Consider the following 50,804-nt stretch of genomic DNA (forward strand, 5'->3'; position numbering starts at 1 on the left):
ACATCTTTTAATATTCTGTTCTTTTGCTGAATTTCTGAGATCTTGATCACTATATGTCTGGGTGTAGATTTATTTTGGTTATGGATAATTGGAGTTTTATATGCCTCACTTAACTGTATGTCATATTTTTTCCCCATGCTTGGGAAAATTTCAGCTATTATGTCTGCAAATAGTCTTTTCATGTCATTTGTGTTGATGCCTGCTTTTTTGTTGATGCCTATCAGTCTTCATTGTTTTTCTTTACATCCTCTTTCAGCTGTTGAATCATTATTTCATGGTTCCTTTTTGTCTTAAGAGATCTTTCCATTCATGATAACTAGCTGAAATCTTGTCTTCAAGGTCTGAAAGTGTATCTTCGGTTTCATGAAAAGGGTTTGCAAGCTTTCAGTGGCATTTTTAGTTTCCTGAATATTCCTCTGAATCTGTTTTATGCATTCTAATTCTGTCCTATATTGTTCATTCAAGGTTTCCATCATTTTTCTATGCTTCTCTCTATATTTTTTTAATCTATGTCTTCTTTGGATATGCTGAGCCATTCTTTCATTACAGTTGTTGTTCCTTTTTTTGTTTGTTTTGTTTTGTTTTCTGGTACCAGGAATTGAACTCACGACCTTGTGCTTGCCAGGCAGGCACTGTGTCACTGAGCTAAACCCTGCCCCATCATTTCTTTTTTTTACCTGAGAAATTATTTCTCATCTAATTTCCCCTATAGCCTAATGGAGGTTTGTTTTTTTTTTTTTTTTTTTTTTTTTCATTTGCTATCATTATATAAATTTCAGGTGTGTGACTTCGAATTTCTTTTATGTTGATGTCTCCTGGATTTTTTTCAGGGTGGGCTGGAGGTCTGAGATTGCATTTTTGTTCTTTGTCTTGTCATTTTGTATTTCAAAAAAAAAAATTATTTTCTGTCATGGTCCCTGTGAGTTTTGGTAGTAGGTAGCTATATCGTTAGTATCAAAGTCTCTCTAGGAAATGTCTGTTCTCCAGGGATCTCTTCTGCGTGTAGGAGATTGTTTGTGTCTGTCCCAAGATCCTACCTTCCCAATTAAATGAGAGTGGGATGTTAGTTTGTGTTTGGCTCAATCCCCAGTCTTTTGGTATAGGGCTATGGTGAGATTATTACCCTAGACCTTCGCAATATTGTTATACGAGGGAGAACAACTGATTACAACAGATATGACATCCTAGCTACAGTAGTACAATTAGCAATAATGACAGCATCAAACACAATTTAGAAATTTACAAACTGTAGTAACTACTGATTTTGTACTTTAGACCATAGAAGCAAAGACTACTACATAACAGCATCAATCATAAATTAGGAGTTTGTATGCAAAGTGTTTCCCCCTGTCAGAGTAGATTTACCCTGTGGTATGGAAATTTATGGAGGACGATGTGTAAGATAAAGACAACTGGAAAGGAAGTAGAAACCAGGCTGGAGGAGACAGGACAGTCACACAAGGTTTGGGTAACTAGAAAAAGCAGTAGAAAAGAAAGAAGGAGTATTTAAGGGATTATCTGAACTTGGTCTCTGGGTTTGAGGGGAGGTATTAGAATAAGAAAAAGAAGGAAAAAGAAAAATAATTGAGAAAAAAGGGAAAGCAGGAAAAAGAAAGTAAGATAAAAACAAAGATAAAATAAAATACAATCATATTTTTAAAAGGGGGGCAGCCCCACCCATCCATTTCTATTCCATATGTCTTTGTCCCAAGCACAACACTGGCTCAGCTAACTTACCACCTGTTGGCTTGTATTTACTTTTCCTTCCCACTATTCTTACTTGTCCATCATGTGTGTCCTAGTCCAGGTCCTACTGTGTGGCTGCCGGCCTTTGGTGTCCTGGTCTGGAGGTGTAGGGGTGTGGGCCAGGCACCTGGGTTCCTCTGGTCGAGCTGGTTGCTGAGTCCCAGGACTAGTTCTTATCCTTAACTGATCTAACAGGTAAGTTCATTTAGCAATGATGTACTTTATTATATACCCTTGTATACATATATCATATATATGTACGATACAAAGGCTTAGTGAAATGAATGATAGCCATGATATATTGAACAAGAAGGAAGAATTAAAATTGTTATTTTAAGGTTCTCATACTACTCATGAAGCAATATGGTGTTATTCTAAAAGCAGACTGACATTCATTTTAAATATCTCACAAACTCTATGGCACCCACTAAAAACATGTTATAGTTTAAATGCATCCCTCACAGTTGATATGTTGGAAACTTAATCTCTAACACAACAATGTTGAGAAGTGGTATCTCTAAGGGTGATTAGGTCATGAGGGCTTTATTCTCATGAATAGATTAATGATGCAATTGTGGAAGATAATTCCTGACAGTTTGAGTTTGGTTCTTATCCTTTTCTCTCTCCTCTCTTCTCTCTTTCCCATAGGGACGTGGCTCATTGTAAAGGCTCAATGTTCAATACCTATTACTGCCAAAAAAATAAAGGCACTGTGAGGTTGGCAGTGGAAAGTATCTTAGGCACAGCAGAGGTGATATACATGAATTTGTGGAGATGAAAAGGACTTATCACATTAAAGAACTAAAAGTACTGGTAAGGGGGGTTGGCAATAAATGATGATGCAGAGCTACAACCCTGATATCAGATAACAGGAAAGTATCAGAGGATTTTAACAATACACATGCCCATATGCATGGTCTTGAAAGACAAAAAGGGACATAGTATCCACAACTGAAGGAATTCAAGGCTTTATGGCTTCAGTCTTCTCTGTAAAAGGCAAGGTTATGTACTCAAGGTGAACAGAATATGAGTAGTTGAAAAAAACAACAAGGCTTGAAATAGTGGCAAAGTGGCTCAAATGGTAGTAAAATCTGGCATTTGTTACTGCACCAACCTGTGCCTTTGGATACCATTCTCCAACAGAACTCAGTCACCCACAGTAACTGTGGCTGAAAATATATTTATTGAAGCACCTACTATTTCAAGCCAGTCTCACCATTCAGGAAGATGTTCCCTAAGGTGGATATACAGCAAGTTATGTGAAGAGGGGCACAGAGATAGGACAAGCAGCAGAGACACTGAAAGTACTGAATGTCTGCGCTTAGCACTAAGCATGGATAGGAAAAGGGGAAGCCCAGGAGGAGGCAGCTACACTAGGAGAGAAACGTAGGTGTCAGGAGAATAGAGACTTGTGAAGGTAAAATCAAGGAGATCGATGAGGAAATTACAGAAAAGAGCCAACAAAAAAATTGAAGGCAGGAAAGTTAAAATGGTATGTTAAAGGACACAGGGTTTTCAGTTTATGTCAAGGAAGGGAAAAAGCAATACACAGTTTAATACAAATCACTGAACTGAGTTCCAGGAATTTGAGGTTAGGCTAGGCCACAGCTTCTTGAGAAAATTATGAGCTAGTCAACCAGATTCTCATGTGAGGCTTCAAGACAGCAAGAAGCCAAAAAGCTGTGGTCTGGTTTGGCGTGATAACTTCATCAGGCATTCTGAGATGCCAAGGTGAACTCAACACTTTTAGGTGGAGAACACTTAAAATTAAGCTGAATTGGAAATAGCCACAAGCCTTGTCTTGTATTCTAGAAAAAAAGGCACAGGCAATTTCACCCGGTTGGCGTCTAAAATACATCCAGAGTTCAGCTCCTAAATTTATATTTTTAATTTACAACACTACGGAGCTAGAGATTCAGGAACAAGTATGCAGTTTTGCCTTTGTTTTAATTTCAAGAGAAACCCAGAAAACCCAGAAAATTGAACACTTAATATATTAAAATCCATGAAACAATGAAAAATGTTTAAGCTATTTTTATTGTAAGATAAAAATTATCCTGATCTCTATTTAAATTTTCTGTCTTCCTCCACTCCACAAACCCAACAATATTTTATCACTGATTAGTCTTGGCATATTATTGATCCCACAATCAGGCTGTTCATGGCATCATCAAGGAAAATAAACAACATCCTTGGAACCACAGTTTCCTGGGGCCCCAATGCCCCAGGAGACATAGCACAGAATGATGAGAAGGTTAACAATGCAGGGAGCCTCGCTAACCGTAGTTTAACAATCGTTGGGTTACTGAGAAAACAAAATCAAGTTTTAAAGAATCAGGAAGGTGAAGGTTCTAGAAGTTTCCTTAACTCTTAAAAAACAGCAAAATAAAAGAGCATTGATATCGATGGATTTGGCAGTATTGGTGTTTACACCTTTGTGTATGCACTTTTGATACTTATGTCTACAATTGGTAAACTAATTCAAATAGTGAATTATTATAATTATTAAACATGTATTTTCGTATTACCATGAACTATATATTCATCTTAATTTTTTTTTATATATACCTTAAACTAGCTTGAGTTCTCCTGGTTTTAGATGCAAATCACAGTCAACAGAAGTTGATAAAATTCTTAACATAGAACTTGGATGGAAAACTAAGACCATTTTCTGGAACTTTCTTCCCATTTAGCAGATGGATATTACTTTCTCAACAGAGCCTATACACTTTTTTTTTTTTTTTTTAACTTCTCTCAAATGGTAAACAAATCTAGACTTTTGGTGAAAGTGAACTGATTCTGGCCGGAGATGACAATTTAAATTGTATATTTTCGCTGGCCGCGTATGCGTCCAAAACAAACCCTGGCTGAGTCAGTGATTTGGCCATTTTCGTAGCTCCCAAAGTACTCAGCAAAATATTCTCCAAATGCTAATTGTTAAAATAATACTATTAATAGTAATTTTTCAATAATGCTCTTTGGAGAAAATAGTGAATAAAGGCCAGACGAACACACAACTTGGGCCTGTTTACTAAACAAAACACAAACCAGCCCGAATTTCGCAGGAGCAGCCCCTAACCCCGCCCCGGCTCCCCCGCGCCCCGAGACGCGAGACAACCCACCCGCGCGGGCACAGGGCCCGCTCCTTTCCTCCCGCCTCCCTCACCGCTCCGTTTCCTCTCACACTTGTTCCCGCGCTCATCCCCGGAACCCGGCATGGGGGCCCAGGGGACAGCCAGAGACTGCACTCCCCAGCCCGCCGCCCGCGCCCACGACTCCCAAAGGCTGAGCGAAGAACGCAGCTAACGCACAGAGCAAGGCACCGCACAGCTTCCGCGCATGCTCCCTGACATGACGGAAATCCACTTCTCCAGAGTTTCCAGGCGACTCACAAGAGCCGCACGCTGACGCCCGCTCCCGGGGCCGCTGAGTGCCGAAAGGGGGCGTGGCCGGCTGCTTACAAAACCCGGCACGCCCTCCCGTCCGCTCCGTGCGCCGCGCCGTCGCTGCGCATGCGCAGTGGCGCCCGCTGGGGAACGGAGGCTGCTGCGGCGCTGCAGTCTCGGCGCCGGAAGGTCCGGCCTCCGTAGCAGACGCGTCCCCGCCACCGGGGCCATGTCGGCCCAGGGTGACAGCGAGTTCCTGGTGCAGCGAGCCCGGGAGTTGGTGCCCCAGGACCTGTGGGCAGCCAAGGCGTGGCTGATCACGGCCCGCACCCTCTACCCGGCGGACTTTAACATCCAGGTGGGGTGAGGGCCGCGTGCGGCCGGGGCGGAGGCGGAGGCGGAGGCGGAGGCGGAGGCGGGAGCTCCTGGGATGCGCGGCCGCCCCCGCCTGGTCCCTCCCGGCGCCGACCCCCTTGCGCCTCCCAGAGCCCGATCCTCGGAGGGCGGGGCTGCGGCCGGGGGCTGTAGTTGGGGCCCGGGGTGTGTAGTTGGGGTCCAGCCTGGAACGCCCCCCCGTCTCGCCTCTCATCACCGTGGCAGCCGTCTGTTCAGCGCCCGGTGCTGTGAGACGTTGTGCCACTTGACTTGGGAGCCGAGCCGTGGGAAGAGGCCCGCGTCCCACTCCTCAGCCTGGGGCCACGGGGCTGCAGGTGGGGCGCTGGTGGGGCTCAGGGCGGTGACCCCTTGCTGTCCTTGCAGTATGAGATGTACACCATCGAGCGGAATGCGGAGCGGACCGCCACGGCGGGGAGGCTGCTGTACGACATGTGAGTGCGCCCCGGGGACCTCAGCTTCTCCACTTTGGGGGGCTCTTCAGTGTCTGTCTGGGAAGTGGAAGTTGGGAGGTGGGGGCGATCTTCATGTACCCAGAGCTTGCCCAGTGATGACCCCAGGCCTTCCCTTAATCTCTGGCATGCCTTGTGCAGAGAAGTCCCTAAGTTATATCCTTCTTAAAACTTTTTATCTAGAGATTTATTTTATTTGGCAATAATGCATGCACCTTGCAAACGTTCAAACGGTGTTTAAGTGACAGGATAAAGAGTGAAAGCCCTTCCTGAATTCAACTAGTGTTAACACATCACACACACAAACACGCCTTTGGGGAAGGAGTTACAAAAGTGAGATCGTATTATCAGTTCTGAAGCTTGCTTTCCTCCCCCATTGTCATACAACCCTTTCCAGGTGTTTCAGGCCTTTAGCATTTCATAACCACATATTTTTGAGTGCATTTTTAGATAAAGTCTAGTTATTTGAAATGAAGTTCTGTATAGTAGTTTGTGCCCATATTTTGTTTTTCTGTGAAAGGAGATTCTAAGGCGTATATTGTCATGCTGTAGTTAGAAGTTATACATATTAAAAGTTTTGATCTATCATCAAGTTACTATGTGAAAAGGATTATCCCAGTATATCTTTCCACAAATGGTGTATAAGAGTACCAGTTTTCCCACACCTTTGCCAACACTGGATAGTATCAATCCCTCTTCCTCTCTCTCTCTATGTGACTCTCTCTCTCTCTCTCTCTGAGACAGGGTCTTTTTGTTCCCCAGAGTGATCTTTAACTCTTGACCTGACCCTCCTGCCTTGGCCTTCTGAGTAGTGGGCTCTGCAAGCATTCAGCACCATCCCTGGTTTATCAGTGGCTTTAATTCCTGCCAGTATATAACAAAATGTGGTGTCTTGCTAGTTTGATTCTTAAATTTTTACTATTTATACAACAGATAAGATTGAGTACGATTTCAGCTGTTCCTGTTGGCTGTTTGTATTCTATGATTTTAATTTGTCTACTGTGATTTGAATTTGTCTACTTTTTCTTTTGGGTAGTTTTGTTTCATTCTTGCTGATTTTTAGGAGTTCTTTGTGTATTAGGGTTGCTTGTGTTTTCACTTTTAAAAACTTTTTAAAATTTTGTAAGAACTTTCATTTTTCTAAATCAGTTAGTGTTTACTTTTGTATTTTTATTTTGGTTTATTTGGGCATCTCTGAGTGTTCACTTAGAATAAAGATATTTTTTCTTCAAATGCTAATACTCCTTTCTTTTTCGTTACTGTATAGAGTCTGAATTTTAATTTAATACATTCATTTTAAAAATAGGTTTGTGAATTTCCCAGACCAGCCGGTGGTATGGAGAGAAATCAGCATTATTACATCAGCATTAAGAAACGATTCACAGGATAAACAAACTCAATTTTTAAGAAGTAAGAATGTAGTGATATCTTAAATGTGTATAAATTACCATTTCTGGAATACCAAATTATAGACAGAAATTATGCTAAAAATTCACTTGTGATATTTGTACCCGTATGTATGTTTTATTCTTGACAACTGAAGTCTATAAGACTATCCCTTGGTCCGTTGAGCATTTGCTTCGGACTCTGTAAGATTCCTTAAAGGATGTGGACCTGTGAGTGAGGCCAGGGGATTGAATATATTTGTAACACATTTTACAGTACCTAGAAAGCAGCTATAGGTAAGCCAGATCTCTGCAAAATAGAAGAGAAGCTTTTCTAACTTGTGACCTTTTTCTTTAAACTTTTTGTGTTGGTTGCTATAGCAACCAAAGATTGCAAATTCTGCATAAAACAAAAAAGTAGCTAGTTAGCTCATTTCAACTTAAACAACTGCATGCTCTTTATCTTAACTTAGAACAAGCAGAGTTGTGAGTCTTCACACATCTTTCCTGTCTTCTTGGTCCAGTAAGAGCTCCAAATGTTTTATGATTACTACTCATTAAACACCTTCTGCCAATACCATGAAATTCAAAGGTTGTAGGCCTGAAACCTGACCATAGTGAGTTTTTACTGTTCTGTACATGAAAATGCCTACCTTACCACCTTTGCTTTAGTATTTTCTCAAAGAATTTCTAAAGGTGAAATGTGTTGTGTACAGGTTTATTTGAAACTCTTCCTGGTCGGATCCAGTGTGAAATGTTACTAAAAGTCACAGAACAGTGCTTCAACACGTTGGAACGATCAGAAATGTTACTCCTACTTTTGAGGCGCTTCCCTGAAACAGTAGTGCAACATGGGGTAAGAGTGCTCTTTCCTGTTTTGTAAGAGAAAATGAAATTGTTTATCAATAGATTCATCAGTATGGTAGGAGCTCTAGTGTATATGACAGTAAAGCAGAGAGCCTGGGAGCCCTGGGTGAGATTGAACTTACATCAGGAGATTCTTGGTCAGTAAAGCTAAGAAAACAACACTGTTATCAAGCATTGATCATACTATATATGTTGTTATGTATATATAATATATATATGTATTTATATATATAATATTATGTATATATTTCCAGGAGAAATGCTGTACGAGTGCAAGGAAATAATCAACAAACTCTGACATAGTATTTATTTGCAATATGTAGAGTTTTTTTTTTTTTAAATCCATTTCCTTTGTATTTGACAATGTGTTTGAGTTTAAATGGGAACCGTGGTTTACGGTCTTAACAGATTAGGTGATTCATATGCTTCTGCTGTGTGGGCCCTATTTTTCTGCTATTCTCGCCACTTCCCTACATCTGTGGTGATTACTGAGTGCTATTGGCAGGCACTGGTAAGTGCTAGGTATCTGCTAAAGAAACCGCATCTTCAATGTTTTAGTAACTTCTCACAGCCAATCAGTAGTCAGGATTTAAACTATTCTTTGCATTCAAAGTCTGTTGGTTACCTTTCCCAGGCCATCTTTCTGGCTTCTGGCCCTGGTTAACCTTTTTCATACTTCTTTGTATTGGTTTCAGGGACTGCCACTACAAAGTGCCAGACATAGAGTAGAATAAAACATGAGCAATTCTCTCACAGTTCTCACAAATTCAAAAGTGAGGTGTTGGGAGGACCATGTACCCCCCGAAGACTGTAGGGAAGAATTCTTACCTCTTCTAGTGGGTAAGAGCAGTCTTTCTCATTCCTTTGCTTGAAGTACAATCACTGCATTTACTGCCTCTATCATCTCATGATCTTTCTTCCTGTTTGTCTCTTTACATGGCCTTCCCTTAAGGACACTACTTGTTAGGTTTCTGGTCTACCTTAATCTCGTGTGACCTCATCTTAACCACTTTACGTTTACAAAAGCACTATTTTCTGTGAAAGTATATAGTCACATAGCCCATAATGATGTTTGGGCTTATAGAAGACTATATATTTGACAGTGGCTCCATAAGATTATACCAGGTAGGAAGGCAGAGCCATTTTAGTATAAGTATACTCTGATGATCATGCCATGATGAAATCACCTACAGACACATTTTTCACAGCTGTCCCTGTTATTAAGTGGTATATGACTGCGGTTCTTGATGAATTTGTGGGACACCATTCAAGCTAGTACACTCCCTGATCATTACTCTGACTTTTTACCTTCTGTGCAATGTGATCTTCTGCATTGTTCCTCCCCTACCACAGAATATGCCTGTATGATTACAAGGAAGATCATATAAACATCTTGATAGAATTCTGCTAAACAACTTTCTATTACATTAGGGCATCAATGATGGAAAGGTGGCCTTAACACTCAGACATTTTCGTCTAGGTCTGCCCAAACTGTATAACTGGTGACTCCTGCAAACTCTTGAGAATAAGTTGTCTTTCACATTCATCTTGATGTAAAGAAAAAAGTCAGTTTCCACATTGCTTGGAAAATCTCCCCACTTACGTTATTTTAATTCTAGTTTAGTACTTCCCTGAAATTTTATAAACTTTGTTAGCATCTTAATTTTGCTAGTTCAAAGGAGAATCCAGAATAAAGCAGTCAAGTGGTCACGTGAACTTGGCCTTCTGGTCTGTGTTGTGGCTGCATGGTTACATTTTCTAATCTTTGAAGTGTGATAACCTTTTTTTTTTTCAGAGAAGTTTGATTATGCAAACTGTGTGATAAATGAAAAAACCCTGTTTATGTAATTCAGACATCTGAAACTGTACATATGTAACTGGTTAATTTTATTTTGAAACAGTTTGGCCTTGGGGAGGTACTGTTAGAAGCTGAAACTCTTGAAGAACAAGAGTCTCCTGTTAACTGCTTTAGAAAATTATTTGGTAAGGAAAGTCGTATTTTGCGTTACTTCCTAATGGTAAATAGAATATGATGGGGTAAGCTTGTTTGTGGGAAGGAAAGGAGCTCTTTGTATTATGAAATTTAAATCCTTGTTTTTAAATCCTGGTTTATCTTTTCAATTCAGAAGAAATTTTTAAAAACTTCTAAACTTTTATTTTGTAATGTTTAATATGTCTGAAAGCATGGGTGGAAATACAGGTAAATACACAGCATCCACCTAATGCAGCTACTGCTCAGTGTGAGCGCTAGACCCTCACCCATGGCGAAGAATCTGCTTGTGAGTTTCCTTGCTACCTCCTTCCACTGGTATCCCTTTCCGTGGCAATTTTTAAATAAATTTAACATAAGGGACCCCCCCCATATTATTTTAGATGCTGCATCAAGTGAACTCTAAAATGAATTTTGTTTTTGCCAGAACCTAGTTAGACAACCTGATCAGTTTTTTTATTTTTCCCTTCAACAGTTTGTGATGTACTTCCTCTAATAATTAACAACCATGATGTTCGCTTGCCTGCCAATTTATTATATAAATACTTGAACAAAGCAGCTGAATTTTATATCAACTATGTCACTAGGTCGACTCAGATAGAAAATCAGCATCAAGGTAAGTGGGAATATCCTGAGATTTTATTTAGACAGGCTTTAGTGAAATTGCAGATTCTGAAACCCCTCATTCTGATTACTCTTCTCTGGATGCATACAGTTGGATACTGTAGTTTTTCTTGAAGATTTTATTTTAAAAAAATAGCTATGCGTACAATTTGAGTCTTCCTTCTAGAACAGCTTCTATTCTTTGACTGAAACAGTGTGGTTACTGAACTGTAGCAATAGTACACTCAACTTCATAGGTACCACAGCTGGAAATTCATTTTTTGCTTAGTCCAGTGGCCAGTTGTTCATAGTTACATGTTGCTTAATGAGCGGATACATTCTCAGAAGTGCACTGTTAGATAATCCTATTGTGTGAACATCATAGGATATACTTATACTCTGTCTTAGTTATTTTTCTCTTATTGCTGAGACAAAACACCTGACCTCTAAAGTTAGAGGAGGAAAGGTTTATTTAGCTCAGAGTTTGTAGAGGTTTCAGTCCGTGATTGTCTGGTTCCAGGGCATGTGACAGAGGGGCAACAGTTCATGGCAGCAGAGGACAGCAAAAGCAACAGTGAAAAGAGTGAGACAAGCTTCTCTTTGTCCCTTATATTGTATCCAGTCTACTGGGACTAGGGCAGCGCCAATCCAATCAGTGGACCATCCAGCATTCACCCACCCTTAATCCCAGCATTGCACTGTAAATCAGTCACACACTTCGGATTTAGCTATCCCTGCCAACCTCCACCCATGTCTACATGAGGCTTTGGGGGACATCCAGACACAAACCATAACCACTTCTAGGTGGTATAGCCTGCTAGACACTTAGGCTGCATGGCATGGCCTACAGCATGTTACTATACTGGATACTGTAGGCAGTGATACACAATGATAGTATCTGTGTATCTAGCATACCCAAACAGAAAAAGGTATAGTAAAAATACCTGATAAAAAAATAACGTACCTGCTTAGGGTACTTAACATGAATAAAGCTGGAGTGCTCCAAGTGAGTCAGTGAGTGGCGTGTGAATGTGGAAGCCTAGGACATTCCCGTATGTTGCTGTGGGCTTTATAAACACTGTATGTGTAGGCTACACTACATTTATAAGAACAGTTTTCCTTTGTTCAGTGGTGGGTTAACCTTAGCTTGTTATATGTAAATTTTTATAAACTTTTTAATGTTTTTGTGTTTTGTTTCCTTTCACACTTAGCTTAAAATATAAATACATTGTACAAAAAATATTTTCTTTATATTTTTATTCTATAAACTTATCTAACTTTTTGTTAAAAACTGAGATACACATGCATAACCTTGGTTACATGGGGCCAGGATCCTTAGTATCACTGTCTGCACCTGCACATCTGTCCCTTGGAAAGCCTGCAGGGGCTCTAACATGCACAGAGCTGTCAGGTCTTGTGACAAAGCCGCCGTCTGGAATCCTCTTGAGGGACCTGCCTGAGACTCTCTGAGCAGGTGTCACTGTTGAGAAATTTCAGAAATAGTTTGTGGTGTTTTTTTCTCTCTGTCTTTCTACGCCACCCGCACTATTTTCTATCCTAGATTGGCTTGTTAGCAGAAATTGCACTATGAACTTTGCATTAGTGAAAACCTTTGGGTGTTGGGGTCCTGTTTTCAAACTCTTCTGGGTGCTTGCTGGATGTTACAAAAAGCTGATGCTAAACCCATCATTGTGCACTTGATCTTAGCCGAAAGACTGAGAAGCAATAAAAAACCCATCACTGTGAATTTTCTTGGCGCTCCTTTTTCTACTGCATGTTCCTTTGTTCTTACATCTTTAGCTGTGTTCACTAGGCAATGGGAACTTTCAGCTTCATTATAATCTTGGGGACCACCATTGAATAAATAGTCCTTTATTGATAGAAACATTGTTACGTAGTGGGCAACTGTCATATGTTAGGGTCTGTACTTTTTTCTTTTGAATGGAGAGTGAGACTTTTTCTTTCTCTGTGAAGTACTGCATAAATAGTAAGCATCAATGTTAATCATAAGTGCCTTTTTTTCACATCTCAGGTGCCCAAGATGCATCTGATTTAATGTCGCCCAGCAAACGTAGCTCCCAGAAGTATGTAATAGAAGGACTAACTGAAAAATCATCCCAGATTGTGGACCCTTGGGAGAGGTTGTTTAAGATTTTGAATGTTGTTGGAATGAGATGTGAATGGCAGATGGATAAAGGACGACGGTAATAAATCCCTTATTTCTAAAATTGCCTATCAAATCTTTTGATTATATGATTTCAGTATCCTTGTAAAAGCTAAAAACATTTTTTTGAAAACAGTATAATCCTAGGTTCATTTCTCTTTGGACAGATTTTGTGACATAATAATTATGCAAAAGAGGGTGGCCTACAGTTTATTAGAAGATCCCTAACTGAAGCATGAACTCATAAGATGCTACTGAATTTGAAGCTGTCCTTGGTAGTTCATGAGCAGCATTGCCCTTGGTAGTTCGGAAAAAAGAGAAATTACTTGGCTTGTTTCTGTCATGAATCTTGGGTTGATCACTGCCCTAATTCAGAAGGAGAGATTTACCATTCACACGCAGACAATAAAGAATAATTTTAATGTGAATAGGTACTTCTCCAAAGAAATTCAAATGGCCAACAAATTTATGAAAAAATGTTTTAACTTCATTAGTCTTCAGGGAAATGCAAGTCAAGAGCACAGTGAAATCGACTCACATCAGTTAGAATAGTAACATCAAAAAGACAAAAAGTGACAAATGCTGGTGAGGATGTAGAGAAAAAGCAAGTTTTTTACACTTTTGTTGGGAATTTAAATTAGTACCACCCCTATGGAAAGTAGTAAAGAGGTTCCTCAAGAATACATTCACTGTGTGATCCACGTCTCCCACCTGGGAGACTGGGAGACTGTCTAGAGGAGATGATACCACCACATCAGAGCACCTGCATGTTTATGTTTATTGCTGCACTATTCCCAATAGCTAAGATATAGTATCAATCTAGATGCCTATCAGTCGATAAAGAAAACTTAGCTATAAGGAAGAATGATATCAATTGTGATAAAATGGATAGAACTAGACTATATCATATGAGCTAAGTTGGACTCAGAAAGATTACACAGGTTATTTCTCATACGGCAATGTAAAAATAAGTTGATTAGAATGTAGAAAAATGATTACTGGAGGCTGGAAAAGGTTCGGCTGGGGGATAGTGGGAGTTTAGATACCCAAACACAGAGAAATAAGTTGTGATGTACAGAACAATGGGATACTATAGTTCCCAATAACTTTGTGTGTGTGGTATTTGGAATCTGAGCTAGGGCTGAGCTTGTGCACGCCAGCCAAGTGTTTTACTACAGAGCCATGCCCCACCCCACAATAAATTATTGTCTATTGTATGACTAAATAGGAGAGAGGAGTGTGAAGGCTCCAAACATGAATTGCTGATGAGGTGGAAACTTAAGGATCCTGATGTGATCAGTACATATTACATAGACTTACTGAAATATCACACTATACTTTGTAAATGTGTACGGTGATTACATGTTAATAAAAAATTATTAAAAATATTTAAGGAGATGGAAATTTTTAACTACCCTGATTTGATTATGGAACACAGTACATGTGTATTGAATTACCATATTGTAACAAATAAATTTTTGCAGTTAAAATGATTTTTTTAAAATTTAATTTTAAAAAGCCATACATACTTAGAGCTGTATTTGGTAAATGTAGAGATTGTATCAGAGCTTTAACCTTTTGCCTACAGGCCCAGACATCTGAGTAAGTTTTATCACACTTTCTCTTGTAGAAGCTATAGTGATATATTACATAGGATGAAGGATCTCTGCAGATACATGAACAACTTCGATAATGAAGCTCATGCAAAATATAAAAACCAAGTGGTTTATTCCACCATGTTGGTCTTCTTTAAGAATGCATTCCAGTATGTCAACAGCATACAGCCATCTCTCTTCCAAGGTTGGTTGACAAATTTTAGAAATATGGGTTCAGTGGGGATGGCGGGGAGGACAAAAATATTCTCACCATTGCTGTTGGATCCCAGAACTGGGGTGGGAGCAGTGCTCTGCTCTTTGTCGATGATTTCATGTGGCTTAATTTGGTAGTTTTTATATAAGAACATTTTCATTAAAAATTTCTGTATCAAGGACTAGTATGGTACTGTGAACCTAAATACATATATTGAATGTCACTATTTTGAAAAAAATATTTAAAAACATTTTGAAGTATATTTTTGCAAAAACATAATAGGCAGAGGTTTAAGTGAAATATAATATGTTATATACATATATAGTATGTATATAGTATGACCATCCTAAAAAGTCTTAAAAGACAGAAATAAGAATGTAAAATCACCCACAATCCTTTCATATTTATGTATTGACTTATTTTTCATATATTTAGCTTTCATTTGGTGTTTATAACCATAATGTACATGTACTTTTGTAGTTTTTTTTATGATAATATATGATTTGTGGTCATTATAAAAGCATTACAGATACATGAGAACAAATACATTTGCTTTCATCACTGAGAAATAACATTTATTAACAGTTTGGTGCATATCTCTGCTATATTTTTTTCCCTATACACATATACCTGTTTGTTTACCTAATTGGGATACCCTGAACATACTTTTTTTTTTTTTTGTCTTTTTGAGACAGGATCTTGCTATGCAGTTCAGGCTGACCTTGAGCTCACTTTGTAGCCCAGGTTGGTCTGGAACTCACAACGATTCTCCTGCCTCAGCCTCCCAAGTGCTGAGATTACAGGCATGCGCCACCACGCCTGGCACCCTGAACATACTTTTGATGAGCTTTATTGTCATGTGACAGTTGAGCAAACTTCTTGCTGATACTAAGTGTTCTGTTTCTTTCTGCATTTCTAATGTTGGTGTTCTCTGCCCATCCATAGGACCTAATGCTGCAAACCAAGTTCCACTGGTCCTTCTTGAAGATGTATCGAATGTGTACGGTGATGTAGAAATTGATCGTAATAAGCACATACATAAAAAGAGGAAACTGGCTGAGGGAAGAGAGAAAACCATGGTAATCCTTTCAGACATAATCGTTTACAGATTATTTTTATAGTTTGTAGAGAAGAATTTTGTAAAATAGGTTTTGAAGCTAAATTGATAAAAACTGTAGGATTTTCAGTTATGCTGTATAATTATCATAGAAGGGAGTGGCTCTCGCTGGAGGCAGTTTTTCCCCTTCAGGGACATTTTACAATGACTAGAGACATTTTCTATAGTCATATCCTTGTTCTCGATGGGAATAGTTGTTAATTAACACCTAATACACAGAGGTGGGGGGTGGTGCCAGACATCCAACACAGGACAGCCCAAAAGGTCAGTAGCGACAAGCTTGAGAAAGCCCTGTGTAAGTATTTGGCTGTGTTTTGACTGAGTGACATTGATTACATCTATTTTAAAAAGCCAGAACTATTGGGTATCCAGAGCGGGGTGCTGTGGTAGGTACTGGCCTCGGAATGGACAGGGTTGAGGTGTACCGGGCAGCCTGAACAGCATGAAATGCAGTAGACTTTCAGGAAGGAGAGCAGCATTTGGAGTCTGGAAGTTTGTGTAGGATTGTCATTTGGAATTGGGAGGTGGATTTTGTTGAGAGCGGACATTTTATGCAGAGATACAAGACACTAGCGAATGTGAAGAACCAGCAGTCTTCTGACTTGGCCAGGCAGCGAGCCTGTTCAGGACAGTTATTGTCTTTCTTTCAGTGAAATCCTTAGTGGAGACTCATTGTGACCCAAAGGAACAAAAACAAAGACAAAAACAAAACAACACAAAGACTATAAAAACGATACAAAATTTCAAAACAAGATGATAGGGAAGCTACAATGGTTGTTGTATTACTTATTGTTATCTTCAGAGTAGTTGCTCAGATTACCAGATATAAGTATGCAAGATTGATCAAACAAACATTAATTGTTCCTTTCAATAAGCCAGTAGAAATTAGTAGTACAATTATCTTCACTATCTTGTGTTTTTCTTGGCTTTTATAAAATTGATGATTTGAAGTTGTTGGAAAATGAAATTATCATCAGAAGAAAATAAACTTCAGGAATAACTGAACGGAAGATTCATCTTCAAAATTAAATTGTTAAATTAATTGTAGTCATGTTATATTCTTGCATATAAAACCATAATAGCCAGAGTTAGCTGCAATAATTAAATGGTGCAGTATATGACTATAACTTGAGTTCATTAGGTTCTTCACGTTCTTTAAGCAGAGTTCAGATGATGAAGACTGTTCAGCAAAAGGAAGAAACCGTCACATTGTAGTCAATAAAGCAGAGCTCACTAACTCCGTTGAAGTATTAGAAAGCTTTAAGTTGGCCAGGGAGAGCTGGGAGTTGCTCTATTCCTTAGAATTTCTTGACAAAGGTAAGACTGCTTGTCGTATTGTTATTGTTTAGTTTTTTATGTAAAATTATTCTGTTAAAAAGAATTTACGCTACTTGAAGTGTTAAATCTCTTGTGGCTAATTACAGATTGGCTTTTTTATAGTATTCTTTTTGAGGAAGAAATCTAATCAGTTAATGTTCAAGTGACTTTACTCCTTCTGTGAGGATAAAGTTTGAGTTTTTGGTCTTTTTAATATTTGTATTGCTAGCCTTTTATTTCTTTTTTAGTTGTTCTTTTCTGTTGCCCTGTGTCTTCCTCATGCATAACGTGTCCAAGAGTACCATTGCCTGGAAAACATGAAATCCAAAAGTTGAAGAAAGCCTCTATTTTGAGTATAGATGTAAAACTAGAGGGTGTTTTATCTGTATTGTATTGAAGCTTAGAAATCACTAGCCCTTTGCTGAACAATACACATTTATTTTGAAATCTAGGCCCGTTACTTTGCTTTCAGCTAGTGGACATTCCTCCCTTGATCTGTCAGATGCAGAGACAGAGCCCTTGGTCGATGTGTCATGTGGTATTTTCCAAGTCAATTTCACATCGTTCAGGTCTTCTCTGTTGCATTTGTGAATGTTTGCCTATTGTGAATATTTGTCTGTTTTGGGAAAAATTTTTCCTTTTGTTCTAAATTGACCTTTTATTTTAACTGGGTAAAAGTAAAATAGGAATTTTACTGGAGAGAGCAAAGTAGTTTTAAAGATAAATGAATTAATACACAGCAGAGTTTTTGGCACAGGATATGTTTATAAATGTGTCTGTAACAATATTGCTGTATTATTATAAGCGTTAGGCTCTAATTTACTCCCTGAAACTGTGGGACATCGTTTTAGAAATCAGAGTTTAAAGTTACACTGTATCTTTTGGTGGTTGGTCTCTGCTCTTGCTGGGCTTGTTAGGTATTTTTTTTCTTTTCCTGCTCTGTATGACATGTTTTTGGTGAACTTGTTTCAATTCTTACCCAGAATTTACAAGAATTTGTTTGGCTTGGAAGACGGATACTTGGCTGTGGTTAAGAATCTTTCTCACCGATATGATCATCTATCAGGTAGAGTGATGCACCTTTCATGTACCTTTGTGTGGAGACGGTGATTGCTTCAAACCAGCATTAACCAGTAGCTTTGAACTCACAGATCCTCCTGCCTCAGCCTCCTGAGTGCTGGGATTACAGGCATGTGCCACTACACCGAGCTAACTTCACATTTCCTATTCATGATTATGTTCCCCCTCTGAGAGTGGCCTTGCTTGTTTAGGAGTGTTCGGTCTTCAGTGGCTGAGGGGAGTATGATCTGCTTTCATCTCAAAATATTTACAAAATGCTAAGACTGTCCTTTCTTTGTTACCTGTGGTATATCTAGTCACCGCTCCATATAAAAGTACAGGTTTTACTTTTCAGAAGGTCTGTACTCCTCACCCCTCGCTCCCTCGGTGCTGCTGGAGTCCGGCCTTGCTGTGCTGTTCACAGAGCCTTGGTCCTAGCATGGCAAACACAGACGCTTCATTAGTGAGGTACTGAAGGGGACAGGTTGCTCCTTCCATCCGCCTCGAGGGAGCAGTCGTATTAGTAGAGAAAAACTTCCACAGGAATGTAGATCCAAACTGTGTATTGTCCCAGGACTTGTGTTATTAGCTTGAAGACTGAAGACCACAAGAATAATCTTTGTACTGTGCAGACTTTTATTTCTTGTCACTATTCCCTGAACAACACAAGATACCGACTGTTCACCTAGCGCTGCCATTGCGTTACGTGTTTCGTAACACAATGAGATGTTACGTAACACCCAGAGATGGGTGAAGTGTCCGGAAGGGTGTGTCCAGGGTATCTGTATAGGGGCTTGCCCCTCTACAGGTTTCGGTGTCCACAGGGTCCTAGAACCCATCCCCCACTGATTTCCAGGGATGGGTGTGCTTAGAAGTGACTTCATCGAGCTCCAAGTATGTTGATTCCACTCTGTTGCTCAGTCTCCTTTTATCTCCCCGTATGATCGTACAAAGGTGCCTCGTGTATAATCAGTGGTTGTTTAATTAACTCTGGAGTGGTAATGTTTTTTCTCTCCTTGCTGTTCTGTCTTCGAAGGGGCAATATAAAAAGGCCATAGCCAGTCTGCACCACTTGGCTGCTCTCCAAGGATCACTTTCTCAACCACAGACCCCAGGACAGGGGACCTGGGAGCATCAGAGGGCGCTCATCCAGCTGGCAACGTGTCACTTTGCCCTGGGGGAGTACAGGGTAAGCACTGGCCCTGGGCGCAGAGCCTCACGTGACCGCATCACCTGGGCTCCCTTTCCTACAGTGGCTTCATTCGGTACATGTGTGCATGCATCTGATCTTCCTGCCTAGGTTCATTACTTAATCTGTTGGTGAAAATCAGAAAGATTTTTTTAAACTTGCTATGTATTCCAGGCTGGCCCTCAACTCACTTAAGTAGTCCAGCCTGGCTTTAAACTCATAGGGATCGTCCTGCCCCAGCCTCCTGAGTGCTGGGCTTATAGGCATGTGCTACCATGGTTTAGTGACTTTTCACATTTCCTGTTCATTGTTCTATTCTGCTCGAAGGCTTTTTTTTCCCCTTTCAGTCTTCGATCAAGATAACCTCCTGCCTGAAGCACTTCCTGCTGGTTCAGCCTGTGTGTATTTTGACTGTGTTGTAGCTAATGCTGTGTAGCATTTCACTTAGTTCCTCTCTGTGTCTTCTCATTGACTTTTGTGTTGAGGTAGTAAATGTTGATAGGCCAGATACCTTGTTTTGGATGCCACCATGCTGTTAAACATGTTGGCGGTTTCAGTTAATGCCTGATTAATTTTATTCTTCTGTTAGTTTTGTTTTTGACACAGACCATGGGTTGTTGCATCCTCTTGTACATACATTCTATCTTATTGTCACTTTCTCTGTTCACGGTTGAGCAAGCAGTGATGACCACATTGAGAGGGTGGCGTTGAGGGCCATGGGTGCCTGTTGCCTGGTTGTTTGCTGAAATGTTCACTGCGATGCTCATTTGGTTTCAGCTCTGGAAGCATCCGGTTAGTTCCTTTGTCCTTTCCTTCCCTAGATGACATGTGAGAAGGTCCTGGACCTGATGTGCTACATGGTCTTACCCATTCAGGATGGAGGCAAATCCCAGGAGGAACCCTCAAAAGTAAAGCCCAAGTTTAGAAAAGGTATGGCAACAAATTTTATTATTATTTTGTAAGTAGCTTTAGGACCCAAGGCTGAGAATTGCTTTGTAGTTCCTAATGAAGTAATAGTACTGTGCTCTGTAGGGCTTCACACATTGTGTTTTGTGAAAAGTTGATTCCACGTTTTTTCTTGGCTCTACTCTCAGAAGCAACTAGAAATCTTTCTTTCAAAGTTCACTTCCTGAGTTTACTACTTCTTTGAGGAATATGAATTAACAATTTTCTTTCTGTCTTGACCAATTCTAGGAAACCTGTAGGTAACAGATTAGGAAGTTTCTCTTCGTATATCTTTGTTAGACCAGGTTGTGTTTCATCTCGTTTCACATTGCTTGAAAAACTGTATACCTGTTCCTGCATTAAAAATTAGACAAAGATAAGCAAATTAAATATAAAAAAGTAGAAGATAGGTCACAATCATTCCAAGAACCAAAACCAGTAAAATAGAAAACAAAATAGAGAAAACTGAAAGCTATTTTCATGAAAAGTTACAAAATTAATAAACCCTAGCAAGATTGATGAAGAAAAAGGTGATTATAAATTAGCAATCTAAAAAATAAAGAGGCATATGTCACTACAGATCTTACTGAAATCAAAAGGACAGTAAGAATAATTTATCCCCATAAATTTAACAACTTAGTTGAAATGGCGAAGTTCCTTGAAAAACACAGCTTACCAAAACTACCCAAAATAAAATAGAAAGACTGAATGATCTTACATCTAAAATGAAGTTTTTAAAATTAAAAACCTTCCCACACAGAAAACTAGGTCTCAGTGGCTTTACTGGTGGATGACATCAGGTATTTAAGAGAACAAGCACCAACCCAGCACAAATTCTTCCAGAAAGCAAAGGCAAATTCCCAACTCATACTTTAAGGCCAGCATAACCCTGGTAGTAAAACCGAGAGTGTTATAGGAAAAGAACATTAAATGGCAGTGTCCGTCTCACATAAAGATGCCAAATGAATTGCAATATTAGCAAGTTGAATACTGAAGAAGGGTAGTTCATGGTAATGAAAATACCAGGAATGCAGATGTGGTTAACTTACACAGTCAGTGAAATTCATCGTATTATCAAAGAAGAAAAGTTACAATATTTTTTAAATAATCTTAATAAATACAGAGAATATCCTTTATTTGTGATTTTTTAAAAAATCTTTACTACTAGAAATGAATGCTTTTCCCCAATACAAGTATATCTGCACTCTTACCACTTCTGTTTCGCACAGTGTTTCACACAATGGAGATTTAGCCAGGACAATAAGACAGCATAAAGGTATGAAGGTTGAAAAAGACTACGCACAGGTGTGACTTCACAACCGCGGATTTGGCTACGCAGAAAAGGAAAATCTGTAGATAGCTTCTAAAACTAATAGGTAGGGCAGGGGGTGTAATTTGGTGGCAGAGTGATTGTCTAGTATGTGTAAAGTCCTGAGTTCCAGAGAAAACAAAAACAAAAACAAAACAGGAGACATTACAGTTCAGTGGGAGAAGAGTGCATTTATCCAGTAGATGGCAATAAAACTGTTGATTAGCGAGATGTAAAATAAAACAGCAAAAAGAGATCCCCCCCTTACCCTATATAAAAGTCCATTAAATTTTTATATTTAAATGTGAAAATTTAAACTTAGAAGAAGATATAGAAGAAAAATGTTATGCAGGTGTAGACTGCAGAGAGCACACACAGAGCTGGGTGTGCTGTTATACCCTGTAATGCCAGGTAGTAGGGAGGCTGGAGCTTCACCAGTTTAAACCAAACCTGAGCAACATACAAAGACCCTAGCTCATCAACAGCAAAAATAAAAATAAAAGGATTAGAAAATGTAGATTAAAATTAAAATACTAGCAAAATATATTATGGTCAAAGTGAAAAGGTGAGCCCTAGACTGCCAGAAAATTGTCTAGTGCATAAAATCAACAAAAACATCCAGAAATTTAAAAGTGATTTGTCGGATCAGTAAGAACCAACGTCCTGTGGAAAAACAAGCAAAGGATATGAACGAGGCAGAAATTTGGGTAACCAAAAGCTATTTTTAAAATATTCTCATCCTATTAGTAATAGGGACAATGAGATTTAAATAATAAATGAGCATTTTGCATACATCAGAATATAAAAATTAAAAGAGTAACAATACTGATTCTCATCATCTGAAAAAAAACATTATCCTTACTTTTCTTGATGTGTATAAATTCATATGACCACTTTGGAAACCAATTGAACATTCCCAAATTGAACATACCATTACCTAGCAAATACCTCATCTCCTAGTTGCATACTTTAGATCGGTATTTTTTCAACTGGGTACTCTCCCACTGGGTAACAAGTTTCAAATGGGACTTTTTTCAGTGAGATACGCTGTAAACAACTTCATTCCAAGTAAAAGGGTAAATGTTACTTCATAAACCTTTTACATAAACAAGTATTAAGTATGAGGTGGACACATTCCCTCTATTAAAAAATGTATTTTGGCAAGGAGGGGCCAAAAATGAAAAGATATATTTCTTGCTATTTTTTGCTTCTGGGTAGAGAAGGATTTAAGCTATAGAAAAGCACAGCCATAAAGGAAACGATCTTGGTTTTAATACCACTGCTTAAATTTTTTTTCCACAAGTGCACGGTGAAATTGTATGTATATTTAGTTCTGCATGGGTATTAATAGTGACAAATTGGAGATCTCATTGTCTGCATTGAGGACAAATAATTAGACATGTAAACAACAGAATACTGTATGATACTGAAATGAGTGAGAGCTACATGTATTCCGATTGATAAACCTGAAACACATGAGGTAAAGTGAGAAAAGCAGTTTGCAAAGGGATTGATACACGGTGGCACCGTGTAAGGTAGTAGACTGGGAGCACGCAGACGTTGCCCTGTGCTGTTGCTGAGTACAGACGTACATGGTGATGCAGTTGCGTGGGAACGTCACCACCACATTCAGAATTGTGACTTCCTCTGAGGAGGGGACAGTGGCATCAGGAAGACGCAAGAAAGAACAACCAACTGACAGACTGTATTAAAATCTCTAAATTTAAAATGCTACCATTTTACAAAGCTGAGTGGTGATTACACCAGTGCTTGTGATGTTCTCTCTATATTTTTCTGTATATTTTAAGTGTTTTATAGTAAAAAATATTTGTGTTTGGGAAAGAAGATTGAAAAATGAAATGTAGAGACCATCTAAAGCTAATTTCAAAAAAAACAAACCAATTTTACCATCACAAAGTATGATTATGCTTTAACTTTGTTAGAAATTATGTGACCATTGCTTATTCTTTTAATTTTAGAAGGAAACCATCTTAAACATGTACTTGTTGGGGATGTTTTCTCTGATGATAGTATTCATTAACGTTAAAGTAACTTTGTGGACTTGCTAGGTTCGGATCTGAAGCTCCTGCCCTGTACCAGTAAAGCTATTATGCCGTACTGCCTGCATTTGATGTTAGCCTGCTTTAAGGTAAGCCTGAAGTTGACTAGCATGAACACTTAATCTGAGTTACTGTGCTGATGACTTGGAATGGTTTGAATTGAAAACCTCATTGACCATTGTGAGTTTAGTATCTTGAAAGAGCAGGTTGATAATAGTGGCAAAAACGCATGGGCTATGAATGAATAAATATTTATGAACTAACAGTGATACTAGACAGAGATGAGTGGGAAACTAACCGCATGCTTAAAATAAGGTTTACTGATAACAGGGAAAAGCAGACAAGCAAATAACCCATAGTCACGTTCAGTAAATATTTTATAAATTATTATACAAGGGGGATGGGGATTTAGCTCAGCGGCAAAGCGCCTGCCTGGCAAGCGCAAGGTCGTGAGTTTGGTTCCCGGTACCAGAGAAAAACCAAAAAAAAAAAAAAAATTATTATACAAGTCAGAATGTATTAGCTGTAGAAGAGGGGAACATAAATGCTGGTTTCACAGGGGAGGGTGAGTTTGCTACCAAGATAGGATGGGTGAAAGTATCTTAGTAATCAGATCAACAGCAGCAGAGGTCCCACAGTGATGGGAAGGTTCTTGGACTGTTGAAAGGACGCCACAGCCCTTGCAGCAGGTGGAACAGAACCGTGTGGGAGAGATGCTTTTACTGTTGCAAGAGCAGATTGGGTCTGTGCTTTAGCACAGTCATCCCAAGCTTCGTCATCCCAACCATTTGGGGCAACAGAAACAGTTTCAAGTATGATGTTCTTTGTAGCTGGTCATTTAGGACATAGTGTTTTGGCCATTTTTCAAGCTCATGCTTCCCCCTTGCTCACGCTTATTTTTCTCCCAAGCCCCATGTTGTCCTCCAACCCTTCTTTCCCTAGTGGTCTTTTACCCGCCGTCCACTCATAGCTGTCCCCTCACAGCTGTGCCCTGAAAGGGTTACCCAACTTTCTGCAGCCCTGATTGGCAGATTCCAAAGCTAGAGGCTCACCGCTCCTGTGCAGCTCCTATCTGAGCATACTTAGGGAACATGTTCACAGCACGGAGAGCCTCAGCCTGCTGTCACTAGACCCCACGTAGAAGGCAGTTCTGATGTTTCCCAGCGGCTTTTCTCTCTGCTTTGTTACCTTCTTACTCCAGTAACTTCTGTCATTCAATCACACATTTGCATATGCAGCACTCTGGGAGTTAATATTTGGTTTATTTGGTTTCCCTGTGCTTTTCTTTCCCCTGGTAAATGTTTGTTTGCAGCTTAGAGCGTTCACGGACAACCGAGACGACATGGCACTGGGGCATGTGATTGTACTGCTTCAGCAGGAGTGGCCGCGGGGAGAGAATCTGTTCTTAAAAGCTGTCAATAAGATTTGCCAACAAGGAAATTTCCAGTATGAGAATTTTTTCAATTATGTTACAAGTATCCTTTTTCTTGTTTAAACATAGCAAATTCTGACTTACTAGAATTAATGAATCTATGATACCAAAAAAAAAAAAAAAATGAATGAACCATTCTAGCTAGAAATACTGTTTTTTACTACTTCTGAGGGAGCGAGAGGGATGGTGATTTAAAAATGAGGCTTTGCCAGTTCATACAGAGTCCTAAGACACTTCAGAGATGTATTGCGGAATATCAACAATTTTTCCTTTTTCCACTTCTACCTGACTTCTCAGAAAGTACTCAAGGTGCTGGAAGTAATAGCGCACGAGTTCCTGACAGCACGGAGCGACCGATTTAGCCATAGAGTAGAACAGGTCCAGGACCCTCATCTATCATAAGATGCCCTACGGCCTCTCCTGGGGCACTGCTGTCCCCTGGACGAGTTGTTGGCACACCAGGCCACAGCCGTGCCAGCTCCTCGGGAGCAGCCACACAGCCCTGCCCTCCCTGGCAGATGCTTGCTGTGCTAGGTAGTGCTTTGTTTCACAGTTTGCTGGGAAAGACCTTGCTTAGTGTCTTATGTTTATCCTTTAGTTCTGAGATACATGCTTTTTTTTCAAGCACACATAGCAATAACTCAGTCTGTTTTGGACAGATACCTTTAGAGAATCTAATGAAAGTCATACAAGTTTTTAGTTAAAACTGATAACGGGATAGTTTTTTTCAAGTTAACTCTTAAATAAGATAGTTATTTTTAGTTAAAAATGGGAAGTTATATAACTTTTCACCAGAAGAGTGTGTATGTGAATATCAGCATGTTGTGTGAAATTTGCAGGATTCACAGAAGCTTCCACCCCTGGAGTTTCTGGAAAGCCTTGCACAGTAGGTGTGAAGAAACACTTATTTTTATGGTTGATACTCTGTAACCAAAAGTAGTCCCGTCCACTCCCACCATCTCTTTGATTTCTCATTGAGAAAAAACATTTGCTTTCGTGATCATAGGGACTGTGCTAAATTAGCTCTAGAGGGAAAACACATCCTAATGTCCTTCAGCCTGCACGTCTTAAGCCCAGAGTTCTCTTTATAGCACTTTCGTTGTGCTGAGAATTAGAGGTTTTGGAATCAGGCAAACCGTGAATTCCTCATGCTGTAGCTGTCAGTGGGATGGTGATGGGCAGGTTATCAGTTCCCAAGAGCCCGTTTCCTCACCCAAGAGCGCGGGGCACCTTGTTCTCCATGTGGTTAACCTGAATCTGGCCATAGACATCGATATGCTGGAGGAATTTGCCTACTTGAGAACTCAGGAAGGTGGGAAGATCCATCTGGAATTACTGCCCAATCAAGGAATGCTGATCAAGTAAGCAGACTCTTTTGCTCTTCCAAGTTCTTTTTTTGTTGTTCTGTGAACTATTTGTGAATTTCTGTGTCTTCCAAAAACTTAGACATAAATCCAAACCTGGTCTCTATTTCTGAGAGTCAATTTGACTCTGAGTACTTTTGGAAAGACTTGTTTCCTTAACTAATTGGGAAAAAACATACTGTTTAAATTGGAGTATTTCTGTTATTTGTGAAAATTTTCACTAGACAGAAGTTTCTTTCCTGGTATCTGCCTTTCCAAAATTTACACACTGATCTTATAAATGTCTGGTTAGACTTAGAAAGTGTTTGCAAGTAAGAGCAGCCATGTTTAAAATTGCATTGGGTGAGGAAAGTCCATTAGGAGAAACAGCATTTATTTATAAATTATATTTGAAACCCTCGTAAGCAGTTTGCATTGCTCATAGCACAAAGTGCAAGAGCGGGGCCTAGTGCCTCCGAGAACACACTTGCCCCAAGAAATCCCAGTGGGCGTGCGTGGTCTCTGGCAGACCCCCACCACCCACAGAATGCTGCTGAAATGTCAGGTGACCCAGATGACAATGTCAAATCAGCAACCATCTATGATTTTTAAATAGCTCATGAATCTTGCTTCTCTCCTCAACCCTCATTGTGGTTTGGGTAATATCCCCTCTCTGCTGTAAGTGCCACGTGCAGTTTTATTTCCACACTTCCACCTTTGCTTCCTGCACATTTAGTGTGTCTGTAAGTCAGTGTCAGAGTTACCGAGAGAGACGGAACCTGAGTGGGAGGAAAGGATTGCTAAGACTGAAAACATTTTCTTTTTTTCCCTCAATTGCAGAATAAAGAAATGTCTAGTTGTTAAAAGCAAAAATTCATGTCTTTTTGTTTGTAGAGTCTTAGAAATATTGAGGGAGAGAAATAGATAATCATTCTGGATTTCTAAAACCTCAGTAATTTGGTGCATTTTTTTTTATGTCCTACCAAGAATAGGGTCTTGTGGAATCCATTCTAAAAAATGGAAAGATTATTTTTTCCCTTGATCTTGTAAGTGATATTAAATATCCTGAATATTTAATAAAGGACAAATGCTCCTTTTTGAAAACATGAGACCCTTACACATTAGGCTGCTTACGCAAAACAGACTAGACAGGTGCACCCTCCCTTCGCCGTTTACTTTCCTGAGATTGTGGATCAAGGCTGGGGAAAACACCTGGAGGGTTCAAAGTATTCATGTTGTATGTGAATAAAGATTACTTGTTGATATGAGAACCCAGGTAACCCCTTTTGTGTTACAGTTTCTAGGTTTTGAAACAATATGCAGGCATACGTTTTAGTTAATCAGCAGTCACCGTTCAAATTGTTGTAATGTAGAGACAGCCCTAGTGAAACCAGCCTCCTCCCACATAGGAATAAACCTACAGAGGAGCATCGTGTTACATAGAGGCTGCGCTGTGACAGTGTGAGGGGACAGGTTCTCAGAGGCTCCCCAGCTGCACCTCAGACTTCCCCGTACTAAGCCTTTGTTCTTGTCTCAGTTTTTCATGAACTGAACAGTGTCATGGGTATATATTGACAGTCCCTGTGACGCCCAGGTAATATCCCAGGAAGGGGTTATTGGGCTTGTTTGTATAAGGGGTGCCCAATCTGCATTGCTAGACTTTTGAAGGATAATTCCAGGCTCACCTACTTTGTTTAATCTGACCCTTAATTTCTTCAAACTTGCTGAGGCGACAAGCCTGTTAGGAAACCTGTAGTTTCATCAGTCTGGACACAGAATAGGGATTGTTACCTGCTGATCTGACCTTGTAGGAATTTCCTGAGTCTGCCCCGCCTGTGTGAGTCTTAAAGTGAATTCGAAACCTACGTTTCAGATAGTGGGTAGCTTAACTACTGTAGGAGAACGAAACTGCGCCAGAGAACTTTTACTAATAAAGATCTAATTAGACTCTTGAATAAAACTATCTATATTCCTTTTCCCTTTGGGTTCCAAACAAATTCTCTGAAGCCACTGCAGACCTTTTGGGTGGTCCCTCCAGCTGAGTGGCAGATGTTGTGAGCAGAGTTCAGCTCCTTCCCTGGGGTAAGGTTGTGAGTCTGTCCTAGTTGTGGCATCTTGGCTGCGAGCAGGTATGGTACAAACATGGGCACTCAGTGCCTGACCGAAAGGAGGCATCAGCTCTTCATGTGTCACATGGACATGTCGCTCTTGCTTTAAAATAGAGAAATGTTTCTATGCTGATATTTACAATATCTCAGTTGTGTTAGACTGGACTGAAATGAAAAACAATGATGTCCTATGAGGTGATCACAGCTAACGTACTCAATCTCTGTTACAGAATCCCGCAAAGCCATGAGTCCCAAACTCTTTCCCTCCCTGTTTCCATCGGGGGTTTTTTCAGTACTTGTTCGAGCCTCACACTCTCCCTTTCTTTATCAAAAACATTGCCAGCCCCGCTCGTCCTCTTGGAAGGGCGTCTCCGTTGGGGCTTGAGTCCTGTCAGAGGGATCACACAGAGTCACCAGGTGTGTTTCTGGGACTGGCATGGGCGTGAGAAGAGCACAGAGTTGAGGAGGCTGGCTTTGAAACCATGACCTCCCAAATGGTAACCCTGCCCCCTGCCGTCTAGGTGCATTTCACTGCCTTCTTCCTCACTGGGGGCTTTTAATACCAAATCTAAGTGGGTTGAGTTCTGGGGCCAGGAACCAGGAGGCGTCTGGCCCCGCCCACAGCCAGCCCCTGCAGTGAGGGCTCACTAGCTCCTCCCCCGTCTCCCCGGAACACACGGCAGCCAGGGCGTGTCACAGTTAAAAGTCTCTGTACAGTCCGCTTCAGTCTTGTGTATCTTCTCCGGAGTGTTGTTTTTGCAGTGCAGGGTGAGCCGGTGTGGGTGTTTGAATGCTGCTGTTTGCTGTTTTTTAAAGGCCTTCTAGCCCTCCCCTGGGGTTACTGCAGCAGGAATTCTTACCTGTGCTTCAGCCCAGCATACAGACTGCTGACAGGTACCACGTGGAAACACCTGCTCATAGTGTGCTGTTTGTCCACATGTTTTCCAGCCCATGGTTTCAGCTCTTTGTTCCTCAGTGCCCTTTTTCATGCTTTATTTATTTTTTTAATTTGTTCCGCATTCCTTGGCAAACCATCTGGTTGTAATATTGTAACATTTCGTATTTTTTTTCCATAAGTTGCCAGTGTGTTTGTGTTCAATTTAAAAATCATTATGGATCTGGAAAAAAATATGAAAGTTTTATAAAATTGTATTAGGTTAAGTGCACATTCAATTAAGTGCTAAACTATGATTCTCTTTTGATAAAAAATAAGGCTTTTGATCATAAATACTTAGGATGCTGAAATTGACTTGAGATTAATTTTTGTAGAAGGACTTTAATGTTAGGGACCAGTATTGTGTTGGTCTAACTGGGCATAAGCACAGTTTTCTCCAACCACTGGTACTCTTTCCAGACCTTGCCTTTCTGAATTGTTTGATGAGCTAAAACAATGCCATGCTGATGAGCTAATTTACCCTGTTTTTAAACTGAAAAGGTTAACTACAGTCCTGCGTTACTTACCCGCAAGGGTATTTTCTGGAAACGCATCATTGGGTGATTTCGTCACTGTGTGTGTGAACACTGTAGAGTGCACACACAAACCTAGTGGGTGTGGTATGACCTGCTGCACACCCAGGCTGTATGGGAACAACGTGGTCCCTCACTGAGTGAAGCATTGTTATGTGGCGCATGACTGTAACTCTTGTCTTTACCCAAACATACTAGAGGAATAGAGGCTCTAATGGAAATAACAGTGAGTTGTGCTGCCCTTGGTAGATGGAAACGATACCAGCAGACCATGATGAGCAGGGTGTAACAGTCATATTTTCAGTCGTATTAAGGGGACAGTTTGCCTGTTAGCTCACTGCCTGCAGATGCCAGCGTCTTCTGCTTGGTGCAGGTTGGGGTTGCCCCCAGGAGCTGTAAGAGCAGTATCTCAAGGCAGCACAGTGTGGTTTATAACCACTCCCACAGGGACTCGGCGCCTGCACCTCACTGCCGCTGTGTCCTAGCTATGGGTCTGAGATGGCCCCATGGAACTGTGCATTTTCTCCATGGCCCTGCTGTGTCACCACATGGTTCTTGAAAACGTCCATGGCCATTGTAGAGTGTTTTGTAATAGCTTCACCAGTCTAACAGAGCCTGATATTTTTTCTTCTGTTGTACTGCAATCTTATGACTCCTGTTTACTTTTATAATTAATGTTTTAAAATAAATATTTTAGTGATTTCAAGAGGTTATTTTGCCCAGTACAGAAAACTCACGTTGAGTTTTCCTTGCCTGAGGAAGTTAGGCAGCAGTAGGGGGCAGTGAATGACGGTGGATTTTGTTGGACTAAATCCCCCAGGTCACGGAACTACCATAGCAGCGGAAACTCCTTTCCTCCTCCTGAGCCCACTGATTTTTGCTGGTTTTCCTTTCCTGTCTTCATTTGGTTGTCTTCAGTTTTCTGGGGTTTTGCTTGTGATTTCCTTTTGTAACACACACGTTTTGGGGCACAGTGAGACCCTGCATTACTTGTGCTTCCACTGACCCTTCGACAGACACACGGGCCCCTCTGAGCACCTGGACAGAGTTTGTCTTCCTGGGACTTTCAGGCCGCTTATTCCTCTCAGGATCTTGTCCGTCTCCCAGCCCGTGCCCGCTTCTTGCCCCAGGTTGCCTGAGTCCCCTGCCTTTTTTAAGCAGATGAGAGTCTGGGTGGGCCCAACTCTCCAGTGCCACCCTGTCCTGGTACCATGGGGAAAGAGATGCCCCGGGACGCTAGCGGCTGTGCAGAAGCCCTTCGGGAAGCCCCAGCTGTGGGAGCCTTGGCAGGAACTGGTGTTCTCTGATCTCTTCCTCCCTGCTGCTGCTTCTCCGGTGTGCGGGCCTGGCTGGATGCCAGCTCTCTGTGGCCAGTGGGGACAGCAGCCTTCCCAGCCAAGTCACAGCACTGTGCGCGAGCCAGCAGTAGGGATGCGTAAGATCAGAGCTTCAGGAATTCATCAGCATTTCACTGAACGTAGGTGTTTCAAATAAATTGTATTGGGTGGTAATGATGCCTTGCTGGTTTTAAGTCTTGCTGAGCAGGAATGGGTAGGAGTGGTTGTTTGGTTGCAGCTTTTCTTTTTAAATTTGGGTTACAGTTTTGACTTATGTGTACTTAGATATGGTGCAGGCTTTATTCCTACGTAAGCAGTGCTAGTCAGCGATACTGCTGCTCATCTCTGGTCTCTGTCTGTTTCCCTGTCGCTGACCTCAGGCACCACACGGTCACTCGAGGCATCACCAAAGGTGTGAAGGAGGACTTCCGCCTGGCCATGGAGCGCCAGGTCTCCCGCTGTGGCGAGAATCTGATGGTGGTGCTGCACAGGTTCTGCATTAACGAGAAGATCTTGCTGCTTCAGACTCTGACCTGATGAGACCTTTGCGCCAGAGAGCTGGTCACTGTTGTGAGAAGACGCACAGCAGTGGTGTTGCAGTTCTCTAAGAAGAGCACCTCATTTCCAGCTCGTTGGTTGCTTACAATTAGTTCCCAAGAGCCTGGAGAAGTTATTTCTATTTTTAAGAGTAGTGTTTTGTAATTTTTGTAAAGCAAGAGAATCAAACTGTTTTATAAATAAAATTCATCCTAAAATTTGAAGTTTTAAAAAATTTAATTCTTACAATTTTCTAACTAGGGTTTCTTTCTTTTTTTTTTTTTTTTTTACTTTGACAAGCATAAAGCAAGAGGGAAAGTCCAACACTGTTGAATATAGACTATTTAAAAACATATGCATTCCAGGAACTCAAGATTTACTTTCTATAGTTACGTAAATGTTGTGTATCAGCATAGTAGTTGACTTTTTCAGTTGGAGTTTTTAATATCAAAACCTTTATGCAGGGTTGAATTTGAGCGTGTTCTGTATCCACTGACAGTGCTCTGGGGGTGTGACTGTCATACAGGAAGTGGAGGTAGAAGCAGAGGAGCTGGAGAAACCACCCCCTGCTCGGGGCTCAGGAAGGCCTGTTCTTGCACCAGGGCGGGGCAGCCCAGGGGCTTTGCATAGGGCACTGGCGTAACACCAACCCTTCCCTTTGCTTGCTGGACCACCAAGGGCAACTAGTCTGTGCTTCACTCTGCCCTTTAAAAGGCAGCATTTGCATACATGTGTGCACCTGTATACACACACGAGCAATTTCAAGGGAGCGTATGTTGCCATGGACCTCAGGGTATTTGTATTTTCTAATACTCCCAAAACATTTTAATTTCCTCCCAAGGCAGTTCTGTACATCCTTTTGGTCTCTCACAGCCTACTTAGGCATCTACCACAAAGGTAACAGGTTCTTGCTAAACTAACTTCTCTGGTTTAGATAACATGTGCTCCAGAAGCTCTATGTATTATTTTAGAAGCTTGGCCTCAGGTGCTACCAGAGGTGTTTCATGTGATTAAAGATGCTTCATAAAATGTCAGTAAAAAGGGTTTTCTCCTCTCCTTAATAATGCTTTATAGGTCCTGCCAACCACTCTTTTGAACTTAAAGGGTACAAAATTTCTGGAAACAAAAAGTAATTTTATTCCCATAATACTGTCCCTATTCCAGTAATTAAAAAAAGAACATCTCACCCAGATTACACGGTGCCACTGTTGCTGGACCCTGAATTATCTGACTTCCCAGGGTGCAGTCAGTAGCCATGTGTCTTTCTCAGGCACACACCTGTGCTGCTGCGATTCTGCCTCCCTGTTCTGACACGCTGTCCAGCTCAGTGTGAGAAACACCCTCTGAACAGCAGCCTTCAAGCTCAGTTTACATTTCCTAAGCAACTAAGTTAGGGTTATGATTTGTTTCACTGATGTGCTGTAAAATAAATACTAAGCTGGCGTTGGGTGGAATCGAGAATGAATGCTAAGCGACTCCCCCCACCACCCCCCGAAAAAAAAAAATAAGTCCATGGGGCCAGGGATATAGCTCAGTGGCATATGCGCCTGCCTGGCAAGCACAAAGTTCTGAGTTCCATTCCTGGTACCAAAAAAAAAAACCCCAAAAAACAAAAAAAAAAAAATAAGTCAAACTACAAGAAAAACAGTAAACCCAAGCAGAGATGGTAGTAACTTGTAACCCAGATGTCCGCTGCTCTGTGGTCTTCCAGCATCGTTGTCTACATTGCATCTGTATCTTTGCCCTTTGCAGGATTCTGCACTTAAGATTTTCAGAGAGGACAAACCAGTAGTGAGGGGAAACCTTTATTGAAGAGTGTGTATAAAAGCAGGATGCAAAAAAAAAAGGGTGCATAACCAAACTAAAAGTCAGACGTGCAGCTGACCTTCCTGTTTCCTGGAGCTCTTTTTTGGCCCTGCTACGGAAAAAGGCTTTTCTTCCTCGCTCGTTTTTGTTGTTTGTTTTGTGAAATGGTAAGAACAACGTGAGATCCAGCCTCTTTGCAGGTTTCGAAGTGCATGGAGCTGTTAACTATGGGCAGGGCGTTGTGCTGCACCTCCTGGCAGCCTCTCACCCCCAAAACTTAACTACAGCAGCTTCCAGATTCCTTCTCCCCCTGTCCCTGGCACCCACCTTTCTACTGTCTGCTTCTGTGAGTTGGATGGATGAATGGGTAAAGAAAGTGTGATCATGATGGATAATTATTAGGCCTTTAACAGGCAGGAAATCCTGCCTTATGCAACAACGTGGATGTGCCTGGAGGGCATCAGGTTAGATGAAATCAGCCAGAAACAAAGACGAGCACTGACTACTATAAAGCACCTCGTTCTCCTGTGCAGCTTCTCTGCCTCCTTGTTTTTCCTACATTTTTGTCTCCGAGTTTTATTCTTCACCTCTCGCTTGTCTCTGTCCAAAGAGAGCAAACTCTTCTGTGGGCACCAGCCATGCCGGGGTTAGGATCTGCCTTGCTCTGGAGTAACCTCGTGTACACTAACTGCATCAGCAATGACCCAGTTTTCAAATAAGGTCAGAGGCTGATGTACTGGGATTTAGGACTTCAACGTACTTGAGGGGACACAACTTAATCGGTGATAGCCTCAGAACCATTTTTTCATCTTCCATTGTTTTGTGTCTGCCTAATCTTACAGAACAGCATCACTTCCTCCACGCCTCATGGAGTTATCTGAAGTTTTTTGTACTCTGGATCCTTCAGTTCTCTCCTTTTACATAAAACAGACTACACAAAGCAAGGGCAAGTATTTGTAGAGAATTTATGCACTGAATGTTTTTTCTTTTGAATGGCCAACCCTAGAATATATGACTCTCTCCGGAGGCCCCTTCATTCTATTCCAACATACATAAATGCATATGAGTAGGAGGGTGTAATTTTAGAAAGATACATTAATCACTTTCCCTCAAGGGCACCTGCTGGAGGTGAAGACAAAGGTATAAAGTATTTCTGGTTCATAATAAAAGTCAAACAATTATCCATGTCTAGGGAGAGAAGCCTTCTTTTAAATTGACTACCATTTTTGTTTTTTATAAAAAATTTAAAGAAGCTGCTTCAAGGACATAAAAAAAAGGGGAAAGAACATAATGGATTTTAAGGGTTTTCTCATGAGTTGGTGCTTATATTGAAACACCTTGATGTATCTCTATTTATTTGGTTAGCAGTTGAGCAAGCAAAATTCTAGGGCCAAATTGGTATGTTTAAAAAAATATTGGGAGGCACTTCATTAGGCACATATTGAACAGTGGGAGACATAGCCACTGAAAAATTTTTAATCAAAGATCACCTGAAAATGTTCAAGTGGGCAGTCTGGGAGATCAGATAACTGACTTGCAATGATTTGTGTTTTTATAATAGTTCAATAATTTTATTTTTTACACCCTTCGATATATACAAGCATATGTATGTTCTTTTTATTATGCATGTATATTTATGCATATATGGTGAAATCGAGGCCAGGAAGTTCAGCCTGGGATCATACCACAAGTCCATGGCAGAACCGGAATAAGAAAGTGAGCTTCTTAATTCATGCTACATTATCTTATAAACAGACATAATGGGATGCATACCTAATAGTTTTATTTAATTAACTTTATTTTTAGCAGGGATATCTAGATGATCAGCATTATCCTTTTGTAGCTACTACATAAATATTCCAAAGTAGGAAGTCAAACAGAAACCAAATGTCTATATATTACCAGTGCAATGAAGACATTCTTTAAATGAACATAGGTATAAGCAGAAAAACAGTATCCTCTTGCTTAAAACATATAGGAAGAAAAATCTGGTCTGGAAGACATTTTGCGTGTCCCATGGCTGGTCCAAGGTCTTCATCCAGTGCTTGAATCTTCAGCTGAGATGTGAAGAACAGTTATGGCTAGTCACGGGGGGCCCTGAGCACATGGGGTGAGGCTGGTCCAAAGTGATGTTTATGCTAAGTGTAGAATGTAAACCAGACTTCAGTTGTAGGACAAGAAGTCATCTCAATAACTTTTGTATTAATTATATTTTAAAATAATAGCATTTTAGATGCACTAAAAATATTTCTAAGCATAATTTATCTATTATTTTTAATATGGTAATTTGAAAATTCAAAGTTATATAGTATTTCTGGCTCACAGTATATGTCTCTGTTGGAAATTCAGTTACATCCTTTCTTATTAGTGCTCTTTCCTTGTAGTAAACTACTTATGCTGAAAACCAGGATGCAGAAGGCAAAGGAAAGACTGGGCAACCGCAGTTCCTTCCCATTGCTTCCTTCCTTATTCCTTTGTCCTGGACAGGGAAGTGGAAGCACAGCCCGACCCAAGATGGGGCGTGGTGTGGGGCGGCAGCTGCTGGTAGCACTAAGGGCAATGTGAGTACAGGACAGGGAGGTCTAGGCGCTTCCTTGCTTGGAGGAGGAATCTAGCAGACCTCCTCAGGGACTTCATAGACTCCCAGAATTTCCAGAAGACCCAACAGTGGAGTAGCTAGAAGAGTATAACACTGGATTTCTTGCCAGTATTATGGGAGAGGGTTTGATCTTTTTCTAATTTAACATGAAACGTAAAGAAACATGACATTGCTTAGATCTTAAACACCATGCATCAGTTAATACCCATTCCACCATTAAATACAGGGGAGCCACAGTCACAGAAGACAGCTTTCCTCTAGTGGAAGGAACCATAGTTTCAAAATAACTCAAGTCGATTGGCTTCATTTTTTGACCACACTCCAAGCCTCTGGACTTGTGCAACAGTTATTATTTTTCCTCCATAAACTATGCTATGCTGGAGCCTCTAAAGAAAATTCCAAGAAGTTTCTCTAGGATCGGATGCTCTAGGATCAAATAATAAATAATGAACACACAGCACTATCATACTATGGAGAAACATTATGATACCCCCACGCAGAATTGTGACATTGGGAGCTCTGAGGCCTAAAAGTTCCAAGTTTCATGTTTGTATCAACTAAGCTACTTGCTCATAAGCAGCATAGTTGGTGTGCCCTGGACCTATGCAGCTCCCCTCCTAGGATAAAGTGCATTGTACATACAAGCACATGTACTCCCTTGTTCCGCTTCTCCGCCCCTTCTAGTCCCCCTGGACAAGCTCCCAAACCCCACACCCTGCGCCGAGCTGTGCTGTCTCCCTGAAACACAGCTCTAATCCATTGCCTATTGAAACTCTGTTCCATTTTCCACAGCCGACTCTTATCTGTCCCAGGAAGAGTTCCATTGCAATGCCTTGCTGTTCCCAAAATTTGTCTCTTCATAGCCAAAGATAGAAACAGAGATGCCACAGACTGAATAAAACTCCAGAGCTTTCTTAATAGGTCTTTGGGGGAGTGCACTTTGATACATTCTTGGAGAGAGCTGACTTCACTAATTATTAGTTTTCAACTCCTTCTCAGTATGACAATTTAGAGGGCAAGGTTATGAACAATAGTATCTGTATATCCCAGTGGTGCCCAGTTTGTTTGATCTATTTTGTGAATACACACACGCACACATACACACATGAATTTCCTTATAATAAAGGGTCCCTTGGGCTGTTTCTATAACCAATCGGCCTGATTCAAGTGTCTTTCTCATCTGGAAACAACAAATGCAATTCTTCAGCTATACCTGATTAGATGCTCAGAATATGCTGCTTTCATATATGAAATCATATCAAAGGAACCCCAGAGGCAACTGGAGAAGGAGCAAATGTGCAAGCAAGGCACCTTCACATTCCTCTTTCTGTTTTGTTCAAGACATCTTCACCAGCTATGAGCAATATTAAACAGACTTCCCCACCTTTACAGGGGAGCATGCCAGTTGCTGTGCTAGAGGCCGGGGTGAGACTGGAGCAGGCAAAGACTTTCCTCTTCTCTGGGCTTCCATCTTCTAGGAGGAAGATGAAAATAGCTCATTCACATTCATAGGTTACAGAACTATTTTCTGCTTTGGGGAAGCAGATTCTACTTAAAAAGAGCAAAATCACACCCATTTATGAGATGGAACAAATATCTACTTATCAGTTTCTATGAGCCAGTCAGATTCACAGGTATTGAAAAAGAAAAAGAATGCAAAGAATTATCAGAATACTGGGGGAAGGGAGAGAGTAACAGAGCAAGAAATATTTTATAGGAAGATTTCTTTTCTAAGTAGCAACAGATTGTTGCTCAACCGGGCAAGGTGTTATGGTTCATATCCCCCAAAAGCCCCAGGTGCTCATAGGAGGGGTTTCATGGGTGTGAGATACTGGATTAGTCCACTGATGGGTTAGAAGCTGGGTGTGATGTTGGGAGAAGCTTGGTGGGAAGAGATGGGTCACTGTGGGCATGGTCTGGAGAGTATATGTCCTCATCCTTCCCTGATCATTCTCTCTATTTGTCACCATACCATGGGCTATTTATCCTCTGTGATGCTCCTCTGCCATGCTGCCCTGCCTCAGAGCCAGATGACTGTGACCTAAAACCTCTACAAATTGTGAGCTAAAATAAATCTCTCTTCCTTTAAGTTGCGAGTGTTTGGTGCTGTGTCTCAGTGATGAGAAAGTAAATAAGACACAAGGCTATGCTGTGAAAGGTGCCCAGGACACAGCCAATAAGCAAATAGGGTATAAGGTTGGAAGGCTATATTGGCCCTATACAATAGGTCCAAAACATGCTAATATTTCAAGATACACCTTGTATCTCCTCAATAAACTTAATATTTCCCAGACCATGACCTTAGATAAGATGTGTTTTTCTATGTACTTCTAGTACTTTATTTTATTTTATTTTATTTTATTTGGTTTTTGGTTTTTCTCCAGTACCAGGAACCAAACTCACGACCTTGTGCTTGCCAGGCAGGCGCTTTGCCGCTGAGCTAAATCCCCAGCCCCACTTCTAGTACTTATTAGACCTGACTTTCCTTAAGTTAAGGACTGAGATAGAAAAGTGATTGAGGCCACAAACACATGGAAGCTGCAGTAATGTCCACTGACACCACCACTTTGCTCCATGCTTTGCAAAGGGAAGGCTTTAGTGAGTATTCATTACCCATTTCCAACAACTTTCCCTACTCTAATAACTTGATGGACTTCTTTAGAGCTTCTTCATCACCTCAAAAAAAAAGAGATAATGTCCACTACTTAGAAATTTAGGAATTCAAAATCTAATTCCTCATCATTTGTTAGGAAATTAAAGAAATCATACTTAGAATGAGAGAGACTGTGTGGTAAACCTGGCTCTGGTACTAGTGAAAGAAGCTATCATTTATTGTGATCATACATTATTAATACACTTAATCCTTGCTAAGGTTTGAGTTTGTCCCCCAACGGTTCATGTGCCAGGAGCTTGGTCTCCAATGTGGTGGACACTTTCAGAGCTGGCCCTAGTGGAAAGTGGCTAGGCTATAGTCACTACTGTTAGTAAGTCTTGTAGGACTGGATTAGTTCCCATGAAAAGGAGTTGTTATGGAGTGAGCTTGGCTGTGTCAGTTGTGTCTCGTGTCTTCCTGTGTCTCCCTGGGATTTCTTCTATAAGTGCTCCCACCACTATGAGGTCTTCAGTTATGAGACATTCTCCAAAATGGAGTAGATGCTAGCACTATGCTCGAACCACCAGAATTGTGAGGTAAACACATTTCTTTTCTTTATAAAGTATTTTGCTTTGGATATGTCATTATAGCAACAGAAAATGGACTAAGATACCCTTCTGATTGTACAGAGGAAGAATCTGAAGCACAAAGAACTAAGTAACTTGTTCTGGCCAAACAGATCATGAATGAGACAAATATTCAAATCCATCAACCGTATCTTAGAACTCCATTTTGTAACTACCCCCTTTAAACAGGCATGGAGTTGTTTAACCTCTTAAATCTTAGTTTGCTTCCCTATAAAATGATAGCACTATTACGCTTTTTTCAAAATAGCATAAAACATTTGTTGTAGCACTGTTACTGGAAGGAGGGTCTCTTGAGAGTTACCTCCAGGTTCTTAATATTCTGAACAAAGAATTCAGTGGGATACTCAGTGGCAGTAACAAAATTAAGCTTTATTGAAAGCCAAAGAAACAAAAATATACTCCACAAGGTCACAAAGTGGATGTAGGCCCAGTGAGAAGAGCTCATATCCCCAGTAAGGGGCAGGTAGTGGGTCTCTTAAGGTCCTATGATTATAATTGGATCTATAGCTAGGGATTGACAGGATTAATGGCCCAGTGGGGTATCTGACTTGGCCTAACCATAAGATGACTGAGTTTTTGACCAAAAAGGCTTTTAGAGGAAGGGTCACTATATCCAAAGTCCATGGTGTGGGATGGGGTTCAAAAACCACAATGTTAATAAGGTGGGATGCAGGGTAGGTCATGCAGTTTGGGTTTTGCACGTGCCTGAAGATCTTGGGAGGATGGGATGTCTTCTATCAGTTGGTTTCCTGATGTTTTGACATAGTCACTCTTGGTTTGTTTTGCTCTTCAATCCCTGCCCCACAGCTTTCTGTGGTCTACTTGTCTTTGCTCTGGCTCCTACTTTAGTGTCCGATATTTTGTAGGCATTACAAAGAAGTACTTTGAAAATTGTACACTATGTTCCATTTCCTGTAGTTGTCACAAAAGGCAATCACTGCATGATATCACAGTTGTCAGTATAAGTGTCACAATTGAGGAGACAATATTTTTATTTAGTATACATTTTATAAGAGACAAGATAAATTTCTAATTGTTGAGAACTGGCATTTCCAAAACTTTAATTTCTGTCTCCTTGAATGAGTGATTCAATCCTAATTCATGAAATACACAATGATGTGACATGAAAAATATTTATTTTCAAGAAAAATTTTATGTAAATAAAATTATACTGTAAAAACAGAAGCACAGAGATGGTGGAACAGTTAGGGGACAGGCTCAGAAAAACATTAAGAGAATAAGTTGAAGAAAAGAGAATAGTTAGCAAAGGATGAGTACAAGCTAGGGAGGAAAGTAACAAAAAATTGGAGGGATAAATGTTTTCTTCCTATTGCTGACGATTTAAGTAAATTATTTGCCAGGCTTACCTAAGTTTTTAAACCACTTCCTTAATGCTGTAATCCTGGGAAATATCCAACCTTAGTTTCGTATAAATTTATCCTTCTAAAGTGTATCAAGGGGCTGGGGATTTAGCTCAGCGGCAAAAGCGCCTGCCTGGCAAGCGCAAGGTCGTGAGTTCGGTTCCCGGTACCGGAGAAAAACAAAAAAACAAAACAAAACAAAAAAACAAATAAAGTGTATCAAATACGTTTGTGTGAGCATCTAAAGTCTTGCATGCAGCTCATGAGCTCTCTGTTTCTGTTGCAGGAAAGAAAGATCACATTATTATAGACCTGCTGAGGTTTCCTGTGAAGGCAACTGGGGGAGGTTTAGATGCTGCATTTTTCTTTATATTACAATATAAGTGCCTTGGGCTTTAATTTATTTGTGTTATTTTAAAAGCCTCAAGGAATTACAGAACTTTCTGCACTGTTATTTTTTTCTCATGATAGATTTATATGTTTAATTACCCCTAATACCAGAAAAAATAAATAAATCATATAGAGGAATGAAAATATTTCTGGGAAATCTAAATTCTTGATATTTAATTACAGTCCTTTTGTGTAATTTCTCTGCTCTGAATTTTTGTAAACCGCAGAAGTGATTTTATTGCCTCACTGTGACAAATGTGTTTTTTAAAGTAAACTTAAAAATATAATACTACACATTAATTATACACTGGCTGAATTACTGGAGTGCTGTGGTAACTGTTGGTATCTGACATGGCAGAATAAATTTCCAAATTTAACCCAATTGTTATCCAGTGTTGACATCATAAATGGAAACTTTCTGCATGTCCCATAAAATCACACTATCCCCTCTTCTCACTGCTAACATCACTAGTTTTAATTGTTTATGAATTTTATGTTAAGTATTCTTTTCTCACCACTTTATTTTGTGAGATTCATTTTTATTGTACAGGTAGAAAACTTTTGTTACAAAAGACTAGATAGTGTTTTAGACTTTAGGGAGCCTAATTTTAGTCCTGGTTATGACTACTTCTCTACCATTAGAGTGAAAAACTGCCAGAGATAACATGTGAATAAATAAGTGTGGCTGTGTTCCTCGAAAACCTTATTGACAAAGGAGGTGGTGGCCCAGACTGGCTCATTGACAAGCCCTGTGTAATGTTCAGTTGGATGTGTGCATCACAGTTCATTCTATCTAATGTTAAATGGCATGTGGATATTTCCAACTTGGGACTACTGGAAAATTGTGGTGCGCTCCTATCTGCATGGGTGTAGGGTGTCCGCATGTAATCTGAATAGAAACTGGAAGGCAATTTCCAAAGCTGTGCCATTTTATACTCCCACTAGAACATGGGTGTTTCTGTTGTATGTTCTAGTGCATCAGATGTACTATCATATTGTAGTTTTAACTTATGTGTCTCAGAGAAATAGAGACTTTGGTATGTTTAATGGCCACTTTCAGTTTTGTGAAATTCTTGTTATAAAAATTTCAATTTCAGTTTTTTCAGTTTCTGTTGAATTGTTTGACTTTCTTATTTGCTTATTGAAATTCTTTAGATACTTTTTAAAAAGCAGATATAGGTTTTATAAATATCTTTTCCCAGTGTAGACTTGATGTTTTATTTTATATCTTCCAATTCTATGTATCTTATTCTGTTAATTCTATGATGGCATCTTTTAAAACAAAACTTAATGTTCAAAAACGGGAAGAAAGAAGTTTTTTCTTTTTGTGGTAAAATAATTTTTTCTTATTCTGTTTTAGGCATCTTTTACTTTACCAAAGTCATGAAGATAACCTACTATGCTTTCTTCCAGAAAAATTATGGCTTTATTTCCTGTTTTTAATCTACAATCCACTTAGGAACTGCTTTTTTAAAATATGGAATAAGGAAAAGAATCATGATTCTTTGATTTCCCCAATGGGGCCTCGTTTATCCAGAATGGCTTATTAAAAGTATGTCTTTTCTCCAATAAACTGCAGCAATTTTGTCATAAATCAGCTAGTGATATGTATGGGTATCTGCTTCTACCTCTCTATTCTATTCTGTTGGCCTATTTGTCATCTCCCCATTAATTCTCCACTGACTTAATTACTGTAGCACTGTGGAAAGTCTTGGTATCTGACAAAATAAATTATTCTTTATTTATTTTTAATATGGTCATGCCTATTTTTATTTCAAGAACAACAATTTTCCAAAACTGAAGCATCCAATTCCTTATAAGATGTACAGTTTCTTTTAAATAAAACAAAATGAAAAAGCAAAAAAAATTTTTATTGTGTCTTAGGCTTTGCGTCTGTTCTGCTGTTATGCTGTTAATCATTCTGTGAAAGTTATTGAGCTTTATGAAACAGAAATTAATCACCAGACACTTGTTAGACACGTCAAGGCAGACTTTATTGCAAACTACTATAATAGGGACAGAGACTGAAGTCAACAAGTAGAGATTTATAACCTGTGAATAAATAGAGTGAGAAAGTGCATGGAAAATTACCAAGAGGAACTTTGGCTAGGTATAAGGACACAAGGAAGAAGAAATTGGTTAGATATCAAAAGTGGTGAGGAGGAGCTTGATTAGATGTCAATAGGTGGCTTTTGATAAACTGGCTTAGTAGAGTTCCTTGTATAGGAACCCTACCCCCTTGTATAGGGAACCTATACTCAGCAGGACACATCTGAAGCCAGGCAGAGCTTGACTCAAGTTCAATCAAAGAGGGAGTGTTTGTCAACTTCCAGAAGAAAAATACCAATAATTAATGTGATTAATTCTTTGTTTAGTCAACATGATTGTTGAGTAATATATTGTTTTTTTCTGTGTGTAGTTTCCCAAATTCAGTTAGGATTGGGTCTGTCCTGCAGAAAGCATTCTAGTGTGACGGTGAAGATTTAGGATGGGATATACTTTATACTATTACCAACGGTAACATGGTTTTGTCCCCTGGATTAGGTAGATTTTCGTTTATTCAATAAGTCAAGGTTTATTAAGCATCTTAGCATTTCAGGCAATGAAAAAATGCCTTTCCACCTGTCAAAATGATAGGGCAAGAGAGACTCCATTTTTTTTTTAACTCCATACTAAGAGAAGTCACTTAAGTTCACTTAAAATGTAGTTAACCCCACTCTTCACTCCCTCCCCTTGGTTAGTTATCAACCCACTTAAAGGAGAGCAGAGTCATAAAATGGGAACAGAACAAACAGGACAGATTGGGAAGTAGGCTAAAAGTTAAACTGCAGTGGTCACCTGGAATCTGGCTGTCCGTCAGCTTCTGCGAGAAGTAAATTGTGTGATAACTGTGTGATATTCTTATAAGATTCCCAAAATGAGGTAATGGTTACTATGGAAATCTAAAAATGTACTTATACCAAAGGTGATACCCAGATCGGCGCAGACAACTTCTCTGGCTCCTGGTTAGGGACTGTCAGTCAGCTGGCTCAATAAAGCTTTGTTCATTCCTGCCTTTTTCGCTTTTCTTGTGAGTGCCTATCTCGATGAACGTGCTTGCCATATCATGATTGGAGAAGCAAGTCTATGCACAAATAATCTGAATCATTTAAAAGTTCTGCTCTGGTAGTTTCTAGAATCCTTACCAACAGACAAGTGGGAATCTATGGATGGGGAGTATTGAGGATGATCTCAATACTTGAGTTGTTATGGAACTGTTATTTGTTGGCAGGTAAAACCCCTCAACTTTTAGAAGAAAATCCCCATAACTCTTGGAAGAAACAAACTCATTACACCACAGGACTTCCGTGAACTGACCCTGGCTACTAATGTCACCCTGTTTTCTGCCACTCTCTCCTGGCCATCACAGAGGCTGTATTTCTGCTTCTCAGCCAGGTTGAACTTGCTCCCTCCATGCACCAGGTTTCCCCATAGTTCAGCTTGCTCTGCCTGGAAGGCTGCTTTCTTGGGCTGCCATGGGCACCAGTCTCTGTCTCTGTCACCAAATCTTCCCCCACCTGAATGATGTGACCCTTTCTGTCCTGCTGTCCCTCTGTCTACTCTTGTTCTGATTTTCTTTTATTTTTTCCTGTGCTTCTGAATTCTGTTTGAAATGGTATCTTTCAGCTATGTACTAGTACCTATATCCTTCTCCAGAAACTCTGTAATGTAGCTCTTAAGGCAGGAGCTTTGGTCTGCTGTGCCCATGGCCGTGTTCTGCAACATTCAAACCCTCACTGGTGTGACAGGTGATAAGCATGTGTTCTCCCATGGAAGTAGAGAGAGTGATGGGCCTTGTCTGCTTTCATTCATATCCGGGTTCCCATTTCCGTGTTTGATGCTGTTGTAGGCAGCAGCTCAGAACAAAAGACACGCTGGGTCTGGACCTGGCTGTGCCTGATCTGACCATGAGGGTGGGTGTCATCTGACCACCTCTCAGTTTAAAACGAGTGATTTGAATTGACAGTTTTCTTTCCTCCTCTTCCTCCTTCCCTTGTTCCTCCTTCTGATCTCCTCCTTTGAGATTAAACCTCTTGGGTTGAGGGACCTGGGCCCGTGGCAAGCAGTGGCACAGTGAAAAGAAGACACCGGAGACCAGGCTGATGGCGCAGATCTACTTCATTGCGGAAGTACCAGGCATTTTATTGAGCAGGCTAGAGGTGTGGCAATGGAGGCAGGCTAGGGGCGTGGTTTGGAGGTGGTACTATTGGCGGGGGGTGGCGGGGGTGGGCAGTGCGGAAGTAGGAGGGCAGAGCGGGACAGCCTAGGCAGGGCGACTTACTCGGTTTGCCGAGGACATGACAAGTCTAAGTTTGCTCAGACTCGCTCCTCCGCCACGGCCATCAACTAGACCTCTGGACCCCTTTTTCCCACACTCCTTCTTTCACTGAAGGACTTGCTTTTCTAAACCTACTCTTACATAGAAATTCATTTTCTAAAACTAGCAGTCATGGTGCTTTTAGACAAATCTGGAGAAAAAGACCAGAGCCTGCTTGTCACTTCTGTACCCATTCCTCACACCCTGTCAGCACTCAGCTGGCACCTCCATGACATCTCTGAATCTCCAAGGGACAGGGCTTAGGAACAATTGGATTGCCTGATCTTTAAGGCCACTTCCAGCACTAAGATTCTGGAAGATTTTAAAAAGGAACAGCTTAAGGTGACACCAGAGATGTAAGCAGGGAGAGAGCTGTTGACTAATCGAATGTCAAACCACTGAAAGTTTCAAATCAGTGAAGTGACATAACCAGATTGCATTTTAGGAAAATTTTCTGGTTAAACTAGGTAGGTGGGTACATGTATTAGTCCTTTATTGCTGAGCGGCCTATAACATGACAATAGACATAGGGAAAGGTATGGAGACAGAGATAGCAACAGAAATATAATCCAACAAGAGCAAGGACAAAGGGAGAGAATGCTTAGCCATGGAGCTGTTTTATAGATAGATTGAATATAGATGCAAATAAAAATGTGGGGATGATTGACTTAGCTGAGTGAAAAAGACTATAACTTCAATCATAGATATGGGGATAAGGACAATAGTGAGCATGTGTGTTGTATGACCCATGAAAACCTGAGAGTTGGACACCAAGGTACCAAGAAGGCAGAGTGATGCTGTGGACAAAAATTGAAGAACTGTTTAGAAACAGTTGCGAAGCCCATTCTCACCCCATGCCTTCTAAATCCCATCCCTATCTTACAGGAAGAGGCAGGAAGTTGTTTTTTTTTTTTTTTTTTTTTTTTTTTATTTTTTTTTTTTTTTTTTTTTTTTTTTAATAAAGACAGAACTAGGCTTCCAGATGAGGAAAACCAGAAACAGCAAGAGGAGAGGAGAGACAACAGGATTAGACGTGAGTCTTCACACTGCACTAGTGAGATCTAAACCACTTTTCTGGTGCTGGCCCAGGAAGGAAAACTGGTGCCATACTGATGAGTTTGTCACCAGAAATGCTTACTGACCAAGGTGAAAAATTAAAATAATAACACTTAGGAATTCCTCAGTGAAATAGCTCTCACTGCCCAGTGACCCTAAAGTAAAATCCAACATTTAAAAAGCCTGACTAACACAGGACTCAAAAGAAGGCATCTGAAAAAATTGTATTATTTCCTTAAAGAAACAGCAGAAGATAGTGATCCAGAAAGCATGACTAACGTGCTATTAAAAGAGGAACTGGAGAAATATAGCCCATGGAAATAATAAATGTATGTGGTAGCCAAAGTAAGTGGAAAAACTAGAAAATTAAAATAAAGATAGAACAGTACCAGAAAATATACAATATGATAAAGAAATGGAAAGTAAGAGAAAGAAACTGAAGAGATATTAAAATAAGAAGTCTAACACCCTATCCATGGGAATTTGAAAAAAAAAAAGGTGCAAGGAAAATGTAGGGAGAAAATTAGTAAAAGCAGAACACAAGAAAATTTGTAGAACTGAACAGCAGGGGTCTTCAGATCAAAAGGACTCACCAAGTGCTCAGCAAAATTAACTATAAAATACCTGAAGAAAAAAAAAAAAAAATTAGATTGAGTTCAAAACATGGGTGGTGGAAGTGCTAAATACATCCAGAGAAGAAAATAGATCAGTTTCAAAGGAACAAAACACAAAACCATTAGACACAGAGTCATGGATGTAAGGGAATTGTGTGAATCCTTCAAAATCTTGTGGAGACTGTTTTCAAGGTATAATTGCTTGCTTAGGAAATTATCAGTCACATGTGATGGTAGAAGGAAGCCATTCTTAGAAAGTCTCAATAAATCACTTCTCATGACCCCTTTTTTTCAGAAGCTACTCAAATCTATGCTTTAAGGAGGCTCATGGCTCAGGAGAAAACCATGGAAAGATGGTCCAGAGGGATTTAGGATGACAAATATTGAGATGGCCCAAGAGCAACTGGCTCCAACTCTAGCAGGCAGAGGAAAGCTCCAGGAGGGAGGACTCCATGGAAGAGTGGAACTGATGGAATAGCGAATGTGTGTGAGCATTCAGAAACAAACTGTGAGCAGGAACATGATAGTATTTGTGGGAGAAATTAATACAAAAATTAACAGGAAATTATGCAAACAAACACAAAGAGGCAATTCAGGAAAAATAAAGAGTAGAAGGAAAGTGCCAATTTTGTGTTCTCTTTCCTTTACAGAAAGAAAGAGTAACAGAGTACTGTAATATCATAAGGTCATAATGTAAACCCTGGCCTAACTGAAACAACAAAGTGAGTATTTAGTCTGATGGGAATAGGGAAGAAGAAGGAAAGCGAATCAGTCACTAAGAATAATGTGAAAGCAATGGACAGTGCCTAAAAAGTGATAGAACAAAATAGCAGTTTATGATATTTATCAAAATGATATATAAAAATAAACACATGAAATCACAGCTAAAAAGACTGAGAGAGCTTATTACTTCTGGGGATCATGAGAAAAGCAGAAAAGAGAAAAAGAGAGGCTTTAAAAGTGTGGGGATTTTTTATGTGTTAGCTTTTATTGATTTTAAAAGCATGCTTCATATTTTATTTTCTATATTTAAATAAAATTATTTTTAAAAATTCCAGTTAGGTGTGGTGGTGCAAAACATAACCCCTAGGCAACTAACTCACCTGATCATGGATGAAGCCAATGCCCCAGGAGGGAAGGTGAGCTCCCAAGAGTCAGGGAGAAATAACGGACTAAGACACCAGTGCTAGCCCCAAGAAAAGCCCACAGGTCTTGTAAACTACACAATCAGTGTGGAGAATTACACTGAAAGTTACTCATTCATAGCAAGCTGGAGTTAGAGAAGAAACCCATTGCAATGACCACCACATTGCCAGAGAGTGTTTAATCAGGCACCACTCTGGAACAGGGTTATGGAGCCACAGAACAACTACAGGACAACTACACATCAGAGTTTTCAGTACTACATCCCTACAGTGACTGGGTGAGAGATAGGCATAGGAGACAGTCATGGAGAGTATGAGTTAGACATAGACCCCCCCCTCCCCAGAGAAGTCTAAGCTCAGGCTGGGCAGGACACAGACTCCACTCTCCAACATGAGAAACCAGGCCTACATGGTGTGGCTTTCAGGGACAACTAGATCTGAAAGTACTGGTATGAAGTTTCTGCTTGAATCCCTGCCCTGCTGGCTGCATCTAACAGAGACCAGTGGTATGATTGCTTTTCCCATCTACTAACATGAGCAAGGAAACACCTTGGTTTGGATGGTTGCCGCTGTCTGGGATATACAGACAGAGGGGCTCATGGAGTGGGAGGGCACGGGGAGCACCACACAAATCATAAAGCTAGTGGGAAAAAGTTGTGGCTTGGTGGATTACAAAACTGTAGATCCTGGCAATAAACCACTTATTTAAAAAAAGAAAAATTTTTTTACTAAAGTAAAAAATTACTTTATTACTTTTTTTCTTTCTTTATCCATCATTACTTTTTGAGGTTTCAGGTTTCTTCTCCTTTTTCTTTTGATTTCTCCTTTTAATTCTCTTCTTTTTAATTACTTTTCTTTATTTTGCTCTCTAGCCTTTCTTTTTGTCATTTATTCTTTTCTATTACTTTCATCTAATACTACTAATTTGCTTCTACTCAGTAGGATTTTTAAATTTTTTTTTATTATTTTAAAGAGTAAAAGAAGAATAACATAGTAAGGGGGGGGGTTACCAAATTACAGACAAAGTGATAGGAAATTATCAATGGTTGTTGTTTTACATATTGTTATCTACAAGATAGTTTCTCAGAAAAATAAAGAGACAAATAATAGTGAGTTACAGACAAAAGTGGTAGGTTATTATCAATGGTTGTTGTATTATATCTTGGTATTTTCAAAGTGGCTTCTAAAGAAAATAAATAGAGCTATACATGAGTGACCAATTGAATAACCATTGATTATTCTCAATGGTTGTTGTAGGAAACACATAATAATAAACATACACCCATTTATGAAATAGAATAGGAACAATACAAACATTACAGAGTTATGGACAGATTAGTAGGAAAATATCAGTGGCTGCTGTAATACATGGTGGTATCTTCAAAGTGGTTTTTCAGGAACACAGAGATATGCAAAAAGGATCTAACAAGTAGTTACAACCCAAGGGTTGTAAAAAATAGCGTATTACCTCCTTACCAGTGACTCCTTTCACTGAGGTGTGATGGCTGGAAGGAAGGCCAGGATTGAAAAGAAGAATCGAGAGACTTGCACCTGTGTCTAGTAACAGGCTGTTTTCTTCTTCCTCTGTATCATCATTACCCGGGGCTCCTCCATGGAGATGACAGTCTGGCCAGAGGGAGAAGGCAGAGTATGCCCCAGGCCCCCACATTCCTGTTGGACTAACTGGTAGGATGGGTCTGAGCTCTGGGGCCTCCACTTCAGAGGGCAGACCAATCTCCAGTGGTCGCCTTTGCATTCAGGGCATGGCCCAGGGGGCCTTTTAGGGCAGCTCCTCTTGAAGTGGCCTGGTTTTTAACAGTGGTAGCAGATGAATGCAGTTGTCGAGTTCTTCTTGGGGCCCCAAGAATCACACTTAGGGTCTGTTTCTCTTAGTGCTGCAGCAAAAGCAGCTGCTTTTTCTCAGTCTCTTTGTTTTCTCTCCTTGGCTGCCTCCTTGTCACAGCTATAGAATACTGAGGAGGCAATTCTTACTAACATCTCAAGTGAGCCACCTGGGGCAAAAGCCATTTTTTGTACCTTTTTCTCTCCAGCCTCCCAGTGCATTGGGACCCCGCAACCACTTAGTGTCCTCTCCCCAACTGTCAACACAGGCAGCAGGAATCTTAGTGCAGACCTCTGCGGAGTTGCACGCACTCATCCACTGAAGGTTGTACTGTCAGGGAAAGAATGGCTTCCAAGGGGTCTCCCCAGGTATTGCACA

At 40.3% G+C, this 50,804-nt stretch overlaps 1 protein-coding gene across 6 annotated transcripts; it reads left to right on the forward strand.

The window, feature by feature from the left end:
• Positions 1–5,250: 5,250 nt before the first annotated feature.
• Ints10 (integrator complex subunit 10) lies at positions 5,251–32,221 on the forward strand. 6 transcript variants are annotated; one of them, XM_013513628.1, is made up of 18 exons: positions 5,251–5,490; positions 5,892–5,959; positions 7,284–7,387; positions 8,079–8,218; positions 10,131–10,212; positions 10,695–10,835; positions 12,855–13,026; positions 14,617–14,786; positions 15,741–15,874; positions 17,076–17,229; positions 18,213–18,295; positions 19,325–19,477; positions 20,299–20,407; positions 23,801–23,880; positions 25,104–25,266; positions 26,491–26,584; positions 28,574–28,648; positions 31,859–32,221. In XM_013513628.1, the coding sequence occupies exons 1-18, from the start codon at positions 5,362–5,364 to the stop codon at positions 32,013–32,015; spliced, it is 2,208 nt and encodes a 735-aa protein (XP_013369082.1). In that variant the 5' UTR covers positions 5,251–5,361; the 3' UTR covers positions 32,016–32,221. The 6 variants fall into 6 exon arrangements, with proteins under 6 accessions (XP_013369082.1, XP_005373677.1, XP_005373680.1 ...); XM_005373620.2 differs by lacking the exon at positions 28,574–28,648 and adding an exon at positions 29,491–29,568; XM_005373623.2 differs by having other exon boundaries at positions 17,073–17,229; positions 28,552–28,648; positions 31,859–31,926.
• Positions 32,222–50,804: the final 18,583 nt, after the last annotated feature.

This window comes from Chinchilla lanigera, unplaced genomic scaffold, assembly GCF_000276665.1.
Source record: "Chinchilla lanigera isolate Chin_1 unplaced genomic scaffold, ChiLan1.0 scaffold00002, whole genome shotgun sequence".
Lineage (NCBI taxonomy): Eukaryota > Metazoa > Chordata > Mammalia > Rodentia > Chinchillidae > Chinchilla > Chinchilla lanigera.

What these genes read in the sequence shown, in the direction of transcription:
- Ints10 (XM_005373620.2), top strand. Translation starts at nt 5,362, where the DNA reads ATGTCGGCCCAGGGTGACAGCGAGTTCCTGGTGCAGCGAGCCCGGGAG. An exon ending in CCGATATGATCATCTATCAG is followed by an intron (nt 18,296 to 19,324) that starts GTAGAGTGATGC and finishes CTGTCTTCGAAG; the next exon opens with GGGCAATATAAAAAGGCCAT. An exon ending in TTTTTTCAATTATGTTACAA is followed by an intron (nt 25,267 to 26,490) that starts GTATCCTTTTTC and finishes ATCTGGCCATAG; the next exon opens with ACATCGATATGCTGGAGGAA.